The 65,499-nt window shown below is 48.2% G+C and overlaps 1 protein-coding gene across 1 annotated transcript; it reads right to left on the bottom strand.

Annotated features, from left to right (window-relative positions):
• Positions 1-7,284: 7,284 nt before the first annotated feature.
• On the bottom strand, positions 7,285-61,613 carry MECP2 (methyl-CpG binding protein 2). The gene is made up of 3 exons (XM_060088007.1): positions 61,486-61,613; positions 9,755-10,105; positions 7,285-8,456 (listed from the first exon to the last, which is right to left on the bottom strand). Exons 1-3 carry the CDS (start codon positions 61,545-61,547, stop codon positions 7,373-7,375), a joined length of 1,497 nt encoding a protein of 498 aa, XP_059943990.1. The 5' UTR covers positions 61,548-61,613; the 3' UTR covers positions 7,285-7,372.
• Between the last annotated feature and the right edge of the window lie 3,886 nt (positions 61,614-65,499).

The following is a 65,499-nucleotide window of genomic DNA, read 5'->3' as shown; positions in this document are numbered from 1 at the left end:
CTTTTGTTTGTAAAGAAAAGGTGTCTAGAAGCATTTGTCTCTGGAACAATTACTTTAAACGTGGTTACAATACAGACTTCAGTTCAAACACAGAAGAGATTTACTTCGCAAAGTTCCTTTCACCCACCAAAAATTACACAAATATAAGCCTCAACACCACAGTTAAGAGGACCAGTAGAGAGAACCTCATGTTTGGAACACAAAAGGAGAAATAAAAACCAAACCAAACCCAAACAGAAAAACCCCAGAGAGACGAGGGGAGAGTGAAGGAGGAGGGGGAGGAGCGCAAACACAGCACACGTTACAGTGTCCGGGTACACGGAGCCCAGCGCGAGGAGAGGGCTCGGCACACATTGAGTAACAGTCCTGGTGATATTTGGTCATATATTCATCAACTACTGACTCTGGAGCGGCTGTTATTGATTGAAGCAGTGACAACTCAAACGGAAAAGGAGGCCTTGGTAGCAAGGGAAGGAGCAGGCTTCGAGTTCTGCAAGCCTTTTGCACTCCACCGTCCAGCTCCCCAGAAACACTGAACTGGGTGGGCCCTGCTGCGTCGGGCGGGCAGGGCGAGAGGTCACCGGGTGACGCTAACTCGGCGCCGATTTCAGATCTCGGGCAGAAAGCATGCGCGCAGATAACGCGGACACCCACCTGCGAGGCCAGACAGCAGCGGCGGCGGCCTCCTCTGCCCCCGGCCCCGGGCTGGGTGGGAGAGCAGGCAGGGACCCACCGCTAATACTGAACGAAGGCGGGGGCGAGCCCCCAGGCAGGGCCCGGAAGCTGCCCCTGCCCAGGTCCTCCGAGGGGCTCCAGGGGAGCCTGGCCACCCAAAGGGCCTACGAGTGTTTCTCTTTTGGATTCAGGCCTCAGAAGTAAGTAATGATGCGGGGAGGGAAGCTTTTGGCCCTGGTGATTATAATGCTCTCTGCTTTGGAAGAACAAGTTTCTGGATTTTTTTTTTGGTGTTTTTAATTACTTAAAAAAATGATCAAAAAGAACTGTTACGGCTAAACTCTCTAGCAGATATTGCTCATTAGGAATTACAAAAGCAAATGCAATTACTCATAGGTTGGGGGAGAAGAGGAAGGGACATTTCTGGAGTCTTCGCTACCTCCTGGAGGGGACCCACTGAACCTCACGTATGGTTCTGGGGTCCCTGGTGTTCTACCTGGTACGGCGCACACTTACAGAGACAAGACACGGCCTTCTGCCTCCCCTCCAGCCCCCAGACTCGGCAGAGTGGGGGCCCTGCCGGTGGGGAGGCCTGCTGAGCCCGCTCTCCACATACCATCACTCGGACCGGGTCGCTGGAAGGCGTGGGGGGACCAGGCCACCCCCATGGACTCCAGCTGCCCCACCCAGAGATCGAAAGGGACCAGGCAGTGCCATTCCAGGCTTTGCCAGAGCCAGGGAGCACCCTTGCACCCACCCACTGAAATGAGCCGTCCCGCAGTGGCACCCTGGAGCCTCTCTCACAAGCTCGGGAGAAACAGTGCAAAACCCGGTGCTGCCCGGAGCCTCCTTCACTCGGCACTGGGAAGCCCTTGAAAGAAGCGAGGAAAGACCACAGATCTGCTTGGACCGAAGTGACCAGCAGACGGATTTGTCGGTTTTTTTTTTTGTTTTTTGTTTTTGGTTTTTTTTTGTTTTTGTTTTTGTTTTTTGTTTTTGTTTTTTTTTGTTTTTTAAATTTTCCCTTGTCCTATGCTATGGTTATCAGAAATATTGTAATTAAGCAACAGGTATAATTTTAACAGGTCTTTTTTTGTGTGTGGAGCCACAAGCAAAATGAGTTTATAACTGTGCAATATACAGATATATATATATAAAAATTCAACTGCTTTGTGTGTCTAGTCGGTGCATTAAATAAAAGGGACAGAAGAACTTAAAGCAAAACTAAAAAGCAAAACAAAGGCCCAGGATAGAAGAGACCAAGCAGGTCTATGCGTATAGTCTATAAGATACTGGATATAATCAGGGTCACCAGGAAGAACAGCTTTGTCACTTGACACACACACACTGTGGGGAGAGGAACTACCAGTGGGCAGGAGCCAAAGCTTGTGGCCTTTTGATTTCATTTTCTCTCACTGCTGAGCAGGACCTGAGGAGAGGGAAGATAGAGGCGGAGCTAGCACAGCAAAGATAACTTGCAAGTTTCCCAAACGTTCTGAAACTCAAGGCTGGATTTCCCTCCGTGAGGGTCCTCGCCCCCGCCCTCCCTCTGCCCCGGGGGCTCTTGCGGGTGAGGGGCGAGGGGGCACACCCCTTCACCCAGGCCCCAAGAAGAGCTGAGCCGGGGGCTGTCCTTGGGGGCAGGCCGCACCGCAGGCAGAGGCTGGGGAGGAGACATCACCCTAGTTAGAACTTCTTTTTCCTGACAAATCAGCACTTGGGGTAGGCTCTGCGGAAATCAGAAAGGAGCACGGAACAGGTGGTGCCAGGTAGCGAGAAGGTCACGGGCCTTCGGATTCACTGGTGAGCACTCTCCTTCCTTCCCACACCCAGAGCTGGCCTCCTGCAGCTCTGCAACAGGCAGGCCTTCTCACAGGACCGGGTAGCAGCTGAGCCCTCAGGGACTGCTACCCACGGAGAGATGGGCTCTCCAGGGACACGAGGGCCCTAAGGCTCAGATCCAGCAGTTTCAGGCCGGACTCCCCTTCACCCGCAGCACTTGCCACACATTAGGCCAGGCTCCAAGTACTGTTAGATCAGCGTTTTTGCAAAAGCTTGCTCTTATTCATTCAGAAACATTGAAATGTAGTTTCCTGCTAAATGTTTTTTAGGTCTTCCTTCTGAATTGTCGACAAGGGGTTTCAGCATTCACTTTTTTCCCCTTTAACGTGGAACTTTAGACCCTGGGGGAGGCAGTATCCTAGAGAATTGTTAACGATTACACTATGTTTTCTGAAGATTGATAGAGTTTCTAAAAGAGAAAGAAGCAAAAACCGAGACTCAACAAACCCCTCGAGTGGACGGGTTCACGGATGAAGAGAAGTGAGATGGGGCCCTTGCAGAGAGCAGCTAAGAGCCAGAACACGACGTGGCGGGGCCATCGGGCAAGAGAGCAGGGGCTCTACTACAGGCCTGGTAACGTGGCCGTGCTCCCCCCCACCCCCCGGGGCCACTGGCCGGGACTCAGGGGACTGGCTACGCCAATGCACACAGGGCTCTAGAGAGAGCTTACTTCCCGAGGTCTGGATGGCCTGGGCCATCCGTGTGGGAAACTCGCATCAGGAAACAATTTGGGGCCATGACCCTGCTAGGGATGGCTGGACAAAGCTAGAGCTGCTATCTGTGACCTCCCCTGGCCCCGTCACCCCAGAGAGCCTGGCAGGAATGCTCCGGAAAGGGGGCACAGAGCTCAGCTGCCAGGCTCCACTTGGGTTCCAGGAGATCCAGGCGGCCACACCTGGTGGATTCACTTCACACCCTCTGTTCCCTCCTGGGCTTGAGCTGCTTATTAAGTTACTTAAAATCCAGAGGTCCCGTCAGCTAAAGAAACTCCTTGCCCACTAAATGAGGTTTGTTTCTGGCTAGTACCCTCCTTCACGATGGCCATGACAACGATGACAAGCTAGGCAGAGGGGCAAGCGACCACTTGGGGCTGTTCCAGGTCCCACCGCCACCGTTTGTGGCCTCTAGCCTGGAATGCCACTGCTAAACAAGACTGGTGCCGGCACCGGCATGGGGTCTCAGGAGTAGAAGCCAGGTGCTGGCTGTGGCCGTTCCGGCATCCCCAGGCCACCACCACGGCTTCCACTTTCCGGGGAGCTGAGGGGATGGGGTCCTTGGCTAGTTTGGCACTGACGGACTAGGGGCCGTGGCATTTCTGGGTGTCTCCTGTGCCTTTCGATATGGGAGTACAGCAGCAGCGGAAGGGAGCTGTACTGGAGCCTGGCTGTGGCCCAGTGTCCCCAGGTCACTGCAGTGTCAAGGCCAGCAATTACACTGGTTAGGACAAGCCCACCAATGGGCAGGGCTGGGCTGGGCCGGGCACGGTGGGAGGAGCTTGAGGACAGAGAATTCCATCAGGAGAGGAGGTAGTCACTAAGAACCAGAATAAGGGCCGGGGAGACCGAATGTGACTCTGACCTAGCCCACGGGTGTCTGAAAGCTGTCGGTCAATTCCTGCCTTCTTCACACAGTCCCTAAGAGATGGCCCCCGATCTTCATGGTCTTCAAGTACACACAAAATCGAGGTCACACCCCCAAACTGGGCCAGACACAGCTGGTGAGAATTCCGTGGCGCTTAGGCCTTCCCTCCAACCTCCTGTCAACCTGACTCCAGGACAGAGGTGGTATGGGAGCTTCGGGGCCCCTGCCCAAAGGTGACTCACTAGTAATGCCTTTATGTGGGGAAGAGGGAATGTGGAAGAAAGGGGGGCAGGGAGAGAAAACCCTACGGTGCCTCAGGCGCCACATGCAGCCGTGAAACTCTAGGGGCAGAAGCTGGGGAGTGAGGGAGGCTGCAGGCCGGGCCGGGCCCCAAGGAAATGACACTGGAAACTCTGTGTTCTCGACCACCAATGCCACTCAGCCCCCAGAATGAACTGTTACGGGTGAAAGGGGGGCAACGGCAGGCCCAGCTCTCTTTTGCCCAGGACCAGATGGTACCAAGCTGATGGGGAGGCCAGCTCTTGATACTGGTCCCAGGAGCCACATTTTACTGGACGAAAAGTGTAATTAATGCCTAAAAACCTGACCGAGCAAAAGAGATGGTGTCCCCACGACAAACGGGCTGGACACCGTGCTCATGTGAATAAGAGTCCTCTGGGGGTTACCAGGAGTGCGAGGCCACTGCAGGGTCAGGAGCCTTTTGTCCTTGGAGGAAGAGGGATCCCGAAGGACTCTCCCCCTACTCCGACGCCCAGCCCTTCCTGGGGAGGAGTCATAAGTGGAGCCCGGAGGGTCGACAGCAGAGCAGGTTTGGTTGTGGGACTTGCTTCTGCAGCAAGAAATGGTTACAAAAATGCTAGAAAGGCCAGCTACGACTCCACAAACAGAACGGGGCAAACTCCCTTGCTTCTAACCATTCTGGGAGAGACAGACATGTTTTTTTCTTAAGCTACTGATTGGAACTGTCAACTATGGGTCCTGATCACTAAGGACTGGCAAGGAAGTGCTAGACGGTTTCTAAGATGTTTCACTCCTTCATGGTTACACCGCAGTGAGGAAGCCAGGGGACAGTAACTGAAATACACGAGACAACACGCACTTGACAGTTCATGGCAGCAGCTCACATGGGACGTGCTTGTGGGTGTTTCTGGAAGCATAAGACTGCTGTCTCGTTTGCTACTTTGATAAGGTACTTCTCAGTTGGACAGATTTAGATAAGAGACATCTCTGTAAACACAGAAAAGGATATACCAATATGATGAAGATATGCAGTTAGATAAGGACTTCCTGAACAGAGGGTGAAAGCACGGGATCCTGAATTGAAACTGGTCAATGAAAACCCCCAAACAAGCCCAAGCCTCTACGCACCCACACCACAGCCCTGGTGCACATGTGGAGATGCGTGAGGTACCAGTCCACCCCGTCTCCCGCAAGCAGAGGCCATACGGGGCCCAGCAGAAAAGAACTTGCGCTCTGAGGAGCAGCAGCGGGGCATCTGCACTTGTTCTGCCTGCCGCCCCACCCGACCACCCTGCCCCTAGCCGGGTCCGGCAGAGGCCAAGGTCAGGGCTGGGCAACTCAATGACATTGGCAGGCCACAGTGGGTCTCTGTGCTGCCCTTGGCTTTGAAATCCATATCCGGCCCAACTTCTCCCTCCCCCACTTCTGCTGAGTGGGAAGGTTGAGAAGGCCTGGGATCCGGGGTCTGACCAGGGAAGGGGACTCCTAGGAGAGCAAGACCTTGCCACTCCCTTGCCCCTCGGAGAGGCCGAGGTACTAGGGCCAGGTGGATTTAGCAGAGCCTGGGGCTTCCTCGGGGCTCAGAATGGGTGGGAGGGGGGCTGGGGCTGACGGCAGGAAGGCCAAGGGTGGGGTGAGTTCTGGGGCCCTGAGCTGACAGCGTCGGCTCAGGGTACAGTTGGGCACTGCGGCTGCCTGGAACAGAAGGGATAAATGAGGAGGGGGGGAGGGGAAGAAATGAAAGGATGAAATGCAAGAAGGCAGAAATTGAAGGAGAGAAGAGAAACCAATCAGGAAGTCCTTATAAATTGCAGCAAACACTTAGAGTTTCGGAGCTTCGTGGGAACCCTATGTGCTGAGCCCACTTTAAAACAAGCGCAGGTACATAAAGATCCAGGTAGTTGTCAACACCGTCACGTCTGGTGGCTTGAGGGACAAAGTGTCACCAATTCAAGCCAGTTTGCTCTCAGAGCGTGTTTGTTTTGAAGTGGGAACATGAAGACTCAATAGTGCAAATAGTTCTAAGCTGTCCCTAGAGGAGTTAGAATTGGAAAGTTTTGGAAGAACATTTCCCCCTGCTTCCCCCTGGCCCCCTGCCCCATCTACTAAGGCTCTAACTACCAGTCACAACTGCTCTGAGCGACTAGGAATCCCTTCCGCCTGGCCTGCTGCGCTCGGCGGTCTGGAGCCTGGGCCTGCCTGCCTGGGCCTTGTCCTGCGGCCTTGGCAGCCTCTCTCTAGCGCCACCCGCGGGAAGCCAGCCCTGGGCCATCGTCTCCTCTGGCTAAGGCCAGTCTACACCCAGCGGCTCAAAGGATGACTCCTTCCTAGCCAGGCCAGAACTGGGGCGAACAGGTGCTACTTCCCCGTCCTGTGAAATGTCCTTGTCGATTTTGGATTGGGGCTGGCGTGGGGCCAGGTCTGTGCCACCACAGGTGGGATCACACGGGCTATAGCCACTGGCCATCCGCATCTTCTCTAAAGGATCCACCTGTCTCTCTTGCCTCACACCTCCTTGTCCCGACGTGGGTGGGAGTGGGCGAGGCGGGGAGCTGGAGGCCGGGCAGGGTGGGGGGAGGAGAGCTGAGACTGGGGCGCCAACGGCACCAAAACCAGGAGTGTCCTCTCAAGTGCTCTCTGTCCCTAACGACCACGTGGGGGGGCTGGGTGGGAGGGAGGTGCAGGCGCACCCTAAGAAGCCTGGGCAACAGCTTGTCTGGTCAGTAGTATCTGCAGCAAGCCTTGTTGAAGGAGCCTAGTTTAGAAAAGTGCAAAGCTACTTCTGGCCCTGGTTAGGTCTTCAACCTGACTGTGCTTGTCGGTAAGAAAAACATCCCCAATGCTCCAACTACTCCCACCCTGAAGCCACGAAACTCTAAGTTTACTGAAAGAAAAAAAAATATTTTTTATTTCAGTTAATCGGGAAGCTTTGTCAGAGCCCTACCCATAAGGAGAAGAGACAACAGCTGCCTTTATTCTTGTTGGTTTGCTTTGCAATCCGCTCTGTGTAAAGTCAGCTAACTCTCTCGGTCACGGGCGTCCGGCTGTCCACAGGCTCCTCTCTGTTTGGCCTTGGCATGGAGGATGAGACAATGTCTTTGCGCTCTCCCTCCCCTCGGTGTTTGTACTTTTCTGTGGCCGCGGCGGCGGTCGTGAGCGCGGGCTGAGTCTTAGCTGGCTCCTTGGGGCAGCCGTCGCTCTCCAGCGAGCCTGCTCTCGGCATCTTCTCCTCTTTGCAGACGCTGCTGCTCAAGTCCTGGGGCTCGGGGGGGCTGGCGGGGTCCTCGGAGCTCTGGGGCTCCGGCGGGGGTGGGGGCGGGGGCGGAAGCAGTGGCGCGGGTGCCTTCGGGGGCTCCACATGGTGGTGGTGGTGGTGGTGCTCCTTCTTGGGGGGCGACGAGGCGCTGCCGCTGCGCCCCTTGGGGCTGCTCTCCTTGCTTTTCCGCCCGGGGCTCTTGCAGGTCTTCAGTCCCTTCCCGCTCTTCTCGCCAAGGGTGGACACCAGCAGGGGCTTCACCACCTCCTTCACCTCGATGCTCACCGTCTCCCGGGTCTTGCGCTTCTTGATGGGCAGCACGGTCTCCTGCACAGACCGGATGGAAGACTCCTTCACGGCTTTCTTCTTGGCCTCGGCGGCAGCAGCCGCCACCACACTGCCCGGCTTTCGGCCCCGTTTCTTGGGAATGGCCTGGGGGTCAGCCTCAGCTTTTCGCTTCCGGCCGGGGCGTTTGATAACCATGACCTGGGCCGACGTGGTGGCCCCACCCCCTTCAGCCTTGCTGCCCGGCGAAGCTTGGAAAGGCATCTTGACGAGCAGCTTCCCGGGACTTTTCTCCAGGACCCTTTTCACCTGCACGCCCTCTGATGCTGCTGCCTTGGGTCTCGTGGTGCCGCTCCCTTTGGGGCGTCCCCGGCCTCTGCCAGTTCCTGGAGCTTTGGGAGATTTGGGCTTCTTAGGTGGTTTCTGCTCTCGCCGGGAGGGGCTCCCTCTCCCAGTTACCGTGAAGTCAAAATCATTAGGGTCCAGGGAGGTGTCGCCTACCTTTTCGAAGTATGCAATCAGCTCCACTTTAGAGCGAAAGGCTTTTCCCTGGGGACTGTGGGAATAAACGGAGAGACACAAAGAATAATCAGAAGCTTCCACAGCCATGTCAGAGATGGGGCAGAGGAGAAGGTGGTGGCGAACCCTCTGACAGGAGACATTCTGCAACCGGCATGCCCGACGATACAGCTGAACAAGAGTCACATTTAAGAAAAGCTGAGATGAGCTAAAACTAGGGAGCTGCGGCCTCAGTTATACAGGAAGCAATCGGGTTGCCCAACGGCCATGGGCGCCCGTGAGGCCTGCTCCGATGCCAGAATGGCTTGCTGCTGACTGCTCCACAGCTATTGCCTGGATGCCCCCGAGCACCTGCCTGCCACCGAGCTCCTCTGGCCCCCAAAGGGGTCTGGCCTGGGGACCCTGTCTAGCTGTCAGGCTGAACTCGGGTATGCTGCTTAGCCTCTCTTGGAATCAGTTTCCTCATCCATCAGTAGGATAACGCTTTGCTCACCCTTTTCTGAGTTGCTGGAATTAAATGAGGCTGTCTGAAAGCAGCCTTTGAAAACTGCTAACCTTTCTGGAACCATCTAAGGGGAAGAACTGAAACGCACGCATTCACACTCGTCCTCTGAAGCTCTGGCTTCGAAGTTACTCTGCTTCAACAGGTAACACCCGACGACCAGCCCACAGCTGGACAAAGGCCCAAGGGACAGTGGGAAAGGCACACGGAGCCCATCTGGGTCTCTCCCCAGAGGCCCTATCAGAGAGCCCATCTGTCCCAACATGATTCACAGAGCAGACTGAGCCCTATGAACTCCTATTTCTTTGGGTCCATGACGCAGTGTCAGAGAAGGACTGTCCCAGAAAGAAGAGGCTAATAGGTTCTGAGGAGGGCTCCTCAGCTGGGAGATGGCAGCAAGCCCAGGGAGCTCCCTTGCATCCCCAGCCCAGGCCAGTGTGCACGGCAGGACCTTGCGTCCTCACTGCTTCTCAGGCGGCCTCTCCTGGTGCCCTCACTGAGGCCCTGGGTAGGCCCTACTGCTATTCCAGCTCCAGATGAGGCCTTGACGGCAGGTGCGGGAAAGCCGCACTCTGCTACCCTGGGCACATCTCATTCAGGGCAGTGACCTACGTACGCGGTCATTCCAAGCATACCTGGTCGCGCCCGCAAGCAGTGGTCACTACTGAAGCCCCCGACCCGAGGTGGGGTTACGCACACACATTTTCCTGATCAATGAGCAGCCAAGAGCTACCACTCCAAGGGGTCCCCATCAGTTTTACAGCACCGGTCCCTGACCCCCCCGCCCACCCGGCCCTCCCCACTCTGTAGAAGCAGGAGTCACCCTTACTCACTTGATCAAATACACATCATACTTCCCAGCGGAGCGGCCAGATTTCCTTTGCTTAAGCTTTCGGGTCCAACCTTCAGGCAGAGTGGGGTCGTCGTACATGGGTCCCCGGTCGCGGATGATGGAGCGCCGCTGTTTGGGGGAGGCCGAAGCTTCTGGCACGGCTGGGGCTGAGCCCGACCCTTCCGAGGTCTCTGCTTTACCTGCCTCTGCTGGCTCAGCAGAGTGGTGGGCCGCTGGCTGCAGGGGCTCATGCTTGCCCTCTTTGTCTTCTTTCTTATCCTTCTTCACCTTTTTAAATTTCAAAGGTTTATCCTTCAGGCCCTGGAGATCCTGTTCTTCTGACTTTTCTTCCCTGAAGTATTAAACAAGTATGTAAGTATCACGGAGAACACACTGGTTTGCAGAAAAAGTGAGCAACAGCAGGCCCCGGGCGCCCCAGCGTGGGCAGCGCCCTGGGAGAGGGGGCTGCCCTGCCAGTGCTCGCCCATATCCAGATGCCCTTCCACTTCACAGATCATTTTAGAGCCCTTGGGCAGCTGACGGCGATGGCCCACCGCACCCTACCTGCACTGTGGTCGCCCTGAGTCCCACTCCTAGCATGCCTGCACTGAGAAGGTGGCTTCTCAGTGTTACGAGCTGTGCCCGAGGGCCTCCGTGTCTGACGGATGACAAGAGGCCCTCCTCGACTGCCGGAGAGGGACCTACCCACCAAAATGGAGGGGGTGCTCCTCGTCACGAAGGCCTGGCTTGGCTGTTACCACAGCTTCTGTGTTCTGGGTTTTCTCAAACATGTGATCAGTAAAAACAGCACAGTACAACTTGCTGACAGGAACAGTCCGACAGTGCCCCTTGGGCGGTGGCGCAGAGCACAGCGCTGTGGAAAAACACGCAGATTTGGAGGCAGCCAACCTGAGCTCAAATGCTGACTTTGCCATTTCCAAACACGACCTGAGCATGTGAGCTCAACATCCCGTGCCTCGGTTTCCTCATCTCAACAATGGGTCAACACCCCAGAGGGAGAAGAGTCACAAAGGCATTGTATAAACACTGGCGGATGTGGGTAACCAGACACTGCTGCCCAGCGTTCTGGCATGAGAAGAGGAGCAATCCCAGGTCGGGGAGCCTTTATCACTAGACGCTCCTGACGACACAGGGCCTTGGCCTTGGCCAATGGGATGGAAGAGCAGGAAGAACGGAAAGGCGCAGAAGAACACGCTCCTCATTCCAGGGCGGGCACCTCCCCATTCCTTCGTGCCAACAGAACAGCTCCTTCCCTATGCTTCCGTCCCGCCCGGTAGGGTCCCCTCCTTGTGTACTTCGGCAATGGTCACTGTGAGGCCCTGGGATCAGGGTCTGGCCATGATGCTCTCATGGCCAGGCCAAGAGGGCAAGAACACTACCCGGGCCAGGGGGGCTTGGAAAGAAGAATCGTGGGCTCGGAATCAGCCACCTGAGAAGCCCGCAGTTAGCAGCTCATCTCATCTGGGAAAAGAGCCAGACTCCTCTGTCCTTCAGATCTCAGTCCCAGAGCTGCCTGGGCCCACGCGGCTCACGTCGGCACCAGTCACCACCTCACGTCGGCCCAGTCCAAGTGACTTTCCTTCTTGGCCAAACCGCGGAGACCGCAACAAAGGCACCACGGCGTGCCCTGGCAACCAGACTCCAATGACGTGGCTAAGTCACCAATGGCGAGTTCGCACCAGGAACACTCAGGTCAGGCATGGGGAGACAGGGTGTGGGGAGGGCGCGCCCCGACCTCCTCCCTATCCTGGCTCCACCTCCAGAAGTTTAGGGCCCCGAGTGTGAGCTCTAGCACACAGCTGACTTTCTAATTCTCCAGGCTTAGCTCCTTGATGGGAGATGAGGAAGAGCCCTGGGCAGCTCCATGCAGCCCACAGCCCACTGTCACCACGGGAACCTGGGCAGTCCCGAACCAGAGAAAAACACTGCACTGATGGCAAAGGCTGGCTTCTTCAGAGCCCTCATCTGCACTCCCCTGATAATTTAACTATGGTGAAGTCAAGCACAAACCACACGCCCCAGGAATGCCTCTTAGGTACAAGCAAGGGTGCCGATGCCGTCTAGGGCCAGCCCTTCTAGAAACCTACCCTGAAGAGACACCCGCAGAAGTGCAAAACAACAGATGCCCGATGTTACTGGCGACAACATTCTTTTCACCGGCTCAAGACTGCGGCCAAGCCAGACAGCCGCCGCCAGAGACCTGCTGGGCAGATGCCGACGTGCGCACCACGGAGAGCCGGGCAGCCCGTACCATGGGTGAGGGACCCCCAGGACCTCCTGTGAGGGGAACACCGTACACTGTAGGCAGCCCTCTGGGGGAGAAAAGAAGGGGACTTTAGGAAGCAGATGGCAAAAACGAAGGGAACCAGTCCTGGCAGTCCTGGAGTAGGCAGGACCAAGGTAAGGACAGGAGCGAGGCGAGACCTCGTCGGGTGTGTCAAACCAGAATTTCAATTTCTGAATCATGTAAAAGTTTACATAACCAAACCCAAAATGAAAACAAAAGGGAACAAAAGGGAACATGCCTAGCATCCACGGAGGGGAACCAGGCTGGCCTGGGGAAAAGTGGGGGCTCCAGTTCTGGGGTGGCCTGTGGGGTGGAAAGGCAGGGCAGCGCACAGGGGTGGCAGAAAGGTCAAAAGGACGTGGGCTGAAAGGGCTCCTCTGTTGGGCTACGCGGTGACCAGGTGACTGTCCAAAAGAATGAATTGATTAGAATATAGTTAAGAAAAAACCCACTTGGTGATGTTGGGGGAAGGAGAGAAAGACATAAAGGAAGTGAGGGTCCAATGGGCTTATGGGGGAAGAAGGTTCCAGGCAGCAGAGAGGCCTCGAGGGGGCACATGGGGCTGTGTCAGGTTTTATTCTGAGTGTGATGGGATCCCTTTGGCTACCATGTGGAGAATGACCTGCAGGGGACCTAAGCGGGCAGCAGGGAGCCTGTGGGACGCCTCTTGGGGCGCTCTGGGCATGTGGTCCAGGGTGAGGAGGGTGAGGAGGGCGAGGATGGTGAGGACTGGGGACGTGACCAGGAGGTGGAGCAACAGAGCTGGCCGGTATGGGGCCGAGGGCTGGGGATGAGCTAAGGGCCATGGCCAAAGCCTGCGAGGATGGTGATGCCACCAACTGAGGATGACGAAGCCTGGGCCAGCAGCAGGGGGGAGCTACAGCCACACCCGCGTCGAGGAGCTGAAGGAGCAGCTAACACAGCACCGTAACCGGCTACACTTCAACATAAACAAACTAAAAGAGGCTCAAGGAGGGGAGAACGTAGTTCTTTGGCTACAAAGTGGGGAGACCCCTGTGCCCGGACTCTGACTTGGCCTAAATGAACTGTTTTGATTTTTAGAATGTTTTACTGTGATAAAACAGACATAACATAAAATTTACCTTTTCAACTGTTTCTAAGTATACAATAAATGAAGTTTCAATAGCACCAAACATGGGAATAAAAAGGCCTTTAACTCTATCTGTGATTATTCTAGCTCTTTTAAATTGAAATTACTTGGGACTGCCCTGGTGGCGCAGTGGTTAAGAATCCACCTGCCAATGCAGGGGACACGGGTTCAAGCCCTGGTCTGGGAAGATCCCACATGCCACAGAGCTACTGAGCCCGTGTGTCACAACTACTGAGCCTGCGCTCTAGAGCCCGCGAGCCACAACTACTGAGCCCACGTGCCTAGAGCCCGTGCTCCACAACAAGAGAAGCCCCCACTCACCGCAACTAGAGAAAGCCCGCGCCCAGCAACGAAAACCCAATGCAGACAAAAAAAAAAAATTGAAATTACTTGAAGCAACTGTGAGAATATGGTGATTTTCAATTCTGTGCATTGAGGAACACAGAAGGTGTTTGGTACTTTATTTTCTGACTCCTACTTCTCTGCTTAAAAACAAATAAAAGCCTACGAAGAAGTCTGGAAGCCATTCTGCTGGGTGTGGAGTGGAGGCAAAAATGATGGAAAACAGGTAATCCAAATGAGTTTACCCTCGGCCCAACCACCTGCTCAGTGCCAGGGTGACCTGAGGGAGGGGGCCAGGCTGGGGTACTAGGTGAGTACTCAAGGCCCCCCACCAGGAGGGTTACAGGGTTTGCTGAAACACACTTTTTTTTTTTTTTTTTGCAGTACGCGGGCCTCTCACTGTTGTGGCCTCTCCCATTGCGGAGCGCAGGCTCAGCGGCCATGGCTCACGGGCCCAGCCGCTCCGCGGCATGTGGGATCTTCCCGGACTGGGGCACGAACCCGTGTCCCCTGCATTGGCAGGCGGACTCTCAACCACTGAGCCACCAGGGAAGCCCTGAAACACACTTTTTCAAAGAAACCAAACAGGGACTTCCCTGGTGGTCCAGTGGCTAAGACTCTGCGCTCCCAATGCATGGGACCAGGGTTCGATACCTGGTCAGGGAACTAAGATCCCACATGCATGCCGCAACTAAAAGATCCCGCATGCCGCAACTAAAAAGATCCCACACACCACAACTAAAAAGCCCGCATGACGCAACGAAGATCCCGCGTGCTGCAACTAAGACCTGGCTCAGCCAAATAAATAAATAAATATTTTAAAAAAGAAGAAACCAAACGGCCCTCCAGACCGTGTATCTCTGCGTGCATGTGCGCACACACACAAACCTGCTGAGAGGACCGTGAGAACTGAGCACCTAGTTCTTAAGTTCACACATTTTAGAGTTGGGGGTATTCACCTGTTCAACTCTTCAGTGTTACAGGTGAAAAGAAAAGCAAGTACAACCAGACAAGGGAACCTGCCTGAGGTCATGCCTGAGTTGACGTGTGTTCATCGACTGCTCTTGCCCTGAGCCAGCCTCTGCTAGGGGCTGGGAGGCCAGGGTAGAACCAGCATCATTCTCTGGTCTTCTAGAGCTCCCAATTTCGGGGTGGTGGTGGTGAGGGGAGGCAACAAAGAAAGAGCGATCCTCTCCTCTGTTCCAGGCACAGAGGAAGCCCAGACACAGCTGGGTGTTTAGGGCTGAGAAGGAGTACTTATCCCAGGCCAACAAGGAGTGCTCCGGGCAGGCCAGACCAGGTGGGCCTGGGAGGCACTATCAACAGCCCTATCCTGCCACCACTGTGACACCCCTCCCTGGAGGGAGAAGCGAGTCAGGATAAGCATCCTGTGTAACAGTGGCTCTGGACTAGCCCTCGCTCTCATCTTCCGAGAGGCCTTCCCTGCTCCATGCACAGTGTACTTTGAATATGCCACCCCACCGCTCAACTCCCCAGACAGCGTGCATCTTCCTTCCCGTCGTCTCCCTGCTCGGTGCACAGGAGCAGCGCTTAATAATTCTGCCAAGGGAAGATCACAATGCACATGTTATGCTACCTCCGCCTCCTCTGACGGCCCCATTCCCCTGCCCATCAGCTTCAAGTAGCAGGGGCTAGTTTAGCACGCAAAGCAATAGGCTTGAGTCAGTGAGTACATGATGACTTTGGACGCCTGGGCCCTGGTGGGTCGGGGTTGGCAGGAGATGACGCTGGACTGGTCACCGAGGGCCCAGAAAGGCAGATGGTGACGTCTACAGTGATGGAGAGGGAGGGGTCACGGAGGACAGATATGCTGGGACGACAGGTCCCAGGCTTCCACAGATCAGCTCCCAGCAACGAGGCAGATGGGTCTGCAGAGACTCCTCTTGCTGAAACTACTAAAAATGCCGGACCGAACATCTTCTAGAAGATATCATAGAGAACAGTGTTTAAAAAGTCTTACCTGTACTCACAAGCTGGCCAGAAAGTAAGGAATACGCAGGCTAAAGAGGCAGGGAAGGAAGGGAGGGGTTCTGTTGGCGGAGGAGGCCGGCAGAAGAGCCAGCGAGAAGGAAGAGGCCACAAGGAAACGCCTGGGAGAGTCCAAAGAGAGGGGCATCCTACACGTTGGCGGGCCTGGACTCTTCAAAATGGGCTGCGGCGTGAGGAGAAAAAGGAGACTGAAGAGACAGGACAACCAGGAGCGACGCGCCGTCCTGGACTGGCTCCCTGGTCTGAAGGCGCTACAAAGGCAGCAGTGGGGGGTTTGGGGAACGTGAATATGGTTGCACGTGAGCTTGATGCTGAAGCCCCCGAGTGCCCGAACTGCCCCGGATGAATGCTCTGAGGAGAGCCATCCTTCAGGGCTCAGGAGCGCGATGGAGCGACTGTCAGCGGCGGCAGGGGCAACAGGCAGCGTGTCCACAAAGGGGGAGACGACAGCAACATAACCGGAAACTGTGCTGCTGGACAGGAATACTTTAGAGCCGTTTCGGTCAAGCTTCCTAACAATTAAAGAGAACGCCTTCACGTTACATGAATACATTAAGAGAAAAGGCTGAAAACCTCGCAGAAGTGCCTTCTTGTAGTGGCTCAAAGAACTGCAATGTTTTCAACAGCGTTATGCTCTGTATGGTGAAGCCGTGAGTGTGAATGAAGGTGTCGAGGTACTTCCTCATGTTAAAAAAAAAAAAAATCACTGCCAAAGGCAGCCTTGCCTAGGACCTGACTTCTAATATCGATGGAACAACTAATCTGTGCACTGTGTGGGGGAAATGCAGGTATCACATTGAAGCAGAAGGCCTTCACAAATCTTAAATATCTGCGAAGACTGAGAGAAGGCTCTTGTGTGAAGAAAACATCATTTGGTAATTTTGCTGCTAAAACGAAAACATTAGATCAAATCCTTCCTTTGATCTAGCAAAGGAAAATGAGAGTTGCAGGAATCTTGATTTCAGGCCAAATCATTGTATCCCGAGGGGTTTGATGGCACTCATTTGACCCGAGGCTCCTGTGCATTCCAGGGGTGCAATCAGCCAACAGCTGACACGTGCAGCTGACCAGACAACTGCAGCTGAGGTGTGACTACTCAATCTCCAAGGCTTCCAGATTAAAAAAGAAAAGAAAGGCCACAAAGCCAGGTGAAAGCCACAGCTAAAAGGTGTTCTTCACTTGAATCTGAATCCTGCCCCCTCCAGAGTGAGCTCTAGGAAACCTCCAGAGCCCCAGCAATATCCGGACCTTTCCCAATTTCAGTCATGTTTGCATCAGGCCAATCTCAGGAGATGGGAGTGTCTCAGCACCTTTCATTCCCAGTCATCCACCCCATGGAGCTACGTGAGGAGCCTGAGTACCACAACAAAGCTACGAACTGGAAGGACAGGGTGGCGGCCACTTCCCCAGGTCAATGGTCAGGGACCAGAGGAGAGAAATGGCCTCCTGGCAGTGGCTGCTTCCATCCTCCAGTATGAGCTGCAGAATCTCAGAATCAAGGGGGCTTCTCTGCACGAATCAATAAACGTAGCAGCGCTTTGAGACACCAGCTTTGGCCCCTTTAAAGATCTGAGAGAAATCAAGCTGGCACTGGAAGAGGGTCTCAGTGGTCTCTGGGGAGCAAAAAAGGGGATGGGGTTCAGCTCGAAGGCTTTAATGGTGGCAACTGAAGTTTAGCGGACCCACTCTGAATTCAGTGTATTTTTTAACACCCTAGTTTTTAGAAGATGCAAGAAACTGTCTATGTTTTTTTTTTGTTTTTTTTTTTTTTTTTGCGGTATGCGGGCCTCTCACTGTTGTGGCCTCCCCCGTTGCGGAGCACAGGCTCCGGACGCGCAGGCTCCGGACGCGCAGGCTCAGCGGCCATGGCTCACGGGCCCAGCCGCTCCGCGGCATATGGGATCCTCCCAGACCGGGGCACGAACCCGTATCCCCTGCATCGGCAGGCGGACTCTCAACCACTTGCGCCACCAGGGAGGCCCAGGAAACTGTCTATGTTTTGAAAAGCTAAATAAAACACAGTTCTTGCCACCCAAAGGTAGAACCCTCTCCGAATGAAGGCAATCAGCACCATATGGTAAGTCTCATCTTGATGGCATGAGTCTACCACACATGGGAGAGAAGTAAGTTTGAAAAAACACTGCCACCGTGGAGAACAGTCAGGCAGTTCCTCAAAAAGTTAAACGTGGAGTTCCCATGTGACCCAGCGATTCCACTCCTAGGTATGGACCCCAGAGAGTTGAAAACAGGGACTTGAACAGATACTTGGACGCTGATGTTCGTAACAGCACAATTCACAGTAGCCAAAAGGTAGAACCAACCAACCCAAGTGTCCAGGTACACATAAATGCAGAAACAAAATGTGGTCCGGGGCTTCCCTGGTGGAGCAGTGGTTAAGAATCCGCCTGCAAATGCAGGGGACACAGGTTCAAGCCCTGGTCCGGGAAGATCCCACATGCCATGGAGCAACTAAGCCTGTGCACCACAACTACTGAGCCTGTGCTCTAGAGCCCGTGAGCTGCAACTACTGAGCCCATGTGCCTAGAGCCTGTGCTCCGCAACAAGAGAAGCCACCGCAATGAGAAGCCCACACACCGCAACAAAGAGTAGCCCCCGCTCGCCGCAGCTGGAGAAAGCCTGCACTCAGCAACAAAGATCCAACGCAGCCAAAAATAAATAAAAATAAATTTATTAAAAAAACGTGGTTCATTCATATAATGGAATGTTATTCAGCTTTAAAAAAGAAGGAAACTCGGGAATTCCCTGGCGGTCCAGTGGTTAGGACTCCATGCTCTCACTGCCGAGGGCCCAGGTTCAATCCCTGGTTGGGGAACTTAGAGCCCACAAGTCCTGTGGTGGGGCAAAGAAAAAAAGAGAAGGAAACTCTGACACCTGCTACAGCGTGGATGGACCTTGAATTGAAGATGTTATGCTAAGTGAAGTAAGCCACACACAGAAAGACGAACACTGTATGACTCCATTTATATGAAATGTCCAGAATAGGCAAATCCAGAGATTGAAAGTAGATTATTCATTGCCAGGGTCTGGGGGTAGTGGGTAATAGGGAATGACTCCTAATGGGTACAGGGATTTTTGGGGGGGGGGCGGGGGGTGTAATGAAAATGTTCTGGAACTATATAGAGGTGCTGGTTGCACATTATGAGTGTACTAAATGCCAGTGTACACTTTATTTTCATTCATTCATTCATTCATTCATTCATTCATTCATTTATTTATGCATGCATGCATGCAGTACGCGGGCCTCTCACTGTTGTGGCCTCTCCCGTTGCGGAGCACAGGCTCCGGACGCGCAGGCTCAGCGGCCATGGCTCACGGGCCCAGCTGCTCTGCGGCATGTGGGATCTTCCCGGACCGGGGCACGAACCCGTGTCCCCTGCATCGGCAGGCGGACTCTCAACCACTGCGCCACCAGGGAAGCCCTGGTGTACACTTTAAATGGGTGAATTTCATGGTATGTGAATTATATCTCAATTTTTATAAGAACCCACTAAAATGACAGCTGACTTCACCCATTACCCTAAATCACAGAGGCAGGTTTTACGATGCTCAGGCAAGCAGCTCTGCTGTCCATGTGAGAGAAATTGGCAAATGTGGGGACCTACGGTGACACATGCTAGACTGGACCACGCTGACCTGAATGCCATCTCTGAAACCCAGGACACGGTAACCACGACGGTCAGAAGGGAATCTAGTCCAAGAAGTTTAATGACTAGGCATTTAGCCAAGTTGAAGGTTGTTGGCTAAATATTCTGAGGGTGTTTTGATCTTTTTTTTTTATTGTGGTAAAATGCATGACATAAAATTTACCATTAGCAGTACTTAGTACATTCACAATGTTGTACAACCATCACCACTATCTAGTTCCAGAACATTTTGTCACCCCCCCCAGAGGAAATCTTATACCCACTAAGCAGGTACTTCCCCCTTACTCCCAAGCCCCTGGCAACCACTAATCTCTTTTCTGTCTCTATGGATCTGCCTGTTTGGACCTTTCATATAAATGGAATCATATAACATATGGCTTTTTGTGATAGGCTCCTTTCACTCAGCATAATGTTTTCAAGGTTCTTCCACACTGTAGCATGTATCACAACTTCTTCCCTTTCTATGGCTGAATAACATTCCACTGTATAGACACACCACACTTTGTTTATCCATTCATCTGTTGATGGACATCTGGGTTGCTTCTACTTTTTAGCTGCTGTGAATATTTGAGTACAGGTTTTTGCACGGGTGGATGTTTTCAATTCTGTTGGGTCTATACCTAGAGTGGAATCGCTGGGTCACACGGGTACTCCACGTTTGACTTTTTGAGGAAACTCCGGACTGTTTTCCACGTGGCTTCCTTCGGGGGTGATGAAAATGTTCTGGAACTAGACAGGAGTAAAGTGGGGTGGCAGAAACTGCTTCCACTCTGGAATGCCTAGCAGGGAGGGGCAAGCTTTGAACAGAAGTCATCACGACAAGGACACTGGGAGTGGGGTGGAGGTGTTTCATGTCACCTACTCACTCATTCGGTAGCTGACAATCTAGGTAGCGGGCCCGAGCTGTGCTGGGGCCAGGGCTGTTCTGGTGACAAGACACACTTTCTACCTGCATCCGTTTCTTCTCTTTCTCCTGGTACAAACAATCTTCTAAAGCATACAGTCAATAATGAAATCATAGCGATTTTGATGAGTGCCGTGAAAGGGGAGAGAGCGGGAGCCGGAGGAGCGCTCCGGAAGGCGATGCGGGGCCCCTGCGGGTGGGGGAAGGATCGGGCCCGGCGTGATAAGCTGGTACAGTCGTGGACCATGACTAAAGCCAAGCTGGGTGGCTTCACCACCAACTGTCCCCACGCAGGCCACTGCAGAGGGGGCTGGCCAAATGAGTTAAGAATGGGAGAAAACCAAAAGCCAGTCGTTATGACTGACGTTTTTGTGATTTCACCTCTTCCCCTGGACAGGCTGTGTCGTGAGCATTTGCTCCCCGGCCTCCACATCTAGCTACGTCTCTTCCATCGTGTCTCCTCCACACCGCAGGGTGCTCACGGCAACCCTTCTCACAAACGGGGCAAAGCTGGCTTCCGGTGCCCTCATGACAAATATCCAGCCTTCAGGTCCCCACAGCCAGTCTGCACGGGCGCTCAGGTCACACCTGCCTCTTTGGTCCCCAGCAATAGATTCCCACAGCTCCTTCCTGCTGCAGTTTTCTGTCATTAGTGTTTTCCTCTCACTTGAGGTGATGCCCTTGTTTTCACTGCTGTGCCTCTCACTAGTGTAGGTCACCCCGCAGCTGCATGCCTGACAGACTTGCTTCCCGATGATGACATAGGAGCCACTGAAATGGCCAACAAAATAGAAAAAAGGGGAAATGTGTCTGTCAGAGCTGGCAAACAAGAGGGTGCCACCAGTGGCTGAGGCACCGTGAGCGATGCCAAGGAGGGACCTGCCAGGGGGGTCGGTGGTGACAGGATGCCCCCCCACCAACAGAGGCCGAGGAAATCTTCAAGGTCACAACGGTGGGACCCAGAAGCCAGGCTGGCTGAAGTGCGGTTTGCCGGTGGCAGACGGAAGGGCCTAGAGGCCTACACGGCAAGGCCAGCAGCAGGCTGAGGGGTTTCCCTGGGCACTGCTGGGAGCAGGCAGGGACAGAGAAGGGCAGTGGGCAGCAGTGGGCAAGCAGTAGGGACTAATCTCTATCCCGTAAACAACTCTGGGGACCGGCTAAAAAGTAACTAACATGCCTGGTGACAAGACAAATATCAACCAGTCAGTGGCTTCCCTGTGTACAAATACTAACTGGGTAGAAAATACAATGGGAACATTGACTACCGGCTCTCCAGCGGAGATTTACCTAGAATCAGTGCCTGTGAACAGCCAGAGAAAAACACGGAGGGGTGGTGGGGCCGTGACGTGCTTCTTGTGACCACTGCATCCTCCCGCCACACAACAGAATCAATTCCCATGGATTAGACGGGTAGGTTCAAAGGGCGGTTACAACGTCCCACAGAACTGCTCTCTCCCAACGCCTAACAAAATGAGAAACACACAGACATGGGGAGGAGGAGTGTGAAGGACAGAATTCAGCAAACGAAGGAAAGGGACATAAAATCGAATGCAGTACATTTCAAAACCTGGCAGCTGAAGAAAGGATTCCAGAGAACAAAGCAGCAGCAAGACTGAGCTCCGGCCCCACCTCTGGAAGCCGTGCTGGGGAGCCCGCAACACCCCAAAACCTCTCCTCACTGAGCTGGAAAGAAGCAACTGGGTAGGAGTGTGTAACTTTTTCCTTTTAGGCTCAGGAACTACAGAAGCTGCAACCGGGAGGTGCAGGAGAAACAGGTAAAGCACCCAGCGAGCCAGGCCAGGGGACCACTGGGAACCTGGGGTGGCCCCTTCCCACATCCCTTGTAGGAATGGCATACATGTCCTTCAAGCGGCTAGACTGAACCCTGGCGTAAGACAATTAACACCATTCCTAGGCTAGAGAGAAGACTCCAGATGCTGCCGAAGAGTCCCCCTGACTGCAGCTCCCCCACGTGTAGAGCTTGTCTCTGCCCACAAGAGAACGAGCTCATGACAGCCCAGAGGGGAAAGCAGTGAGAGAGGATGCCAGAAGACCGGGAAGAGAGAGCCAGAACTCCCCTGCTGCACCAAAGCAAACAGAACGACTGGATGGAGCCGTCTAAGCCTGAGCCAAGTTGACAAGAAACAACATGGTAACTCTAGAAACATGGCCAAAAGCAAAAAAATAAAAGGGAGGGGGGGATGGCTCAGGAAAGGCAAAATCCCACCAAGAAGAGAATACACAAAAGGAAGAGAAGGAAATTCCTCACAAGTTTATAAGAACATGTTCTCAATAATAGTTCAAAGATGAGAAGATAAAACACAGTAAGATGAAAGGGCAAATTCCCAACCTAGGGAAACAAACTGCAGACCAAAACACATCATTACGGAACTAATAAATACATTTAAAAACAGCCAGAAACAGAATATACGTAGCTGAAAATCAAACTAGACAAACAGTGTATGCAGATGAAAAAGATAAAAGCTAAAGCAATCAGAGTGAAGCTAATAGCACTGGAAGAGAGACAAAGACAATCCAACATAAGGATAATTCGTGTCCCTGTAGTAGGGAACCCAAAATGGCACAGATGCCATCAAAGATATATTATAAGAGAACCAACCTGAAACGAAGATGAGCTGCATCTGCAGCCTGAAAGAACACACCATGTTCCCAGGAAAATGTGATAAACAAACACCACTCACCAGCCAGAGGGACTGTGGTTAACCTCCTCAATTTCAAGGATAAAGAATTCTTCAAGCGCCCCAAGGGATCACGTAAAGAGGGGCCCAGGCATTAAGGACTAAGGACCAGCAAGAGCCGAGGCCCCGACCCCAGGAACAGTCTGGCGCGTTCCAGGAAAAGCAAGAATGGTGGGCTGGAGCCAAGTGAGCAAGGCACAGAAAATGAGCTGAAAATGAGGCAGGCCTGGCTACATAATTTACAGGGCCCAGTATAAAATGAAATTGCAGGGCCTCTTACTCAAAAATGGAGAATTGTGAGATGGCCGCAGTAGAGCAGTAAACCAAGTGTGGCTCTTCTAAGCCCTGGGCATTATATAGGCTGCATGTCCAGGAAGCCGGCCCTGCTTCCAGGAAATAAGACTTTAGATTTTATTCTGTGAGGGATGAGAGGCCCTCAGAGGGTTTTTCTCAGGGGAGTGACATGATCAGATGAAGAGTCTGAAAAAGTTCACTCTTAATGGAAAATACAGTGTGATGGGGGACGAGGGGGCAGGGAGACGCAAGGTGCTGCGGGGTGGCCTCACGGTTTGGGGTACTGAACGTTTATTAGGGATTGACCCCCGTGAATGCAAGGGAGAGGAAGCAGATCTGGGCAGGGGCAGAAGCTGAATTGCAATGCAGGCTCAAGAAAGCTCCAGGCCACCTTGGGCAGTGATGGCAGGGCAGTGGTTTTATACCCCCTGCCTCATCCAGCCACCTGGGCACTGCCCTGGAATTGGCATGACTGAGTGAGGAAGTGCTCACAGCTGAGGCCAAGCCCAAGGCCAAGCCCAAAGGAGCCAGCAGCTGGAGGCTGCCTGCGGACTGCACTTCTGGCTGGGGATCCACACAGTGACCTCCTTGCCTGCTGTGTGCGGCTACTGCAGAGTCTAAGCAGGCGATGTGGTGGCTGCTCTAGGTGCCATCAGTGGAGGGCATGTGTGTGCTGGGGGCAGGGGGAGCGCAGGAGATCAAGGATTCTGACTTCCATATTTTATGTTTTCGACATTGAGGCATTTCGCCTTCTACAGGTCTAGGCTGGAGACAGAGATCTGGTAGTCATTGACGCAGAGGTCTGAAGAGCCAGGTGAGCAAGTGAGGGCACCTCAGATGTTTAAGTGTGGACAACTTTCCTCCCATTATCTGGAGTTGTGACAAGGAGAAAGAGTCAGCAAAGGAGACAGACAAAGAGGAGTGAGGTTAATTAGAAAGACGATCAGGTGTGTCTGTCCAGATTATTGGTGGCAAGCAACAGAGACCAACTCTAGCTGATTTACACAGACAAGGACTTGATTAAACGGCTACTGGAAGGTGGAAGGTGGTGGTGATGTCTGCACAGTATAGAAGTACTTCATACCATGGAACTGTACACTTAAAAATGGTTGAAATGGTAAATTTTTTCATGTGTATTTTACCCCAATAACAAAAACTGGGGGGAATAAAAGGCTATTAGGTGGCCAGAGGGTTGGAGAAACAGGTTTGAATCTAGTTAGCCAAGAAAAATATTCCAAACCCTGCTGCCAGGCTGGTGCAGGGCAGCCAGCACTGCCTCTGCCACCCTGCAGGGGGCAGCACTGGCCGCCAACACAGCAGCCACTGCGGGAGCTGCCCCTGCTCCCTTGGAGAGGGTGGGTCTGACGTGACAGCCCGAGGCACAGGGCCATACCCCCTTGGAGGGCTTAGGCCATTTTCTTCCGTAAAGGGCCAGATAGTAAGCATTTTTTTCTGCTTTGCAGGCCTCACCGTCTCTGTCAAAACCACTCAACTTGCCAGTGAAGTGGGAAGGTAGCTTCAGGCCATTATGCATAAAGGAAGGAGTGGGGCTGGACTGCAATAAAACTTTATTTACAAAAACAGGCAGTGGGCCAGATTTGGCCTTGGCATGTAGTTTACCAAGCACTGTACCAGCTGAAAGGGAAATTATGAAAAGAAGCATATGGCATTTTCAGCGACTACAGTCAGAGGTCACCTGGTCTCTCAGCAAACTCATAGGACGGGGTAAGAGTTCCCTCAAACAAAGAAGGGGGCTCAGATGTGAAGGTGGCCAAAGAAAATAAAACCGACTAAGCCAGTGATGCTGTGCCAGGAGAGGGTGCTGGTGGGGGTCCCCGAAGAGACACAAGGAAGGGGATTCCAGGAGGGAACAAGCCTGTCAAGAGGAGGAATCACCACTGGCCTGGGCAACGCAAACATCCATTAGGGTCGGAGCAGAAGTGGGGGGTGAGGAGGCGGAATACTGAGTAGCCAAGTCTTGAAAAGCTTGGCCAAAGAGGGAACAGAGAACTGGGCAGGAGCTGAGGAGGGAGCGCTTGGTAAGGATGGGAAATTCGAAAACACGTTTGTATAGTGAAGGGTGTGATTCACAAGAGGAGAGAAAATTGACAGATTCCTGGGGAGCTAGGAAAACAGGAAGTCTCTGTCACCAGTGGGGCTGTCTGTTAAGAGCTCCAGGGGTGGAGCAGTTTCCAGTGATGACAAAGTCCAGGCTGTGACCTTGGCAGTAGGTGGCCAAGGTCACTGGAACAGAGGTGATCAAAAGTTGTGGGCCAAGCACTAGGAGGGCCCTCTATGTGCATGCTTAAGCCACCTGTAGGATGGAATGGTCAGGAACAGAGAGACAAAGACTGTGGGCCTTGCACCAAGTCCTCAGTGGAGGGGGGGCTGTCCAGGGTGGGAAGCAAACTCATGATGGGGAGTTGAGGGGCCTGAGCATCACAGCGTTCTTTTAATCAGAGCGTGGATCATGAACACGGAGGACACGCTCCCGCTCGGGGTGTGTGGGCTGGGACAGTCAACAGGCGCCCTCTGGTTGTGAGGTACCTGCAGGGAGCCAGAGCTCGAGAGGAGAGATCTGACCCAGATGGGGCCTGGGGGCCTAGGAAGGACTCTCTGCAGGAAGGGATACCTGAGGCGAGTCTTCAAGAACCAGGAGGAGGAGGAAATGCAGCATGGGGACCCGGACAAAGGCCAGGAGTATGAGCTCAGTCCTACGCGGCTGAGTGGCACACGGGTGAGAAAAGGAGTGGTAGCGGGAGAGTCAGGAGCCGTGTGAGGGGCCTTGACGCCACTGCAGGACAGGGGCCCCACTCTCAGGTTTAAAGCAGGAGAGTGAGATCTGACACCAGGGACTGCGTGGCAGGGAGAAACGTGGAGGAGAGCTGGAAGGCTTGAATCAGGCCAGTGGCGGGAGGAGGGCAGGAGACAGGAGGAGTGAGAAATAAAGGGCAAGGCTGGTGACACTCGGGTTCCCAGCCTGCGGGACCGGTGCAGCTATCCACCATGACAGAGACCAGAGGACACGGGCTTTGGCTTTTTAGCCTTCTCATCTATCCACCTTCTTTGTGGGGGGGAGCAGGAGGGTGGTAGGGCAGGCAGTGGGTTGAGGAGAATGGGAGGAAGAAAAAGGGCAAAGCCCTTTAAGTGCCTTGCATGGTAAAACCTGACTAGTGCAAGCCTTTCTCTCACAGAAGGGAAAACAAGTTCTAGTTCCTTCATACTCCTTTTCAGTGCTCTCTGTCGCCACCTAATGGGATGTCAGGTGAAACCCCAAGATTCACCTGTGGGGGACGGGACAGCACCCGGGTGGAGAAGAACCTACTTGGCTAACTTTAGATCTCTGAAAACACCTCTAGGGTCCACAAGACCCCCTTCTGGAAAATTAGAGCTTCCTGGAGCTAACAGAGACAGGTGTGTGTTGGTAACACCTAATTCAACTTCAGATCATTTTCCACAGACGAGCTTCAACTTGGCTTCTGTGCACTCCCAGGATGCACGATCAAGTCGAGGCGGCTGAGAGAACCACATCCCTGAGACAAACGGTCCCTTGGTGGGACAAAAATTCCGGGGCACTTGAACCTAGCTGAGCTGTTCCTGGTTCTAGTGTTTCACGTGCCACCTGTAGGTTGAGGCGGACTTACTTTGTAAATCTGAGAATGCATAAAAATCTTCTACTGAAATGTCTTAGCTTGGGGGGTAATTTACAAAGAGGCACACCCCTTGCTACTGACTGCCTTCCTCCCAGACCTCTGACAGACCTACAAACGTCACTCACTGAACAAGAAGAGTAACGAGTGCCACTCCAGAGATGCCAAGGGGAGGCTGTGGTGGGCAAGCAGAGGCAGTCACCGCCCTCACTGGCTTCACCCTAGCAGGGGGAACATGCGGCAACAGACAACTTCATCATCTGGGAATACTGGGAGAGAAGGCTGCAAAGCCCAGTGTAGCGGAAGGGGATGAAGAGACGAGGGCCAAAGGACATGACCTGGTTTAACTCCCCTTTATGTCAGTGAAGAGCTGCAAGAAGGAAATCAATATTTTCAGATGCCACGGAGAGGCTACTAAGATAAATGCTGAGTCTGGTAAGTTCTCACCTGCAGAGTATGGGTAAGGACCAGCCTGCCTTGTGTGGGCTGCTGCGGATTCCATGAGTGGATCCTGATCAGGCAGGCAGACAGCAGCTGGTCGGGAACCACCACACGAGTGAGTGAGTGAGTGTGTGCGGGGGGGTGGGGGGGAGTGGAAGGACTGAGTGGAGAGGTGATCCCAGGAGGTGACCAACGGGGATGTGGAGATCAAAAACATAAACTACTCTTTTGGAAAGCTTGGCACAGAGAAGATGCAAAGCATCCAGAGGTAAGGGGTAGGGAGCCAATAGAAGGCCAAGACAGAAGATACACTAAATTTGTGATGGAATCTAAGTTAGCTTTAAAAGGATGTTCACTGTTTTTCTTAACATGGGTGTCTTAGCTCGGGCTGCCATAACGAAATAGAACAGACTGAGTAGCTTAAACAACAGAAATGTATTGCTCACAGTTCTGGACGCAGTAAGTCCAAGGTCAAGGTGCTGGCAGATTCGTTGGTAAGGGCCCTCTTCCTGGCTTGCAGACGGCTGCTTTCTCACTGTGTCCTCATACGGCACATGGCAGGAAGTGAGATCTTTGGTTTCTCTTCTTATAAAGACACTGATCCCATTGGGCTCCAGCCTCAAGACCTCATCTAATCCTAATTACCTCCCAAAGGCCCCATCTCCAAGCAACCTCACATTTGGGGTTAGGGCATCAACATATGAATTTGCGGGGGGTGGGGTGGGGAGACACACAAGCACTTTAGTCTGTAACAATGGGGATGCTTATGTTCTATTGTGAAATGGTAAATGAAAAAGCAGGGTATGGCACTACATATACTGCATGACAACAATTAAAACTCATTCCAAGAGATGGTAGTACAACAGTCTGAATGTATTTAGTGCCACTTAAGTGTACACTTAAAAATGGTTAAGATGGTAAATTTTATGTTATGTGTATCTTACCACGATTAAAAAAACAACTCAATCCAGGAGAAGGCAAGAAAGGAGAAAAAAATAAAGAACAGAAAATGTACCTGGCCTCAAAATAAATAATAAAGCCAAAATTAACAAAGCCCCTGGAGAAACTGGAGTTTGTGACACATGCTCCCCAGTAGCGAGGAACTCAAGTAGACAGAACAACAGGAGGAAGAGAGGAGGCTTTCATAATCCCAGGGATGAGATGAAGGAGACGAGCTTCCTCTGGCTCCTGCACCCACCAACAGCCCATGCTCGTCTGGGTGGTCCCGCACTGCTCCACAAGCTGTGAGGCGGATGCCCCACAGGCCAGTCTTGGAGCATCGTGCCATTTAGCTAGGACCTTATTTTTAAAAATAGTAACTAGGGAAAAAAAAACACAAAGCCATGTACTTGGAAATTAAAAAAACACATTTCTAGATAATTTGTGGGTCAAAGAGGAATCACAGAGAAAATTTTTTTTTTTTGCGGTACGTGGGCCTCTCACTGTTGTGGCCTCTCCCGTTGTGGAGCACAGGCTCCGGACACGCAGGCTCAGCGGCCATGGCTCACGGGCCCAGCCGCTCCACAGCATGCGGGATCCTCCCGGACTGGGGCACGAACCCGTGTCCCCTGCATCGGCAGGCGGACTCCCAACCACTGCGCCACCAGGGAAGCCCCACAGAGGAAATTTTTAAAAAACCCCTTCAGCTGACTTTAAGTGGAGATGCGACACATCGAAACTTGCTCGATGCAGCAGAAATCGTTTGAGGATCAGCTTTAAATGCTTATGTTTGAAAAGAAGGTTGAAATCTAATGAGCTAAGTTTAGAATTTAAGAAGTGAGAAAAAGAAAACCAGAGAATGTACTCCAAGAAAGTAGAAGATATAATAATAAAGATAAAATTTTACATAACTTAATGAACTGGAAAGCAGACATACGGTAATACAGGACAATAATGCCCACAGGTTCACTCTCTGAAAGACTAATAAAACCCAAACAATTTTTACCAAGACAGGGAAAAAAGGGAGAAGGAAAAAGTAACAGCATTAGAATGAAAAAGGAGACAAATACGGATGTTGCAAAGGTTTATAAAAAGGTAAGCATGGCTTCTTGCTAGTAAACTTAGTAACACAGATGAAATGGACAAAAATATACCTTAGCCACACTGACCTGAGCAGGTGCAGAGAAATAAAAATAGGTTTTGAAGTGCGTGTATGTGCACAGAACACCTCAAAGGACATATACAAGCCCCTGGAGGCAGCTGTTCCCTGCAGAGGGGCCCGGGTGGCAGCAGGGACGCTGAGAGACCAAGCATCACTCTAGAGCTCGCACTTCCTGAGTTGTGAACCATGTGCACGGGCCACCTGCTCAATAGCGGATCCAAATGCACCCAGAGACGAGGAAAGGCCTCACCTGACGGCACATGCAGGCCAGCCCAGGACATGGGGCTCGAACTATGCAGCAGGAGCCGATCCCAACATTCGCTGGCACTAGGTCTTTTCTTTCTATTTGTCCTTTTAATCTTTACAAATTTGGCAGGTGAAAATGCCATCTTCTTTGTTTCCATGGGTGTCTCTTTGATTATCACTGAGGCACAACTCTTTTCCTATCTTCATTGGCCACCTGTAGCTCTTCTTTATGAATTTCCTGTTCATATTCTTTGTTCATTAGTGGTGACTGGTAGTAAGTTAGCAATAAGAACTGCTGCATTCAAGTCTAGAATAAAAAGGAAATTTAAAAATCTGCCCCAGTGCACTCACAACGATCACTGTTCCCACTGCCCAGTGGCAGGCATTCGCTGGATGGTGATCTGCAGCTTAACTATTTTCTCCAAACACTTTAGACTCGCCCAGATCCCAAGAAATTGCACCGCAGCATTCCTCCTTTCAGCAAACAGCCTCTGGTTGTCAAGCACCATTGCACTCTGCCGGAGGCCAGGGCCTGCCGAGAGCGCTGCTCAGAGTGGGCCCCAGGAGCGCTCCCTGTCCCTTGTCATCCCCTGCCCAGTGGGGCCCTCTGAGCTGCTAACAGTACTCCTAGGTTGCTAACCCACTGCCGAGGTGACATACTGTTCACCAAAAACCTCAGGTTAGGATATATTCCCAATACTTTCGCTATCATCGCTTTACACACAATCTCACTGAATGCTCAGCAACACACAAAAGCAACGTTTAAATGAAGACAACACTGAGGCTCAAGGAGGAAAAAGTGACCTGAAAGCTAGTAGGTGAACAAGCCGGGATTTAATCCTAAAGGAACCTGGCTCAAAAAGCCTACGTTCATACACTCTACTCAAGATAAAACTGTGAAAGCATCAAGGTCCTGGCTGCAAGCAACAGAAAACAACTCTAGCTGGCCCCAGTCACAAAGGAGTTCTGCGGCAGCATGTGGAAATGAAGAGAAGACTAGAAAACCAAGCCCAGAAAAGCAGCTGCGTGACTGAAAACGCAGCCAAGGTTGCACTAAAGGGGCCGTGTGCTTAGGACACCCACCCTGGGCAGCACCACCAGCAACTTCAGACATTAGCCACTGATGCTGGCTTCCTGCTGCATGTGCCACTACCATGACTTATCTCTCACTGTCTTTCAAGAGTCAAAGTTGGGGAATTCCCTGGCGGTCCAGTGGTTAGGACTACAGGCTTTCATTGCCTAGGGCCCGAGTTCAATCCCCGGTAATGGAACTAAGATCCAAAAAAAAAAAAAGGAGTCAAAGGAGAATGGGTTTGGGGCTTCCCTGGTGGCACAGTGGTTGAGAATCTGCCTGCCAATGCAGGGAAGATGGGTTCGAACCCTGGTTTGGGAAGATCCCACATGCCGCGGAGCAACTAGGCCCGTGAGCTACAACTACTGAGCCTGCGCGTCTGGAACTTGTGCTCCGCAACAAGAGAGGCCGCGACAGTGAGTGGCCCCCGCTCGCCGCAACTAGAGAAAACCCTCGCACAGAAACGAAGACCCAACACAGCCAAAACTAAATAAATAAATAAAATTAAAAAAAAAAAAAGGAGAATGGGTTTGGCCAAGCCTGGGTCTCATGGCCGCCCCCTAGCTTCTGGAGACCAAGGGGCAGGAATATCGGTCCCCCGTGGCAGGCACTACCAGCTGCCCCCCAACACCCAGGTCCTCTGTCTGCCTTCCTAACAGAACCTTGTGTTCAGCACACCTCCTGCCCACTGGCTCTGCACGTGCTCACACATCTGGCTTCACTGATGGGACCGAGGAGAAAGAGACTTTAAAAGGCCTCTGGGGCTTCCCTGGTGGCGTAGTGGTTGAGAGTCCGCCTGCCGATGCAGGGGACACGGGTTCGTGCCCCTGTCCGGGAAGATCCCACATGCTGTGGAGCGGCTGGGCCTGTGAGCCATGGCCGCTGAGCCTGTGCTCCGCAATGGGAGAGGCCACAACAGTGAGAGGTCCGCGTACCGCAAAAAAAAAAAAAAAAAAAAAAAAAAAAGGCCTCTGTGGGTCTGCTCACTCCTCTTGGGCTCCTGACATCCGCCTAAGAAGAGACCATCTCTGAGAGTTGCTTCTCCCTCCTGCGTCCTGGAACGACAGGCTTGAGAACAGATCTGAACCCCATCTTGCAGCTGACCCAGACCCGTGAGTAAGAAGTAAACGATCGCTATTGTAGCTGCTGTTTGTTCCTCAGAAAAAAAAAATGATGGACACGGAGACGGAAATGGAAATTACTGAATGGGACTGGAGGGTGTGCCAACAAGTGCCCTTTACCCCTTCCCCCGTGCCCTCCTTCTCCCTCCCTGGAGAGCAAGATGCAACGGCTAGAGCTGCAACTGCCATCTTGTGACCACAGGCAGCCTTGAGGATGGAAGTCACCTGCTCAGGGTGATGGGGGAAAAAGACTGAGGGGCCCTGGATCCCAGATACTTACAGCCATGGACAGCCTGCCCCCAAACGTCAGGGCACACAAGAGGACACCATTAGCCTCCAACCCCATCTTTAGGCTTTCTTAAGTAGAAGCTAGGATCCACCTGCTTCAAACCCAAGATCCACAGAATAGGGGATTCTTTTAACACAAAAAGGTATCAAGGTACTTAGAAGTCAAAAAAAAAATTCATGATAAACCATATGTGAAGTTTACTTGATACACAGCTTTTTTCACCGAGTTATCACAATCACTATAACTCAAGTTACTGAAAAACGACATAAATTCTGAGCTTCTTTCTTTCTATTTCTGTTGGCTAAAAATGCAGCCTTTGAATTGTGTATGTGAATTCAAGAGACAAAAATAAATCCAGATAATTCAGAATGTACTGAGGACAACACATATGCCTTCTATGTGATAAGCTCTCAGAATTATTTATTCAAAGAAAACTCGCTGCAAAAATATAAAAAGCTTACAGATAAAACAATTAATGACACAACATACCACCTCCTACAACACCAGATTCCTTTTCTTTCTTTCATAGTAGTGGGTGTCATAACCCAACCAGAACAAAAACAAAACAGTGTTTGATTGAATTGCTGAGACTGAGAAAGTTCAATTAGCCAGAGCCACCAGGCAGGGAAAGGAGTGGCCCAAGCCCACAGAGTGTGCCGGGAAACCAGGTCCAGGTAGCGGGCACATGCACACACATGTGCCCAGAGGCTGCATGGTGAGCCAGAAATGCTGCCCCTTATGGCTTCCAGGAGACCCGGAGGGACACCGTCCGTTGCTCATGCCAGGCGCTGTACTATGCAGGGTAAGGCCCCAAGGACTCATGTGGGGTCTCTGCTCCAGAAGCTCATGACCCACTGGGTCATTAGCCACTAACTAACATAGCCATGTTAGTTCCCAACATGCCAGAAACGGTTGTCCCTCCTGGCTACAGGGCCTTCACCAGATGTCTGTAGGGGTCGCTAAGGGCCCAAGGGAGCAGTGGTCAGGCCCGCGGGCCCAGGAGCTGGGGTGGGCAGTAAACACCTCTCCAAAGGCCATTCTCATGAGTACTTTAAGCTGCACGTCTGTTGGCAAAACACAAATACTGTTACACAAATACGAAGCCACAGATGGCAAAGGCACCTGACAGCCTTTAAAATTCATTTCTCCTGTTCTGCAAAGCTGCACTGGGAAATCATGCTGTTCAATTATACACTCATAAAGGATGTACAGACATACCTCATAGATACTGTGAGTTCAGTTTTAGACCACCACAAAAAAGCAAATATCACAATAAAGCAAGTCACACAAGTTTTTCTGGTTTCCCAGTGCATATAAAAGTTATGTTCACACTAGACTGTAGTCCATTAAGTGTACAATAGCACTATGTCTAAAAAATGTACAGACCTTAATTAAAAACACTTTATTGCTAAAAAATGCTAACCATCATCTGAGCCTTCAGTGAGTTGTAACCTTTTTGCAATAGTAACATCAAAGATCACTGATCACAGATCGCCACAACAGATATAATAATAATGAAAAAGCCTGAAATATTGCGAGAATTACCAAAATATAACAGAGACACAAAGTGAGCAAATGCTGTTGGAAAAACAGCACCAACAGGCTTGCACAACGCACGGTTGCGCAAACCTTCAATTCGTAAAAAATGCACTATCTGTGAAGCACAATAAAGTGAAGCACAATAAAACAAGTTATGCCTTTATATTTAAAAAGTGGGGGGCTTCCCTGGTGGCGCAGTGGCTGAGAGTCCACCTGTCGATGCGGGGGACGTGGGTTCGTGCCCCGGTCCGGGAAGATCCCACATGCCGCGGAGCGGCTGGGCCCGTGAGCCATGGCCGCTGAGCCTGTGCGTCCAGAGCCTGTGCTCCGCAACGGGAGAGGCCACAACAGTGAGAGGACCACGTACCGCAAAAAAAAAGGGGGGGGGCTGGGAATTCCCTGGCGGTCCAGTGGTTAGGACTCGGCGCTTTCACTGCCATGGGCCTGGGTTCAATCTCTGGTTGGGGAACTAAGATTCCGCAAGCCACACGGCATGACCAAAAAAGAAAAAGGTGGTGGTGGTGGGGGGCTAGGGTAGGTGCTATTTAGGCTTTCATCAATTTATGCCATGTTTTTGGATAACTGCAAATCCCCCAAAAGTACCTGAAACTCTAAGTCCACATATCTGCCCTTTGCGGGTACCTTCTGCTCCAGACTGCAGATTTGACGAAACCATAAAGAATATCGCTCCTCTTGGCCACCGAGAAGCTAACGAGTCAACAGCAGAGCAGGCTGCATTCTATTCTGCCCCTCTTAGTATAAGACAAAATCTTAGGGCAAGGCCCCACTGCAAAATTCATCCATCTGTCCACCCAATAAGTATACATGATTCCCCTGGAGATATAGCAGGGGAGAGGCAAAAACAACCCCTCTGCCCTCCAGGGGCTTAGATTCTAGTGGGAGGAAGAGGGAGAGGGGAGGGGGTGGTAGAGAGCGTGTGCGAGCACAAGTAAAACCACCGAGCAAAACAGCATATAGCAGGTGATGACAAGGGCTAGGCGAGGCAGGGTAAAGTGGGAGGGTGGCATCAATCTTCAGGGAAGGTGACATTGGGAAGGTGACACTTGAGCCGACTTGAAGGAGACCAAAAAGGGAGCCGGGCGATTCCTGGGGGAAGAATGTTCCCAACAGAGGGAAGAGCGGGGGCCGAGGCCTGAGGTAGGGGTGTACCTGGAGTGCCCGGGGGGGCCACAGTGGATGAGGGGCAGGAGAGTGGCAGGAGAGAGGATCCCAGATTGGGCCTTGCAAGCCACTGTAAGGACTTTGGCTTTGAGTCTGAGTGAGAGGAGAGTCCACATGTTGCAGGACTGAACAGAGACAAGGCCGAGGTCAAGCACAGAGGGAGGCGGGAGGTCAGAGCAGGATGGAAGAGCGGAGCTGGGGAGACCTGCCAGCGGGCACAAGCGGCGCTCGTGGAGCAGGAGGTGGTATAAGAGGCAGCGCGGGGCACTAGCACCGGCTTTCTGAGCTGAGGTGCAGGAAGATGGAGCTGCTGTTTACTGGCAAGGGAAGGCCAGGGAAAGGCCAGGTGCGAGGGATTGGGAGCTCAGGCTTGAACAGGTACAGTTGGAGAAGCCTGTTGGAAGCTGAGCAGAGAGGTCAAGTCGGTGCTGGGTGCGCGGGTCTGGGCTTCAGCGGGGCCCAGTCACCCTGAAGACATGAAGTTGGTAGCCAGCGGCTCACAGGTGGAAGAGAGAGCCTTGACGCTGGGAAAGATCCCCCCGGGAGTGAGGGTGGAGAGAAGTCTGAGCCCAAGGCCCCCCGACAGCACGTGGGGCGCAAAGGCAGACCTGGCACACGCTCAGCCAGGACCTCTCAGGACTCAGGGACACCAGACACCATCCCAGGTGTCCAAGCCACCTCCGTGAACACTGAACACGGCGAACAACCCCACCCTGTAGAGTTCCGCCCCGGCAGGGACGAGAGACAGTTAAGATAAACACAGTCAGTCACCTTTTCTATTAGAAAGGGACCAAAGCTAGGGTTTGGAAACAACAGGGCAGTCAGGGTAGGCCCAGCTGAGCAGGTGCACAGCCTCAAGGCAGGGGAAGAGGAAAAGTGACAAGTGGCCCCCAGATTTTAAAACATAAAGGTCATCATCCGTGTCAGCAAAGGACCAGTTGGAAAGGGCCCAAGAGAGCACATGGACACACAAAGAAGAGTCCTGCCAATAACGAGAAGCAGAGCAGCTGGAGGGGTGCCAGGATGGAGGCAGCTCCCTTCCAGGTGGGAGAGACGGTGGCTGACTGAGGGGGTGGGGAGAGGGGCCCAGGAGACGAGGGGGGAGCAGGCAGCAAGAGCACAGGCTGCCGAGGGGATGCTGGGCCTGGGGACGTCCTCCTCGGATTGCTTCCCTGCTCTCCAGGAAGCAGGAAATGAGGTATCAGCTTCGAGATGCTGTCACAGCTGGTGAGGAGGGTGGGAGAAGCCAGGAGACACCGGGGAATTGCAGTATGACAGGCAGCGTGAAATGCTCCTGAAGTGAGTGGACGTGAACTCGAAATGGGAGCAACCAGGGGGCCACATTCAGCTGCAGGGTAGGGCAGCAGAGCACGTGGGAAGCCAGCGGATGGCTGCATTTTACCAGGGTTGGGGCCCTATCAACTGAGTATGACAAGGCAACAAAGTGGTGAAGCTGCGGGATCGGTGCGCCACTGGGAAGGAGATGAGAGAAGACACAAGGGAGGCAAGGGCCAGAGAAAAGATGGGAACGTCAAAGGTGCCTGAGTACCCAAGGGGAACGCATTATTGGAGTTGGTTACAGGGGCAGCGAGCTGAAGGTATGAGGAAAAAGATTAGGGCCAAATTGGCACCAGCATCAGCCAGTGTAAAAGTCTGACTTGGAGAAAGAATAAAGAGACGTGGCTATCCTTCAGAGTATGTGCATCTTTAAAAAGGTGTCTCCAAGAACACAATTTTAAGTACTTCCACTTTTTAATGTTTCACTTCCGTGTCTTGTCATAGAACAAGGCGCAGAAGTACGGGCACGGACTTAAGGGAACACTTGATTTCAACTATACAAACTTGCCAGTGAATAAAGAGGGTTGTCCTGTTAGAGCTGCCAAACTGTGGCAACCAGACAGCCAGGAATCATATGGGTGCTATGTGAACGCTACTTAGGACAAAATGACCATCGCATTAAATCTACCATGAACCCCTTTAGTTAAAACTACTGTGGTTACCCTACACACAATAGGACCAAATTGCTACTGCCCATCTTCTTACAGCCTGGATTCCATCAAAAACAACTGTTCTGTGGGGACTCCTGGCCTTCCCTGGGCCCTTCTATCATGGAGATGGACAGGTTTCTATAGCGGGTTCAATGGTAATCCCCAAAAGGTATGTGCACGTCTTAACCCCTGGACCCTGCAAACGTGACCTTATTTAGAAAAGGGGTCTTTGCAGATATAACCAAGTGAAGGATCTCAAGGTGAGATCATTCTGCATTTAGGGTGAGAAGACACACACACAAGGGAAGGTCAAGTGAAGATGTGAGCAGAGATAGGAGTGATGTGACCAGAAGCCAAGGAACATCTAGGATTTCCAGGCAGCCACTAGCCGCTAGAAGAGGCAACAGAGAATCCTCTGCTAGAGTCTCTGGAGAGAGTGGGACCACGTGGCACCTTGATTTTGGACCTCTGGCCTCCAACACTGTGTGACAATGCGTTGCTATGGGTGGAAGCCGCCTGCTCTGGGGTCCTTCATTGCAACTGTCCCATAAACCCACCAGCTTCTGCTTGAGCTCTAATTCTCACTAGACTCCTGGGCTTTTTACACAGGACCCATGCGCCTTCTACACTCCCCGCATTTTTCAAGGAGGAAGTGCCTACCCAGGGCCTGCCCTCCCGTGGCCTCTCTCCAAGCAGACTGCTCGTCCAGGACCCCAGGTCCTCCGGCTCCTTGTGCAAACGTGCTCTCAAGAGCCCTCCTGAAGCAGACTCTCTGCAACCCCACCACCACCCCTGACCCCACCCAGCCCATTTCTCTGGTCCTCATCACAACAAAACTTCTCAAAAAGGACTGTCTACACCCAGTCTCCACTCTGTCTGGCCTCTGATGAAGGTCACGTTACAGCTAGTTCCTTGATTAAAATCCTTCACTAGAGGATGACCAACTGTATACATGCATTTGCTATCTGGCCCTTCAAACCTCAAAGAAACGAAGTACAGATGCATAAAGAGGAAGAAACCTCCAACACAGACGACAGAAACGATAACAGGAGGGGACTTCTGAACAGATGAGATACGTTTCACAAATTTCTAGATGCTGGAAAGAGGAGTGTGTTGACTAATGGAACAGAGTGAATGCACTACAAGGGAGCTACAAAGGAAATGGGAGCCCCTGTGCCTGTCAGAACCCCCAGAAAGGCTCTCAGATCAGAGCAGACCAGACCAGGGGCAAGCAGTGCCCCTCAAACTCTCACGGACACACAAGTCACATGGGGGACTGTTGACTATCAGATTCTGATCCAGAAGGTTTGGGGGCAGGACACTTTCAGCAAGCTCCCAAGGGGGGCTGACAATACTGGGGTTGGTTAGTGGAGCACATGTGGAGTGGCAAGGTGCCACTTCCTTCCACAGGCAAGAAACCAAAGGGTCTTTTCTAAATCAGAGGCTGGAACCTTCCTTTCCTCCCCACAAGGTTCCTGGTGTGGCCGGCAGCAGCCCAGGTGAAGCCCACCTCCGTCTGGCCTCCAAGGGTCCATGGTGTGAGGGAGGACCCTTGTCTGCTTCCCACCAAAGCCAAGTCCGCAGGTCAGCCTGTCCTGCTCTGCCCTAGCCCCTGTAGAACTCCTACTCCAACCCTCCCTAGGGGGAGGGACCCCACAGGAAATCGGTGACTCCACCAGAGCAGGGGCAGGGTGCCAGCTACCCAGGCCTCTTGTCACCAACCCGAACAGCTCTCCAGGGTCAGGGGAAGAGACCCAGCAATATGGAAGAGAGATCAATTCTGTCCCTAGAGGAAACATAATATTCTCATATTTTAGAAGATAATTCAGCCATAAAACCAGAACAGAAACGTCCACAAACAAAAAAGAAACAGAGGACAGGAGTTCAAAGATTAAAAATGGGTTAGTTACAAATACGAAACAACACTGTGTCATTGTTTACAACGGGAAAAGACTGAAAAGTACCCAAATGTCCATCCACAGGGAGCTGCTTGACTAAAGCATGCTTCATCTATACAACGGAGTCTGTGCAGCAGGAACAAAAAGAATGAGGAAGGGAGAGCTCTACGCCGCCATAAACAAGGAGGGTATCGACGCTGATAGGGAGCAATCTCCAGGATAGAGGAAGTGAAAACAAACTAAAAACGAGATGCAGAGCAGCATGTCAAGCATGCTTTCTGTGTAAGAAGGATAAATAAGAATACATATATTCACTGGTTTATCTTTTTGCAAGAGGAAACACTAGAAGGATGAGCAAGAAACTAATAACTTGAGTATTCTATAGGCTTAGCTTCTTAAAAATCAGGAAAAAATTTGGCCTCATTTAAAATTATGTAAGTTTCAGGTGTACAGCATTTGACTTCTGTATACATTACAAAGTGATCACCGCCACAAGTCTAGTTACCATCTGAGGCTTGGCTTTTTTCTTCTTTTAAATTCAAGCCTGTTATACCAGATTCAACAGATACCCAAATTTCGTCTCAATAAATGTAATCAGAATAAATATAACAAAAGAGAATTACAAAACCCATACATGTTGTTTACGTGTACATAAAGTGTGGATATAGGCTATTAATATAAAGAATCATTATGACAATTATAACTTTCTGTGATTCGACAATCATAACTAAAGAAAGCTGGGTAAAGTAGCAATTCCCCGATCAGATTAGGCTTGACTTTTGAACCATCAAATACTTTATGTATTCCAAAAATAAAGAGAAAAAAGCAAACCACAAAACTGAACAGAAATAAACCTAACTATATCAAATCAGTAACATAACTACACAGAAAATTATTCCAAGTGATTTTCCAATACATTATAAAGAAAAATTTGAAACATACAGAAAAATTGAACAAACTGTACAAAGAACACCCACATACTCATCACCCAGATTCTACCATTGTTGACATGATTCATCCACCCATCAATCCATCTTATTTGTGATGCATTTCAAAGTTCACCAGTACACTTCATCCCCAAACACTTCAGCATGCATATCATTAACAAGAGATGAAAATTCATTTTCATTTTTTTAGGTAAAATTTACATCCAGTGAAATGACAAATCTTAAAGGTATCATTTGATGAGTTCTGTCAAGTGCATGCACCTGTACAAGCCAAACCCCTATCAAGATAGACGATGTTACCATGGGAACAAAAAGTTCCCTGGCACCACTTTCCAGGCAGCCCCATCCCACATCCTCAGCAACATTTGGTGTTGTCAGTTTTCAGTTTTGGCCATTCCAGTGGGTGTGTAGTGGTACTTCACTGTGGCTTTAATTTGCATTTCTTTGATGACTAATGTTAGCACTTTTCCATGGGAATACTGGTCATCATTCAGATGCCTTCCTTTATGAAGTACTTACTAAAATCTTTTCCTGTTTTAAAAATAGATTTTTTATTACTGAGTTGTAAGAGTTCTTTATATATTCTCGATATGTCCTTTGTCAGATATATGACTTTCTATTTGCGACTTGTCTCAACTATTTTCTCAGTGACTTGCCTTTTCGTTTTCTTAATAGCATCTTTTGAAGAGCAAAAGTTTTACTTTTTTTTTTTTTTTTGCGTTACGCGGGTCTCTCACTGTTGTGGCCTCTCCCATTGCGGAGCACAGGCTCTGGACACGCAGGCTCAGTGGCCATGGCTCACGGGCCCAGCCGCTCCGCGGCACGTGGGATCCTCCTGGAGTGGGGCACGAACCCGTGTCCCCTGCATCGGCAGGTGGATTCTCAACCACTGCGCCACCAGGGAAGCCCAAGTTTTACATTTTAATGAAGACCAATGTACCCATTTTTTCCTTTAATAATTATTGCTTTCTGTATCCTAAGAAACCTTTATCTTCAGATGTGAAGATATTCTGTTTTTTTCCTAATAGTTTTATATTTAGGTCCATAATCCATCTGGAATTAATTTTCACGTATGGTGTGAGGTAGTGTTACAGGTTAAATTGTGTCCTCAAAAAACATATGTTGAAGTCTTAACCCCCAGTACCTAAGAATGTGATCTTATTTGGTCATTGCAGATGTAATTAGTTAAGATGAGGTCATCCTGGAGTAGGGTGGGTGCCTAATCCAATATGACTGGTGTCCTTATAAGAAGATAACCATGTGAAGATACAGACACAACAAAGAGACCACCACATGATGAGGAAGGCACATGCTGGAGTTATGCAGCTGTAAGTCAAGGAACACCAAAGACTGCCAGCAAACCACCAGAAGCTAGGAAGAAGCAAGGAAGGATTTCCCTACAGGTTTCAGAGGGAGCATGCGCCTGAGGACACCTTGAGTTTTAAGCCATTCAGTTTGTGGTATTTTGTTACAGCAGCCTTAGGCAACTAATATGGGTAGGGTCAAGGTTCCTTTTTGTTTGGTATGAACAGAACCATTTGCTGAAGAGGCTTTCCTTTCTCACACTGAATTGCTCTGGCGCCTCTGTTAAAAATCAATCATAGAAGTTTGGTCGATTTCTGGGCTTTCTAGTCTCTTCCACTGAACTATGTGTTTATCCGTATACAAGTACCAGGCAGTCTTGATTATTGTAGCTTTACAGTAAGTCAAAGTCAGGTAGTATAAGTGTTCCAATTTTGCTCTTTTTCAAGATTGCTTTGGATATTCTAGGTACTTTGCATTTCCATATACATTTTAGAATTGTTGTAAAGATTATTTAGTCTTTCAATCCATGAACATGGTATATCTTTCTATTTATTTAGGTCTTTAAGTTCTTTCAGCAATGTTTCCAGTTTCAGTGTACAGACCTTGTACATTTTTCATTAAATTATTCCTAATGGGACTGCACTGTAAATTTCATTTCCAGTTAATTTTTGTATAATTGACCTTGTATCCTGAGACCTTGCTGAATTCACTTTTTAGTTCTAGTACATCATCATTCTCTCTTACAGATTCTTTCAAATTTCTGCATTACCTCCCAAAAGAAACAGTTTTACTTCCTTTTAATATTAATGCTTTTTACCTTTTTTCTTGCCTTACACTGGTTAGAACTTTTCCCTGATTTAAGGGTAACATGTTCAATATTTCATCATTAAATACAATTTATATGTATCTCTTTCTTAAGGCACTTTATCAGATGAGGAAGTTCCCTCTTATTCTTAATCTGCTGAGTTTCTATTATAAATGAGCACTGAATTTTGTCAAATACTTTTTCTATACTTATCAAGTTCATTATATGGCTTTTCTCCTTTATTCTCTTAATGTGGTGAATTAGACTGGTTTTTAAATGTTACCCCATATTTGCATTCCTGTGATAAGCCTGAGTTGGTTGATATATTATCTTTTTAATATACTGTTAGATTTCATTTGCTAATATTTTATTAAGACTTCGACATTTATGCTCATGAGGGATAATGATCTGTAATTTTCTTTTTATGTAATGTCTTTGTAAGATTTAGTATCAGGGTTATGTTAGACTCATAAAACAAACTACAAAGTATTTCTTCTTCCTCCTCTATTTTCTAAAAGCTTATGTTTATGTAAGATTGGTGTTATTTCTTAAATGGTTGATGAAATTCAGCTGTGAAACCACATGGGCCTAGAGTTTTCTTTGTGGAAAATTTTTTTGATAATGAATTGAATCTTTTTACTAAATGAAGGGCTTTTTTCTATTTCATATTATGTCGATTTTTATATGTCCTTTTTTTCAAGGAATTTGTCCATTTCACCCAAGCTGTCAATTTAACTTGTTCATAACATTCCCTTATAATCCTTTTAATGTCTGAAGAGGCTTTAGTAATATCCCCTTTTATGCCTGATACTGGCAGCTTACGTGCTTTTCTTTTTATCTTCATTAGTCTGGCCAGGGGATTATCAACTTTGTTGATATATTTTGGTTTTGTTAATTTTTTCTACTCTTTGTTTTCTATCTCATAAATTTCTGCTCTTACCTTTGTCACTTCCTTCCTTCCCACTACTTACTTTGGGTTTACTTTGCTCTACTTTTTCTAGCTTAAGATGGAATCTTAGATCACTGATTTTATATCTTTTTTCTTTTCTAATAAATGCATTTAAAGCTATAAATTTCCCTCTAAGTATTCCTTTAGCTGTGCCCTATAACACTAAATATGTTGTATTTTCATTATAATTCATTATTACTTGAAATCTTCTCTAGTTTTTCTTGTGATTTCTTCTTTGACCCATGGGTTATTCAGAAATGTGTGGTTTAATTTTCAAATATTTGGGGTTTTTTCCCTAGATCTTTTGTTATAATTTCTAATTTAATCCCATTCTGATCAAAGAACATAATCTGTAGGATCTTAAGCTTCTGAAGTTTAGGGAGACTTGTTTTATGGTCCAGCAAATAATACATTGTTGAACTGTATCATGTACACTTGAAAAGAATGTGTGTTCTGCAGTTGTTGAGTGTGTTATTGTATAAATGTGGCTGGTAATACTCAGATCTTCTACATCCTTACTGATTTTTTGGTCTAGTTCTACCAATTATTGAGAGAAGGGTACTAAAATTGTCAAGTACAATTATGGATTTGTCTATTTCTCTCTGTAATTCTGCTAATTTTTCTTCATGTATTTTGCAGCTCTGTAATTAGGCACATACACATTTATGACAGTTAATTTCTTCCTGATGAACAGACCCTTTTATCATTATGAAATGTGTCTTTTAATCTCCGGTAATATCCTTTGTTTTGAAGTCTGCTTTTCTGATATCTGTATTGCCACTCCAGCTTTCCTACGCTTACTGTTTGCATGGTATATCTTTTTCCATCCTTCTGTTTTTAAGCTAGCTGAGTCTTTATATTAAAACTGTTTATCCTAAAGACAACATATGCTGGGTCTTGCTTTTTAATTCAGCTTACAATCTCTGCCATTTCACTGAAACGTTTAGTCCATTTACATTTAATGAGTTATTGATAAGATTGGCTTTTAGGACCACTAATTTGTTCTTTCATTATGAGCATATTTTCTTTTATGTTCTTGAGCACAGTATAACAACAGCCTAAAATAGTTACTATGTACAGAAAAAAATTTGCTTATCCCTGCTCTTGAGTAAGGGTCACATTTTTCCTATTTCTTCAAACATCTAGATATTTTGAGTGATACACTGTCAGACTTTGGATTCCATTATGTTCCAATGAAGAGTACCGATGTTTATTTTAGCAGGCAGTTAATTTGATAGGACTCAGACTCCAAACTGTCTTCCCTATGGTGGGCAACAGTTGAAATCAGTTTATTCCTTTGGCCTTAGCTAGAGTTTATATGAAGAATTTGCTGCCCGCCCCCCCTGCCCCTGCGACTGCCCGTGGCTATCTGCTTTCCAGGATTTCTGCCTTCAGTCCTCTGATTCCTTAACCCTTGAGATTATAGGTCTCTATCCAAGTCTCAGTCTCCCTGCAGCAGCACTGACTAGGACTGCCCTTGGGTAAAAAGCCGTTATAAACAGGAAATTCATCTAATGCAGTTCCTTTCTTCCAAGTATCAACTTCCCTCCAGTTTCTGCCTGCTTTAATCACTCTCTAGTGCCTTTAAATAGTTGTTTTTTATTTTTGTCTTTGAGTTTTTAGCTGTTATCTGCAAGGGAGTGGGGGATAGTCCAAGATGAGCTACCTCACTACTACTAGAAGCAAATTCCCCAAGTGACTTTTGAGCACAATAATCTTGATTTTACATCCCTGGTGAGATACATCCTAAGGACAAAAAGAAACAAACTTCGTTCAGGATTTTTATTGTTAGTAGCAATACTGGTATTACAATTTTATAATTATTTTATGTATATTACAAGATAAAGCAAATAAATAACTGTTAATGTTAATTAGGAATGAACACTTTTTGTGTAAGAAAAAGATATTCAAGGATAAAATAAAAGTTAAAGACAAACCCTGTAATGTTAAATTTCCATTGTAGATATCATTACGTATTTATGAGTTAAGAAATTTTTTCAATGTATTCTAGCTTTGTCCACTGCAAGAGCCTAGATACAATATCAGCCCAGTAAGAGTGTGCATATCTAACACCCAAATCTTGGATTCTAAATACCATTTCCCACTAAAAGGATCCAGAGCTCTTGGAACCAGTTCCAGGGCAGGAAAAGCACACATTGGGATGGAATGTCTTGTGCCAGAAAGCAAAAAATCACTCAAAGACTAATTAATAAGGATACGCCAAGATGACACAGGTGCCAGCATAAAGGGAATCTCATTGACCAAATTTGGAATAATGTGATCAAAAACGAATAGTGGCTTTGGCTGAACTGTAAAACATTTAATAAATAAAACTCCATGAGTCCATATTGACATGAGACAACAGAAAATACAACAGCAAATATTTTGCCACCATTTGAGATGATTATTACACCAACTCCTTACTCTGGAATTTAGTAATCAAAGGCAAAGATTCAGCATTTATACTGATGCAGGGTCATTATATCCCCTTATATAGTGGGGAAGTGCCATACGGACTAAAGGTGATAGAACAGGAACCACTGTTTACAGTTACAGAGAAAACGTGAATATGAATCTCAACAAGGGAGGTGATATAAGCTAATTTGTCTTCTTTCATTTCAGGGAGTTAATATAACTCCCCAACGTTGTCAAATCAAAAAAGATGTATAAGCATACAATTTAGTTTTGACGGTAACCATCAAAGAAACTAAAAGTAGAAACCGTTAAAAGCTGGCATCTCTAGGTCATGGAACAGGAAGGAGGAGTGGTAGACTGCTGTTTTCACCATAACCTCCTTTGAGAGAGGTTATGTTGTTATCAAGTGGCTGTAATATTTTGATTTAAAAAAATCAAAATCCAAGCAACCTAACCCTTCGATAGTTTCCTACTGCTCTGACATTAACATCAAAAATCCTGCACCCAAGGCTTCCCTGGTGGCACAGCGGTTAAGAATCCGCCTGCCAATGCAGGAGACACGGGTTTGAGCCCTGGTCCGGGAAGATCCCACATGCCACGGAGCAACTAAGCCCGCGTGTCACAACTAGTGAGCCTGTGCTCTAGAGCCCACAAGCCACAACTACTGAGCCCGCGCGCCTAGAGCCCATGCTCCGCAACAAGAGAAGCCACAGCAGTAAGCCCATGCACCACAAGGAAGGGTAGCCCCCACTCGCCGCAACCAGAGAAGACCCCGCGTGCAGCAACAAAGACCCAGTGCAGCCATAAATAAATGAATGAATGAATGAATGAATGAATAAATAAAATTTAAAATCCTGCGCCCAGCTCGTCAGCCTCTCACCATGCATCTCCGTCATCCCCCCACCCCTGCTCTGCTCCAGCCACACAGGGCTGTTTAAGTATCTCTCTCTGATTGTTAAGCTCCTGCCAGACTCAGGGCTTTCACACATGCTCTTCTCCATCGGGAAAGCCCTCCTCCACTCTGCGCTTTGCCCACGTCTGTTCACCCCTTGGTTCCCCGTTTCAGCACTGCCTCCTTAGGGGAGGCCTCCTTATCCCTCCCAAGGCTCAGCTGTTCCTCCATTACATATGATCACAGTGAACACTCCCCCCAACTTGTCCTTTAGAGCACTTAACCCATTGTAATTACATAATTACTTGTGCATTATTTAAAGTCTGTCTCTCCAGCCAAACTTAAGCTCCATGAGGAGAGATACCAATCTGTCTCAGTCACCTTACAGCCTGCCTACCACAGTGCCCCAGGTACTGTAGACACCTGACTCCATCATGGAATGAATGGCTGGATGACAGCCTGATGAACTGCATATCCTTCAGCACGGAGCAGCAAGGAACTCAGTACTTAAACTGAACTGTATTGGTCAGATGAAAAAGTTATGAAATGTGGAACAATTCCATCATTTAGAATTAAGTGTCACTGTAACAAACAGGCCTATGAAACATGTAGTGTTTCCTAATGTTGGTGAGAAAGCTGTTTAATATGTCACCCAAAGTCCCACTGCATCCATCAGTGACGTGACCTGTGGCGAGGACTGAGGTCTTAGTGGAGATGGTGGGATGTTGTTGGTTCTGGGGTACATTTTCAATGTAGAGGCCCACAGGACTTGCTGGTGAATTAGAGGAAGGTGAGGAAAAGAAGAGAATCAAGGACAACTCTTAGGATTTTAGATTGGTAACTGGGTGGATGCTGATGTTATTTAATGAGATAGAAACTAGGAAGAGAAGCATTTTTTTTTTTTGCGGTACGTGGGCCTCTCACTGTTGTGGCCTCTCCCGTTGCGGAGCATAGGCTCTGGACGCACAGGCCCAGCGGCCATGGCTCATGGGCCCAGCCGCTCCGCGGCATGTGGGATCTTCCCGGACCGGGGCACAAACCCGTGTCCCCTGCATCGGCAGGCGGACTCTCAACCACTGCGCCACCACGGAAGCCCGAGAAGCATATTTGAAGGGGGAAAAAAAAAGCAAGAGTTCTGTTTGGGACTTGTTACGTTTGAGATGTCAATGAGCAACTCCAGGGGAAATACTGAAGAGGCCATCCAATGTGGGGGCTCAAGTGAGAGGTTAGAGACGCAAGCTGGAGACACAGGCACAGAGTAGAATGGTCAGCACACAGCCATACCCATCATCTGGAGCAATGAAAGCACAGAAACAATGGAAACAACCCTAATTAAATCAAAGTATAGCCATCAATAAAATGTCAGGGGGTCATTAAAAATGATGTAAAAACATTATTCAGGGACTTCCCTGGTAGTCCAGTGGTTAAGACTCCACGCTCCCAATGCAGGGGGCCCGGGTTCAGTCCCTGGTCAGGGAACTAGATCCTGCATGCCTCAACTAAAGATCCCATGTGCCACAACTAAAAGATCCCACACACCGCAACTAAAGATCCCACATGTCGCAACTAAGACCCGGCGCAGCCAAATAAATAAATATTTAAAAAAAAAGAGTCCTTCTGTAAAAAAACAAACAAACATTATCCAGACATTATCTATCTGTAGACAGCAGATTTATGGGCAATTCTTACTTTTCCTCTCTGTATATTTTCTAAAAAATATTTTTTTTCATGAAACAGACATTACTTTTATAATTAGAAAATACAATTAAGTTATTTTCATTTTAGGGAAAAGCGATGATATGTTTTTAGTGACATAGAAAGATATCTACAACATTATCATTGAGGAAAGAAGGCAAGTCACAACAGCACATACTCTATGATCCCATTTATCTAAAACAACATATATGCATGCAAACAGGTGCATAAGGAAGACTCTAGAAGGATGTTTAAAATACCAATAGCAAAGGTAACTCTTAGGCTATTATTTGCCAGTTGTAGTTGCATTACACTTTGCACAGTATCTGGAAAACACTAAATGTGTTCATAAAAAATATGATATAATAATTTGAACTAAGCTTTAATGTCATTCTGTCTCTCTTTATTGCACCTGTGCTTTAGGGCTTTCCTTGATCTCTTTCCCCAACACAGTAACCACTCAAGTGCTGGCTGTTCTTGTATTTGTAGTTGCACAGTATAATGGACACAACCGGCATTCGTAACCTTTTTATGCCATGGGCCCTTTTGGCCCTCTGAACCACTCTTCAGAAGAATGTTTTGAAGTGCGTAAAATAAAATGCATAGAAATTGATTAACAACTTACTTCGAGAATTGGTGCTAGAGTAATGTGCTTCTTTAGTAAGCCACTAAACAGCCAAATCTACATGTGGGTCTGATAACTAAGTCTGAATTGTGATGAACACAAGTGATATTTCAAAATCTCTGTAATTGTAATATGATATGAAAGCATCTTTGATCTCTATTGGTGACAAAATCACAGGTACTCCTAATACTACCATGGTCTGCTGACTATATTTGTCATTAAATTTTCAGTGAGAGGTTAATGAAAATAAAGACGGAGTGTTTTTCCCATCCAAGGTTATAGAACCCCTGACTTCTCAACCCTGAGTCAGAACCCTCAGTCTAGAAAGATATACAGCAAACAGTAACAGCAGTTTCCTCTGCATGGTGGAATTTCCAGGGTGATTTCCATATGCATTTTCTAAATTTTCTACAATGATGCTTTACTTATGTAATTAAAAAATAAAGAACGTAATGAATAGTTTTTGTTTGGTTGTTCATTTTGTTTTGTCTTAAACAACTTGGAAGAGTGGTTAAGAAACTTTATACAGTTGCTTACAAGCTGTATTAACAGTTTCTTACAGAGTGATACCACTTAAAAAAGACTTTCAACCTTCCCTAACTACATATTATGATGAATTGAATCATTCCTGTGTTCTTACAAACCTAGAAAAAAATTCACTAGAATTATTTATTCTGGAGTTAAAAGGAACAAAAAGACAAACTGTCACAACTGAAGACATTTGTCTATTTTTTTGCCAAGTGTAATTCCAAAAACAGCTGAAAATATTAGAGCGAATTAGTACTTAATATGGACTAATAGCTTCTGCTGTTTACAAAAACACAAACCCCACAAACACACAGAAATTTATATTTTAAAAATACGTTACTAAAAGTGTATATACAAATTTAAAATACAACTTTTCAAGGAAATGTCAAAACTTAAGTACCACTAGAAACCCCAGAAAAATGAAAATGCTTTAATTTTTCAAAAATATTTTACATGTAGAAAGTCAGCTCATGCTGAAAAGTGCTCAAGTTGGTGTCTTAGCAGCAACGTGAAATGTTGCAAAGGAGATGGGAATGAAGGGAAATGTGCACATCTCAGAAGCCTTCTTTGATTTCTTTCAAATCTAAAAATAAAACCTTCGGACTGCTCTATTAATAAGTCTGGAAAATGGATGCCTTTTTTGTGGAAAGCTTTCACAAACACAGAAATAAAAATATCTTCTTCTCGGTTAATAGACCCAAAGGATGTAAACATAAACCAGATGCCAATCCTTGTTTCTCCACAATTCCATTCTCCCTCAGGGCTCTGGTGGGACTTTGGTTGTAAAGATGTCTCCACAGCACAAGGAGACATGTTAAATGAATGAAGGTCTGCACAGAGCAACATGGACCAGGCTCAAAAGGCCAAGTATAGCGTGAAAAGAGCAAGCTGCAGAATGTCACATACAGTAGGATACCATCCTGTAAATTTGCAAAACACTTTTGAATGTTATATACTGGCACGTGGAACACAGCATAGAGCACGCATGGGGAGTATGCCCATCACCTTCGGGGGACAGGGCGGCAAGTGCAACCATAGGCTGGGGTGTCACTGGAGCTGTCTCATTCGAGTTCCGTAAGAGGAGGCTGACGTGAACTGGGCAAACTGCTAACATTTCCGGAGTATGAAGAGAAAGTACCCGAGTCTACCCCTCGAGTAGAGTGCAGAGGACGGGGAGGAAGAGGGCCAGGAGGCCTGTGGGAAGGCAGGACCCGAGAAGCAGCAGGGTTGCGATGGCCTGCGGGAGCGCGAGCGCGGAGCAGCGGGTGCCAAGGAGCCCACCGCCCGAGCCCGGGCTCACGGGGATGACGGCGGCGCCACCCGCAGGGGCTCATCAGAGTGGACCTGGTCCTTGACAAGACAAGAGTGAGCTTGCTCATGCACTGCTTCCTTCACCACGAAAGTCTTGGCAAAAAAATACTAAATAAAAGTGAGAACTAAGCAGTGCGTTTGGTCCCACAGTTGACTCACACGCCAGGCAAGCTGTCTCCCTCCTCGCAGTATCGAATGTCAGAGTGAAGCCCTGGGGCAGAAGTGGAGGGAAGGAAGGTTCCAGGAAGAGGTCTGGAGCAGGAGCCCCAGGGGCCTGATGGGTAGGCGACCAGCCGACTCAGGGCAGATGGCCTCGAAAGCAGAGGCGGGGTGGGGGGAACAGGCCGGGTGGCCAGAGCGCCTGGCACGGCCTCCGGGGGCTCCGGGGGCTCTCAGAGTGCGGCGGCTCGGAAGGGAAGCTGAGCCTATTTGGCACAGCCGGCGCAGCTGTGTCTGATCTCCCACCAGCACACTCTGCCAGTGCAGCTGCTCCAAGACCCCTGCCTGTCTCATCCCCGCACCATGAGCCCTCGCGGCCAGCCTGACAGTTCTCTCTTATCCGAGCCTGCAGACGGGCTGCTCTCTCCTCCACACATACTTTCTCCTGGACTAGTTAATGTTGCCTTATCGTTCAGGTCTGGGGGGGGTCACTTTTCAAAGAAGTCTAGGTGGGGTCCCTCAAATATTTATGTGCACCCTCAGTGGCCACTGTAGCATTCAGCCCCTTGTAAAGTAATGGCCTATTTGCCTGTCTGTCTTCCTTTAGACCACAAGACCACTGAGGCTAGGAACAGTCCCTAGCATCTAGGACAGGAACTGACAAATAATAGATGCTCAATTAGTACAGGGTAAATGAATAAAGTATTGCAATATAAGAGTACCATGGTCAAAGACAAATGAAGCAACTGCAATATGGCCCTGGATATTCCTTACGCATATTACAATACAAAAAAGACAGAACGTCCAGCAGCTACGGCACTCTTCAACCCTGAGTCCCAAGGAGCCACTGCAACTTAGAACAATACCAAAATAAAAATGCTCCATTTTCTTCAAGATTTCACAAACGGGACTTCCCTGGTGGCCCAGTGGTTAAGAATCCGCCTGCCAATGCAGGAGACACAGGTTCGAGCCCTGGTCCAGGAAGATCCCACATGCCGCAGAGCAACTAAGCCTGTGCGCCACAACTACTGAGCCTACGCTCTAGAGCCCGCGCGCCACAACTACTGAAGCCCGCGTGCCTAGATGTGCTCCGTAACAAGAGAAGCCACCTCAACAAAAAGCCCACGTGCCACAATGCAGCCAAAAATAAATAAATTAAATAAATAAATTTAAAAAAAAGATTTCACAAACAAGCACAGGCTGAAGTTCCCCTTGCCAAGTAAAGGGTCCTGTCTCAGCCTCTGCTCACATGAGGTCATGAAATGGAAGCTTCTGAAATTTTGCTTTCTCGTGCTAACTGCTGAAAGCAATTTCTTCCTAGCCTAATAAACAGCTCTCTAATCTCTACAAATTGCAGTGCAGTCATACATTTTTGTGCTTATCTACTCGTATGTAGTTTTTCTCTAAAACTGTGCAATTAAAAGGCCATCCTTGATTTAGCAATATCTATCAAAGTTTAAAATGCATATATCCTTTGACCCAGCAAGTTCCATCTCTAGGAATTTCTCCTACGGATAAACTTGGCTGTGAGCAAAATGGTATTATGTAAAAAACTATTCACTACTGCGTTAATGAAATAAAAAACACTGGAAACATAAATGTCCAGCAAGAGAAAACCACTTAAAGAAATTACGGTGCCTCCAAAATGGACTACTACCCCAACCCTTAAAAAGAGTGACGTGGCTCTATAGAAACTGATACCGAACAATCGCCAAGATATATTAACTAAAGAGAGCAAACTTTGCGAATACGCACAGTATTTTACTGTTTGGTAAAAAAACACACACCTTTGTGTGTGTAGACACATACATAAAATATATACATAAACACACATATAAAAACATATAATAATATGAGGTATCTAGAAGAGTCAATTTCACAGGAGACAGGAAGTAGAGGAGTGATTGCCAGAGGCTGGGGGAGGAAGGAAGAATGGGGAGTTATGGTTTAAAAGGGACCATTTCAGTTTTGCAAGATAAAAAGGGTTCTGGAGATACACAGTGGTGATGGTTGCACAACAATGAGAATGTCACTTAATGTCACTAAACTGTATACTTAATAATGGCTAAAACAGTAAATTTTACGTTATGACTATTTTACCACAATTTAAAAATTACACACACACACAGATTAATAAGAAACTGGTAATGATGACTGCCTTCAGGGAGAGAAATGGATGTCTGGGGACAGAGTGGCAAGGAGATCTTATACCATGTAACCTTTTGTACCACCTTTTTCATTCCGTACTATATACCTAACTATTCTAAAACATCATTAAAAAAAACCCCTCAGCCTTATACAAGAAGCCTTTTCCTTAATCACAAATCATTTATATCATTTCTTTAAGTAAAAAAAAAATCAGGATTCCACTTCAGTTTTGAGGGTATTTATTAGATTTAAATGATACAAGCTGCAAAAAATTACACTTGTTCCCCTAAGATTATATTCACCAAAATCCTGTCTTTATTTTTATCAGCTATTACAGAAAGCTTCAAAATCATTATAGAAGAAAATTAACATTTTTATCAGTACGCAACTTTTATTCCATCACAACCAAGCCAGCTGAATATAGAACTATTTTAACAGCAAAAAGCCCTCATCATAAATCAAGACACAAATCAGCCTTCAATTACATGAGTTAGAAAACAAACTATGCTTATGTTGCAGTCTACCATAAAGCTTTAACTTCTATGTCAGAATTTAAAACACACACATGCACACACACACCCTCTGGATTCCTCCTAGTTTATCTAAAACCTACTTTTGTGAAGATCCACTATTTTCTTGAGTCTTCCGGAATGAGCACTGTAGCCATGCAGTTGGCATCACGACCTCTGTAGCCTACCCCAGCACCCCTTGCCTGGTCAAGAAGGTAGTACTTGCAGCAGGGCCCAGCACCGTCCCTGGCTCAAAGCAGGGGCTAAAATATTTGTTGGGTGAATGAATAAATGACTATCTGCTGACAGGCTTGCCATCAAGCCTCACAAAGAAAAAATTCAGAAAGAAAAAGGTAAGAGACGCTTTGTTCACCTGAAGTCAGCATATGATACACGTGAAGACCAGATGACTGGTTCACCAAATGGCTATGATACAACTGGCTAGGTGGGCTCTAGACCTCATCCCACTGCAAAGTTAAATACAAGTATTTTAAATACCATACAAAAAACACAGGACAACTTACCTATAAGATTCTTTTGCATGTATCAAATATGTATATATGAATATAGCACATCATCAAGTTTTTTAGGAAGGAAATACAGATGCACATTGTCATGTTTTTAGAGTAGGAAAGGACTTTCTAAGTATAAAAGCAAAAGAAGAAACCATAACAGAAATTTTACATAACAAAAAGACAAGCAGGATCAAAAGATACATGACATGGGCTTCTCTGGTGGCACAGTGGTTAAGAATCCGCCTGCCAATGCAGGGGACACGGGTTCAAACACTGGTCTGGGAAGATCCCACATGCCGCGGAGCCACTAAGCTCATGTGCCACAACTACTGAGCCTGTGCTCTAGAGACCACGAGCCACAACTACTGAAGCCCATGTTTCGCGAGAAGAGAAGCCACCGCAATGAGAAGCCCGCACACCGCAACAAAGAGCAGCCCCCACTCGCCGCAACTAGAGAAAGCCCACGCACAGCAACAAAGACCCAACACAGCCAAAAAAAAAAAAAAGATATCCGACAAAGTAGGAAAAATATCTGCACGATGACAAAGAATTAATTTCCTTAATACATTAAGAGTTCTTATAAATTGACTTAAAAAGAAATATCCCGAGGGAAGGATAAATGCAGAATATGAACAGGCAATTCACAAAGACCAAATACAAATGGCCAATGACTACTGACATTCAGCCCCAGTAATAACCCAAGGAGCACAAAAAGATGGATATCCAATTCTGGGAGGGTATGGGAACTGGCACTTTCTAAGACTGTCGTGGGAAATGGGATAGACATTTTGGAAGGTGATGTGGTAGTACCCACCAGTAACTCCAAGTCTAGGCAGCCATTCTTCAAAAAGACTGGCATGTGAGGAAGTTCAATCCAACAGCGTCTTAAAATGTGAACCATTGAGAAAACCAATAGGGGGACAACACATGGTAGTAAATTGGCACCAAACCATGCTGCTATTAAATAGAAATGAGGCAGAGAAACGCATCACATGGATAGATGCAGAATACGTACAATACCATTCTTGTTTTGTCAAAAATACAAAAGGTGCGTATTGGCGTAGCCTGAGAAGATGATTCAGAAGGATCTACGTTAAGCTATTAACAGCAGTTACTCTGGGTAGTGGGCACGGAGGGTAATGGGGAGCTTTCGCTTTTTTACTTGATATACTGTAAAATGGTTTGAACTTTCTATAAAAAGCATGTATTATTTTTATAATTTCTTAAAAAGGAAGAGAAAAATAGCAAGATATCAAGCACTTATCTATTAAAAACAGGTTCTGTCCTTTGAGAATTACCTTCAAAGTTCCTTGAAGCTCAAATGGCCGTGTCTTTCCCATTCATAAGTAATAAGAAATATTTTTAAAAACATCTCTTCCTTTCTACATTTCTTAGAAGAAACTGTACAGAGTCACCACTGTCTTCTAAAATCCATTCGTAATCTGAGAAAAAGACTATTAAAAACATAAATCACCCCCTTAGGCCTAATATCTATCAGAAGAAACCCATTCACTGCCTATATTACATTTAGTCCACCCAATTTCTGAGACAATGCACAAAGCGCCAGCCACAGAACTCCCACCAGCATAAATACGTGGTGTACAAAGAACGCCCTGTCGGCAGGGCCCAGGGCACAGCCCGCAGCGGTAAATGGGAATGACAATTTGAGTCACAGGATCAGGAGTGAAACCGAACTTGGGACTTGGAGGCAGTGTGATGCTCTTCACTTCCTTCTACACCTTTTATTCTCTGCCACCCAAACTCTGCCCCTTGCACAGCCCCGAAATGGGCGATCTGTTACGGATGTCCACACGGCTTTACACTGAGGCGTCAGAAACCACTAGAGAGATACAGCAAAGTGCTACTTGAGGGTCTCAGCTGGAATCACAATGGCAGCATATGTGTAAACTCACATTTTTTCTTAGGAAAAGAAATGGAAAAATCAAATTAGAACGTTCTGTCTTACCACATGGAATGTTTGAAATCCGGATGTCAAAACATCAAATGTGGAGTGACCCCTACTCTAAAAAAGCTTAAGATATTGAGCCAGACAGTTGAGAAATTAGGGAACCACTCATTTTTACGAAATTAAAGTCCACGCAGTGGCGCCAAAGTAGCCCAAAGCGCGGCTGATAGAGCCTCTAAGTGTCAGACTCAAATGACTTAGCTTCCCAGCTTTTCAAAAGGCATTCATTCTGCTCTAGAGTCTCAAGAGCCAGAAGTGTATCTGGGTGTTCTCTGCAGTCCCCGTGGGAGGAGTGCGGCAAGCACACGCCATTAGCCATGGGCTCCGCTGTCTGGCAACAGCTTTCAGGATGTCATCCTTCTAGGGGACCACACACCAGTTCCCACGTCTGAAAACGCATTACCGCCACTCACTAATGTTGACCAGGAAGTCATTTACCAAAGCAAACAAAGCACAGTGCTGAAGGCCGCTAGGCGACAGCAGTAGCGGCAAGTGAAGAGCTCAGTCAAAGTGCTCTCAGCTCAGCTGACCTGCTTGAAGGTGAACTGAAGGTGCAGGTCACCAGTTCCGGCTCTAATCTGACACCCGCCCCCAGATCACACTGTGGCTACCAAGTAGCCCTACCCAAACTGACCTTTCAGGGCTCAGGGAAGTGACTTTTTTTTATTATATGGCACAGTTTGGCACAGTTATGTCTTTAGTCTTTGGGGTACTTTTATACTGTCCAAGAGTAGTATAACTTGTTTTATTCCTTTTTTTTTTTAAAAACAGATGGCCAAACCAGGACATATACTAAAAAAAAAAAAAAGGAAGGTTACTTACCTGAGCCCTAACATTCCAGCTACCATGGAATCTTGTTGGAGCTGGTCTACAGAAGCAAGATGTATTCTGGGGAGTCACATGTCACATCAAAGCAGGAACTGGTGAGTCTGTATTTTTATGGAGCCTAAAACAAAGAAAATCGTAAGTTGAAAGCCCCCATTGTGCTCCACGACCTTTTTCCCAGGGCTATTTGGGACATTTTGAAGATAAACATACAGACAAAGTACTATGCTATCTCCCGGCTTACCTAGCTAGAAACAAAGAATAAACTGCAATTTACTGACATATAACACACTGTGCTAAAATAAAGGAAAGACTCATGCATGTTAGAACCGACACTATCACAGGTCTTGTCACCACTGAGGGAAATTTTGACACTATAAAGCATACCGTTAGTAGCGATCTCTAGTTAGTATTTCTTGCAACATGTCATACAGAAATACTCAGGGAGAGAAGACATGTTCAAGAGAACATGCAACATCAAAATGTCATCCCAAGAAGAACACATGAAATCCAGAGGCAAAGTCTCCCTTCATTTTAAAGCAGCTGAAGTTGCAACAAGCTGCTGTAACATCACATAAAGGGGCTTTAACCGTGAGAGAAAAAAGGCAGCACCAACAGAAACCAAGTGCCCTGGGAGATCCAAAGCTGTCCTCAAAAATACACAAGTCTGTTTTAGAGCAATCACTTTTAAGCCTCTCAGATCAGAAAATCAAAATGTTCAACAAACTGGGTTAATAGCTTGATAGTTTCTATTTTGCTTTTGAACACATGTTCAAAAAAGGTCTTTTGTCACTCTATTTTTTTATCAAGATAACCATCATTTCCTTGTTAAACCTAAACTGCCCCATATTAGCTAATTTCTGATACCTTGCTGGCCCAAGAGTAGCACTTTTATCTTTAGACTAAAAAAAGCCTAGAGTGTATAACTTAGAGACTCTTCAAACAATTACTCATGCAATCAAACCCAGAGGAAGGGCAACACCAACCAAGTCTTTTACTGCTGGTCTGTAACTACCAGGATGGTACCTGGAATTATCTGTTGAGGTGCAGTGAGGCCTTATAATTCCCTTAAACATTCGAGCCATAGGACACTTTGAAATCCCAGAAGTCAAGGTTACAGTATTACTCAGTTAGCTATATAATAAAAATCAAACTGGCACCCTGGCTGGGAGGCCCTGGAAAAGCCACATCTTCTCACAGCTGCATTTTTTTTTGGTAAACTGCATTTTTATTTGTAAACTGAGGGAGCTAGACTAAGGTTCCTTCTAGCTCTGAAATTTTAAGATCTCTGATAACTCAGGATTCCATGGAGAAAAAAAAAGAGCCAGCAAATGAGAGCACTTAGGTGAAGACCCAATAAAGCAATGATTTGCAGGTCCATATACATAGTGCCCCCAGCTCTTAGGCACAGAAGCCAACTGAACCCTTCCTAAGGATTGCTCCCAAGAGTCCAGACCTCTGCAGTACTGTAAAACAGCTATGCTAAAGACACATTCATACACCAGCAGAACCAACATAAGTGTGCCTTGAAGAAGCGAAAAAGGCCAAGGCTTTATTCTGTAATGGAACGGTCACAACCCCCCTTAAACATGGGAGTAGGCATGCCCTGCCAGCCCCCCAATTCCCATTCCCACTCAGTTCCCACACACACCATACCTACCATCAAAGGGGTGGAACCAGGTATTTAAGCAATGGCATGCAAATCAAGCTTTCAATAAGAAGAGGTTCCTTGCCAGAGAAAGGCAAAAGAGACCAGGTAAAGGCAGAAGAGCACAACTTCTGTGTCAGTGAGTCCAAGGAAGAGGAACTCATTTACATCCATCCTACCCGAAATGAGGTAAAGGCACAGAGGTGACAATGGCAGTTTGACTGGAGAGGGCTGGTACAGAAGCATTGAGGACAAGGTCCTTCCATTGGAGCGGCAGTAATGCTCTCCCCAAGAAAAAAGGTTGCGTCTGCCGGCCACACGAGGCTGGTCTGCATGCATGTCACCAGAGCAGAGGGTGGTGAGAACAAGCAGGTGTCCTTCCACACTCCCTTGAACCACCAGTCTAGGACCAATGCTTTACCACTTCTGCACTTAAAACACTAGTTACTACAAATGCCAAACATTTTCTGTGCTTCTCTTCTTCTCATAGATAACTTGGGCAGGCTGGCCACAAACTGCTCTTAGCCAATTAAAAGCTTTTCACTGTTATTCACCTTTATAAAAGATTACAGGGCTTCCCTGGTGGCACAGTGGTTAGGAATCCACCTGCCAACGCAGGGGACACGGGTTCGAGCCCTGGTCTGGGAAGATCCCACATACTGCAGAGCAACTGAGCCCGTGCGCTACAGCTACTGAGCCTGCGCTCTAGAGCCCACGAGCGAAGTACTGAGCCCGCGCGCCTAGAGCCAGTGCTCCACAACGAGAAGCCACTGCAATGAGAAGCCCTTGCACCGCAACCAAGAGTAGCCCCTGCTCGCCGCACCTAGAGAAAGCCAGCGCGCAGCAATGAAGACCCAACGCAGCCAAAAATAAATAAATAAATAAGTAAATAGATGTTTTTTAAAAAATAAAGAAAAGATTACAGGTTCCAGGAGACAGCATTTATAATGTAAATAGTCCCGGGCAGGTGTATTAGTGGTGGAAACCGCCCTCCAGTAAGGAACTGACACTTTTCCGTCTGCTCTTCTTTATTCTAGGTTCAAGAAACGAGCTTCTCATGCCATCTCCACACGGGGGAAGGGGTATTCAGGTGGGGTAACATCATACTGGACTCATCCAGCCACTTCTGTCAAATTCCACAGCTTGCCTCCCCACCCCACTAGATTCAGCCACACAGAGGCAGGGCAGGCAGGGAAACAATGGCTGTGGCTGGAAATTGCAAATAGAATGCAAAACTGTATTCTAACCCTCCTGAAACATAAGCAGCGCAGCGCAAAAGTTGGAGTGCGGTTGGACTGCATCATGCTCTATCAAGTGAAACAAAGACCCGGGAGTCTAGGTTTAAAGCATTCCAGGCAAATCTGTAACAACACAAAAAGAGCATGGTGTGATAGGCCAGTACTGGCAAGAAAGCCACAGAAGGTTTCTTCAAGCTGTTAGGACACGATGACTTCAGATGCCACCAATCACTTTGCAGAGAAACTATATTCTGGAAGCTGTCTGTGCAGTTTAAAGGGATAGGGATATGATGGAACAACTGACTGGAGGGGCCCCCAAGGAGGCTAATGCACTGCCAATGATGCAAAACAAAGCAGAGCCCTTGTCCTGTCACGTCTCAGGCTTAGACGTACAAACCTTGGAATCTTCGTCAAGTGAGCTTGTGTTATCTGTGTGTGCAGACTGGAATGCATCGCAGTGATCGGCCGGCCACCTGGCTGACATGTCATGAATGGGTACTCTGTGGCAACTTATTTAATCAACTGTACTTCTACTAGATTGATTGTGCCCTTTAAGGTTCTGATATGTCTGGGTAAGAAAATAAAAGCAAATGTTTCCTAGGCTCCGTGACTAGGATTTTAAGTAGAAGTCCTAAAAAATCCATAAATAAGCCTGTTTCCGTAAATCCCTGGTGGAAATTCCCAAAAGACCTAAAAAAATCCAGATTTTTTTTTAAAAAAATAAAGATCCAGCATATTTCAAAGGACCCAAGAGGAGAAGTTAATCTCATTGTTAGCTGAAATCACTCAGATGCAGATGAAAATTCCGGCCATGAAACCTCAACTTCTCCTGTATAGTAACTGCCTATTAACAATGAATTTTACTACCAAGGCCCAAATATGCTTCATTTTTGTAATATAACAAAATGCCTAAAACTTGCCAGAGTCCTACAAAGTGTAAGCCACTCAGCCTCCCAGGCCAGTAGGTTCGGTTCCACAATCACCAACCACCCCCTGAATTTGATCCTACCATCTTACAATTTGGGGCACTGATCCCGCACAGCAGAGACACAACGTGTGAATGGCTCTGCAGAGCCTGTTCCTGTTCCTGGAAAAACCAGAAGCACACATCTGCCTGACCATGAGTCAGGAATATCAATTTTGTGGTGGAGCCCATTTCTGCTGTGACCAATCCACACCGAACACACTCACAATAGAAGCGACGGCCTCACAGGTGTATTCCAGAGACAGCTTTTCCCCCTTGGATCCACACTCAGCAATGCCATGAACGGTCTCCTCTGTAAGAGCAATCTTTAGACTCTTCACAATGACCTTAAGTCTTCAGTGCAAAACCACAAAAACATTGCCATGCCACGAATAAGTCACCTGAGTTTCAGTTTGCGTGACTCAGAACCAAACTAAAAAGAAAATAAACTTTCAGGGACCAACTGACAGGAGCCACAGCGATGCGGTGAACTTGCCCCATCTGGTACTGATGATCTTGAGCAGGGCACGCTCCAGGACTATGGAAGCCCGTCACATACTATGTCCCACTCCACTTATGTAACTGAAGATCGCCGGCGAAGGGGGGGAGGATGGGAGGGCGCTCGTATTCTGAGGCCACGGCACCCCCAAAGGCCCTGAGGGCGCGCTCCCACCGAAGAGCCTCAGGTGCTGCCGGACACAGTCCCCTACCCACGGCTCCTGATGGCAACTATAACCGCCTCTTTCTGATGAGCTGTGGGGTCAGGAACACAATGTCTAGTACCTTTTGTGGGTGGACAATAATTCCCACCTACTTGTTCCTGGTAGATGCGAAAGAAACTCGCTCGCAGTGGGGGCAGAAAGTCATGGAATGGGCGAGAAGGAGGGGGAGGCAAAGCCTGGAGATGGGGGTGAAAGCGCAGGGGCCCTTGTGGCGCACTCTCCCGACGGGAGGCGGACTGCGCACGCGCGCCAGTGGGGGGGCCGAGTAACGGGAGAGGGGGCGCGCGAGGGAGGGAGACGGGAAAGCGCGATCCAGGGAGAGGCCGGGGCCGCGGGCGCGCGACGGCGCCTCGGGCCCGAAGCCCCGCGAAGGGCACGACGCGCGCGCGCAGCCCCGACAGGCGAAACCCCGGCGACAGGGGTGCCCGCGGGGCCGGGGGCCGGGATGCGCGCCGGAGGCGGGAGGGCGGGGGGAACCAGGCGAAGGCAGCCCTGGGAGGCCGCGCCGAGGACGGTCACCCGCAAGTGCGGGTAACGGGCCGAGGGGGGGGGCGCCGTCACCAGCGGGAGGGGGAGGGTAGAGAGGAGGGACGCCATCCGCCAGCCGTGTCGCCCGACCCCGCGGGCCCCTCCCGCGCCACGTCCCGCCCCTACCCCCCGCCCCCCAGCAAGGGTCCCCGCCCGCGGCCGCGGCGGTCCCACTCACAGTCTCTCCTCCTCGCCTCCTCCTCCTCCTCCGCTCGGCGCGGCAGCGGCGGCGGCGGCCATTTTCCGGACGGCTTTTACCACAGCCCTCTCTCCGAGAGGAGGGAGCGCGCGCGCCGCCGACGCCGAGACCCCGCACGGCCGACGTCGTGCCCCGCCCTCCCGGTCGGCCTGTGCGCTGCTGCACCTGCGCGCCCGCGCTCCGCCCCCGGCGCCGCTGCCAGCCGGCCCGCCATTGGGTGCAGCGGCCGGGGCAGGGCGGAGCCTCGGCGGCGACGCCTCCAATTGGCGGGAGTTCGTGTCCATTCCGGCAAAGGAAAAAGGGGCGGACGCCCCGTCTAGCTGCCGATTGGCTGCCGACGGCCGTCATTTGGGGAAAAGAGGCGGCTTGGGTTCCGAGGGGCTGGTTTAGTGGGCGGAATTTGAATATTAAGGATTAATGGGATGCTGGGGCAAGTGAAGGCCTATGCTCGGGACGCCTGTTTTTGCGGCCATCGCGGGCCCTTGACCCGCTGTCCACAAACACACAAAGTATGTTGCCACAAGCCTTTCACAGCACCCACGTTTTCTCAACATCACCACCTTCAGTACAAGCAGCAAAGTTGCCTGACATTGTTCCAGCCGAGGGACCTTGCTTTAAGAGGCCTACCCAATGCATTCTTTCATCTGAGCCTGCCTTGTGCCACACTCTCACAGGGGCAGGGAATAAACTGAACAACGAATCACAGCCCTGGCCTTCTTGAAACCTGGTGGGGGGGAGAGGGTGCATGCCAAGGTTGCATGAGACCTGTCATTGTTGGATGAGACGGTTTGGTGTGGGTGGGCAGAAGGGGTAGTGGGAGCACAAAGGAAGCAGCACTTAGGTCTGCCTGGAAGACATGATTTGGGACCTAAGATCCAGCAACGCTGGTATGGAAAAATATTTAAGAGTATGAGAAAAGTTTTAGCTAATGGAGTGTTCAGGATAGGACTGTTTGTCAAGGCGACCTTACTCTGATTCCAGCTGTCATCCAATTCATCCAATGCTCTTTGTGCTAGTTCCATGCTTGACAAGGAACCCTCTGACTCTGATGTCACTCCCCAACCCCCATTCATTTATTAGATCCCTGTTATGTGCCAGGCACTGTTCCAGGCTCTGGATGCACAGTACTGAACAAGACAGCAGTCTAACATTCTCGTGGGGGAAGATTCATAGTAAACATACAAATAAGTATATAATATAATGTCACATAATGATAAGAATTTTGAGATAGATAAAGCAAGGGTGAAGGGGGTGCTACTTAGATATCCACAGGCTTTTGCTCTCATTTTATTCCCCCATATGGTTATCTGAGGAGAGAAGAAGATTCCACACAAGTTCAAAAGCCCTGAGGAGAGACTATGCCTGGTACGTTGGGGCGTAACAAGGAAGTTTATGTGGCTACAGGGTGGTAAGGTATGCGGTTGGAGAACTGGGAGCTTATTCTGAGATGAGAAGCCTTTGGAAGATTTTGAACGGGAGCTGACATCATCAGATGTATGTTGCAGGTGCAGTGTGGAGATCTGTGGTGAAACAAAAGGAGCAACAACCCAGTCAGGAGGCCCTGACAGTAGTCTAGGAGAGGTGAGAGTGGTTTTTAACTAGGGTGGTAGCAGTGGAGGTTCTGAGAAGTTGTGAAATTCAAGCTGTATTTTCAAAATTGAGCAGAAAGTATTGGATGTAGCATACAGAGAAAGAGAAAAAACAAAGAGGGGCCCTGAGTTTTTGGCCTGAGCAACTGAGTGAATGGGTGATTTCACCATGATGGGGAAAACTGTAGGAAAAGCACATTTTGGGAGGTACAGATCAAGAATTCTGTTTTGGCCATGTTAAACTTGGGGTGCCTATTAGACGTGCAATGTTGAGACAAGATGTTGAGTAGGTGGTTGAGTCAACAAGTCAACAAGCTCAACATCTAACTCAAGAAACTATAAAGGGAACAGCAAAGTAAACCTGGAGGAAACAGAAGGAAGAAAAATAAGGATGAGCAGAATTTGATTAAACAGAAACAACCGATTGAGAAGACTGAGAACATCAAAAGCTGATGGTTTGAAAAACTGGAAACAAAAGCCAGCCTTCTTAGATAAAGAAAGAGAAGACACAAGTAAATTATATTAGAAATGAAAAGGAAACATAACCATAGATACAATCGATTATACAATAGATAAAACAGATAAATTTTCTACAAAGGTATTATAAACAACTGTATATCATAATTGGAAAACATAAGCAAAATGAATAAAAGTTACTAGAAAAGCACAGCTTACCAGAACTGATTCTAGAAACAGAAAGTCTAGATAGACCCTCTATGACCACAAAGCAATTGACTATGTTTTTTAAAAAATCTACCCCTCCCTCCAAAAAAGCTCAGAGAACTTTACAGATGACATCTACCAAATTTTTAATGATTGGGTAATTCCAATCATAAACAAAAAAGAAAGAAATCTCCCCAAACTTGTTTTGTGAGACTAATATAATTACTATAACAAACCAATGAAAGGAAGACACAGGATATGGAAATAGATGTAAAAATTCTAGACAAATATACTGAACCCAGCAGTATATATTGATATATCCTAACCAAGCTGAGTTTTATCCTAAGAATGCAAGGATGGTTTAAAATTAGAAAATCAAACTTAACAGATTTAAGGGGAACAAATTATGTGATCATGTCAATAGATTCAGGAAAAGCCTTTGATAAAATTCAACACCGGCTTATGATAAAAAAAAAAAACAAACCAGCAGCAACTCAGAACTATGAATAGAAGGGAATTTCCTTAATCTGATGAAAGGTACCTGTTAAAAAAACTTAAAGGAAAGGTCACATTTAATGGTGTTAATGGGGAACAAAGCAAGAAATAGAACAAGATCTATGGTGCAACATCATTCATGTAAAATAAAACACACATCCTTCACCTCCCATTCTCTTTTAAACCTTATCCTTGGAGTTTCATCGTGAGGAGAAAGACCCATTAATCCCAAATGGATTCCCTTGCTGTTAGGACACAGGCATACAGATCCAGCCAGTAACAAAAAGCTGGAAAAGTAATGGGAAAAAAAAGATTCAACTCACTCTACAAAAATTATAAAACAGCTGGGAATAAACTTAATAAAAAATGCCAAAATATTATATTAAAAAACTGTAGAACTTTACTGAAAAACATAAAAGAAGATCTGAAAAAAAATAGAAACTACCACAATCCTGGAAAGGAAGAGTTGACATAATAAAGATGTCAATTCTTCATAAATTAATCTGGAAATTCTTTGCCTGAGTCAAAATCTAGGCGAGAAGAGTAGGTGTACAAGACTAGATGTCAAGACGTTTTCGAAAGAGAAAACCAATGGCGAGGGTCTTGCCAAATTCCTTAGTTTGAATAAACGGAACTTAAGTGATACAATTTCACTCTTGCCACTGAAAAGTAGAAAAATATAGTAGAGTTTAAAGTATTTACTAGTAGAATTTAAAATGGGACATTTTTAAAAATGGGACTACTATAACAATTTTTAAATGCATCCCCTTGAAAATGGGTCTATAGAAGATAAAAAGAAGAAAAATATAGTATAGATAGCAATTGACAGAAAAGCCACAACCTGAGGGATTTTATCTATATGGCAGACAGAGCCCAAACTTCCACTCTGTCTTTCTAAATCCCTCGAACTGATAGAAAAAAATATATATATTTAGAGCAAATCCAAAATGACAACAGAAAATGAGAAGGGTAAAACAGTTCAAAATTTTAGAACTAACATCCCAGATGATACCACAAAACATAAAACACACAAATATGTTTCAAACTCTATGGAACATTTCCTCAAGTTGCTTATGAATTAGACCTCTCAAAAAAAATCTCAGTAAATTCCAAAACATAGAAATCATGCATTTCAGTCTCTGGCAACAATACAATAAAATTAAAACTTAAGAACAAAAGAATGGGCAAAGGTAAAACAAAACAAAACAAAAAAAATCACTCTCTACTTGGAAGTTTTAAAACAGGC

The sequence above is a fragment of the Mesoplodon densirostris genome, chromosome X (genome assembly GCF_025265405.1).
Source record: "Mesoplodon densirostris isolate mMesDen1 chromosome X, mMesDen1 primary haplotype, whole genome shotgun sequence".
NCBI classification, from domain to species: Eukaryota; Metazoa; Chordata; class Mammalia; order Artiodactyla; family Ziphiidae; genus Mesoplodon; species Mesoplodon densirostris.
Note: the sequence above shows the minus strand (reverse complement) of the source record. Positions and strands in the feature narration are given on the sequence as shown.

What these genes read in the sequence shown, in the direction of transcription:
- MECP2 (XM_060088007.1), bottom strand. Translation starts at nt 61,547, where the DNA reads ATGGCCGCCGCCGCCGCTGCCGCGCCGAGCGGAGGAGGAGGAGGAGGC. An exon ending in GGAGGCGAGGAGGAGAGACT is followed by an intron (nt 10,106 to 61,485) that starts GTGAGTGGGACC and finishes TTAATACTTCAG; the next exon opens with GGAAGAAAAGTCAGAAGAAC. An exon ending in TATGATGTGTATTTGATCAA is followed by an intron (nt 8,457 to 9,754) that starts GTGAGTAAGGGT and finishes TTATTCCCACAG; the next exon opens with TCCCCAGGGAAAAGCCTTTC.